Here is a 72,089-nt window from a genome sequence, read left to right as displayed (position 1 = left end):
ACAGTGGCCCTCTCCACCATTGGTTTCTTCCCTTTACCCGAAGCATCAGCTACAGGCCTAATATTCCTGATACCCCTGTAAGAGGGGTCGGGAGAGGGAAGAGAAGCCTCTTGATCTATAGTCAAGACCCTGGGCGATCGTTGCTCGGCTGTCACAACGGCTCTAGCGGCCTTCACCCGCAGGCTTTTAGGGTTCGTTCTGGGAGGCACTGCAAAGAAGAAGGACAAGAATCAGAATTCAAGACATATCACTTCAGTCAAATCAAAGGATGATGGTTAGAAGCTCACAATGAGCCAAGCCCCAGTACTGAAGGATGGAGTTATACTCCATTTCGTATCCATGTATCTCTTGATACCACGGAATGGATTTGATCTTCCTGATGGCCGCCTCGTCTTCTTTGGATAAGGGAAGGCCCCGGTTACTTTCGGACGAAGAAGTAAACCTCCTCTAGGTGGTCGGGAAGTTAAGATCTGATGGAGGCGCTCGACAGAAAAAATATCGTTCGCGCCATCTTTTGTGGTTGGAAGGGCAAGTTCCTTTGGCAAGGATGCTACCCCTCCAATCAAGTTCAGCCCTATTGCGTTTGGAAAGAAAGACCCATCCGGGAGGATGGGAGATAGAAAGAACATGAAAATGTACAAAAAGAGAAAGAGATGGCGTGATGCCAAGCTCAAAACACAAGCCCAAGAAGCCGACGATGAGACGCCAACTATTGGGGAGGAGCATTCCGGGACAAATGTTTCAGTGATTCAAAACTGCGGAAAATAAAGGATTAAAAAAGGGAAAGCGAACCCCGCTTTCCAGTGTATCTATGTACAGAGAAAATTCACCCGGAAGGGATGAATCAACCCTCTCATCAGGGTGGGGAGCCCTAACCTGATATGAGGAAGGAAGGTCAAAATCTTGGACAGCGGAAAGAAGAGTTTCTCCATTATAAATGGAGGGAACAGAGCCAGGCCCACCATTGGACCCGGAGGTTTGAGGTTGCCTAGAGGAATCAACGATCTTGGAAGATCCAGACTCGACAAGGACAGGAGAAGTTTCGGTTTTTCTTTCAAAACCTTTTTGAAAAACTTCAGCGAACTCCTGCCAGAGGACGGTTAGGGTTTTGTTATCACTATCCGACTGTTCGGGAGTAGGAGAAGCAAAAGCATCACTGCTATCACCAACATGGGGTACTGAAGAAGCCCTATCGTCCGCCATTACTCGTTTCAGTAAACTACAAAAAGAAAAGACCAGTAAACTTACTGATTCAGTGAGACGGAAGCTTGAGAGCAGGAAGGCGCGAAGCAAACGACAAAGGTTCAAATTCCAGACAGGAAGAATGAAACCTACGAAGACAACGAACCGCTTTTAAAACTCCCGCACGAGTGTTTGGGAATTTGAACGATCGAGATTGATTCAAAATCAACGATCAAGATTCAGAGACGTTTTGAAAGTTTGAACTCACGAATCCGAAATAGGCGTTCGGAAACCGTCGCTTGGGATGACGTGAGCCACGACAGATCAACTGCAACAAAGACATGTGGCCTTACACTCACAACGCTCGAGGAAAAGTGACCACCGCATTAAATGTGATATGACATTTAATGAAGCACGCAGAGATCATCACCTGACGACGAACCCAGTTAAAAACCAAGCCCTCGGGATCGACCGAACGCTTGGTCTGGGGGGCTCGTGATATGGAGAGTTTATGATCAGACCGGGTTCATACCTGGTCCGACCCTCGACCCTGGTCGAGACGGAGAAAACCGAATCGCTCCCGAGCGAACCGGATCCAGAAGATGGCTTGCTGAAGAAGAAAGATTATTCGGCTGCAAGCGTGCCCTAATCTTACTTATGGATTAGGGTAATCACCCTGATGATAGCAGACTCAAACTGACGGCTGCGGATAATCATCATCAAAGGGATAACTATCGCATAACCTAACGGTTATCTCAGGAGTCCTCTACTAGCCCAAACTAGTAGAAGTCTATCGCTCAACGGATCTTATTGATAAGATCCAACGACTACCCGAAGAAGGCTCGAGTGCATCCAACGAAGGAGATTCGAAGGTACACTCTATATAAACCTCACTACTATACAAGGTGAGGGACGGATCAATCGATCAAGGAGAATACTATCTGAGACTCATGTTCAGATACATACTGATAGACCTAAAACTATCAGCGTCCTACTATCTAGATCACCTTTCCCGTTTCTTCATTCATTAGCTCTGTGCTTCTAGCAGAGCCGTTTTTGATTAAGTTCATCAACTGACTTAGCCTTCGGAGGTGGACTCCCGACCCCAGCGGTCGGGCCACATTTGACGCTTTCGTTTTGCAGGACATCACGTGGAGATCCAAGGGCTGAGCAGATTTTGGACGCATCAATTGAGTATTTCTCGTTGCTGTTGAATCTTATATTATTAATATGTGAATGGTATGACATTGTATGAGATGAAAAAGGAAGAACGGTATTATTATCCTTACCTTGTATTTTCTACTAGGGTTGTGGATTTGCCCATTGCCCTAATGACCTTATGTGATTGGGAAATGGGGAATGCCCTTTTGGCATTTCTGTCATAGGACACCAGAGGAGGCGGTATGGACGCATCCCTATGGTGCCCTTGGCTCTTTCCCTGATTACTGGTTGACATACTTAGGGCATGTCTAGAAATGTTTGGTTAGGTGACCTCATGAGTACTACTACCTTTCCAGTAGGGGTATTGAAACCGGTTAACTCGTGATGTCAATGGCTGAGTCCTGTGAGCATCAAGCAGCCCCATTGCCATCATGAGATGGTAGGGTTGCATATAATAGATAAGGTCTCATGGGCACTCAAGACCGGTAACCAACCCGTGAGAGGACATAGAGAGCATCATGTCCATTATATGTGGATGACCATAGGGTTAGGGGTCAACATAGTCCAAGTTGGTTGGTGTCATAGGATTCGTTGACTCTAGGTGGGAAAAGATACTGAACCGAGTTGGTTGGTGCCATAGGGGAAGTATCCGGACCATATGTAGTACGAGACCGTATGACTTTGCATTAGGCTTAGAGTAATCCTTGACACGCACCAGTTCTCATGCCAAACGGTGATGTGAAAGAGTGGTGACTTATACCCCAGCCATAGATTGATGTGACTTGACCCAACAACCGTGGAGAATCCAACAGACGTGCTTTGGTGTCGTGAGGGAAGAGTGACTGAGACCGCCCAAAGGAGACTAGTGTAAAACTTAATGCGTGTCTACTTTAGAGACTACATGATAGAGTTAGGGACATCATATCATATCATCATCATGCATTTGTTTAGTTATATTATACATTACATGGTTATCTTATGAATTATGATGTGGAAATTGGATGAATGTATTGACATAGATGTTAGTTAACCTCACTGAGTTCTGTGAACTCATTCAGTTATTTTGTGTATGTTTCTTAGACTTCTCTACAGATTATGCAGCCCCCTTCCAAGTGGAGGATTCGTTGCAAGGAAGCTTCCAAGAGGGCACAATTGAGGAGGAGGTGGAAGCTCAAGAAGCTATGTGTCCGTGCCTTGATTGCTCCTACAAAGCCAACTTTTAGTGATAAAAACCTTGTTGTCCTTAGGAAATCTTTAGTTTCTTTCATGTCTCTTTCTACATATATACGTTGATTTCTTATGGAAAAGGCGAGGGTATTTTCTATCTTGACTCTTGAGTTTTTACGCTGCAGATATTCTTTCTCTTCTAGAACTCTGATGTTTAGTTTTGATTTGAAGTAATGGATAATTGTAATCATTATTTTGGATTTGATAATTTACTGCTTGAACTTGATTTATTCTTGTCCATTTAATTATTCTATTCATGCCTTGTATGGATATGTCATTGTACCTAGATCTTGCGGTGAATCACCCCCACAGATATTCGGGTTTGACCAGATCCGGCTAGGTGGGGTGTGACACACGGTTTAGCCATCAATAATGATAAATTCACACAATATCAAATCAAGAGCAAAGAATAGTTCAATAATTCATGTAAAGGAAGCAATGTATCCAAAATCCAATAAAAACGTAATAAATGTAATCCAAGGAATGGTTCAAAAAATGTATCCTAAAGAGTGTTTCAGCAGAAGCAAAGAGAATTTCAAAGTCTAATCATCGATCTTGTCCTTCTCGGTTTGGCACATCTCTCTTCTAATCTCTTTGTAAAAAGTGTCATAAGACCCTCTCTCATTGACCTATCCAAATGACGAACCACTTGGATCCTCTTGCCATCACTAGGTGCTATAAGAGCACTCCATGCACCCGCAAGAGGCTTCATGTTGTGCAACACCACTTCCCATTGACATCTCCAGAGCCTCTTCATTGGGGTTCTCCCAAACATACGAAACTTCTCCCACATCTGTATAGTTGATAACTCTATGAAATAGAGTTAAGATTTATAACTTTTATACTTGAGATGGCTTGATTTAGGAGTATTTTGTCTTTGTTTTAGTGATAGTATTCATTAGGTGTTGTCTTATTTAGTCTCAACATGTTGCATTTTGTTTAGTTCATTTTTGTCACATTGCATGAATTTCCCTTCTTTTTATGGATGAATTTGACTGTTTCTCTTTCTCTTGAACATGTAGGTGAAGATTCATAATAGAAGAACATGTCTTCTAACTTTGTTGTAGAGTTGTTGCTGCATCGCTACAACAACGGAGCAGAATATTCTCAGATCCAATTCAAATGGAATTGACCAAAAAGGGCTAACTTAAGTGGACTAAATTCTTGTAAATACATGATGGTTTTCAGCCCTTGATCTCAGGAGGAAGGTTCTAATCCTATGGCCAGAATCTAACCTAATGATTGAAGACATTTATGGAAGAAAGAGAAGAGAGGCAAGGAGGAAAAAAGGAGAAATTCGACCAAGGTGTGGAAGGGAGACTCGGCTGAGAGGAAGGAGGTAGAGAACGAATGCTGGAGCTCTTGTGGAAGCAAGGAGCGGCTGGAGTTGCTGATTTGCTGAAGAAGAAAGCTGGAGCTCATGTGGAAGCATTGAAGCCTTAGTTTATTCTTGTTTTTATAACTCTATCTTCTTATTTTCTAGTCTCATGTCAACTATACTTGGTTTTATGCATTTGAATTCTGTTATGGGCTAAATCTTAGCTGTGTTGGGATGATAGTAGTACCTAAACCTGAATTTTGATATGTAACTAATCATGTGTTCTTTAGTTTTATTGCAATCCACTTTATTGTTAATGAATTCAGCATGTTATATTGACTAATTTCAGTTCTTGAATGATCTTTCTTGAATGAATGTTATGATTTCATTAATTGGAAAATTAATGAAGTCTAGGTGTTTGTTGAATTGTGTGAGTTAGCATCATCTTTAATTAGGTTGTGTTAATTAGTGGGTTGGGTAGGAATACCCAATTACCTCACATTACCATTGATTGGATTGGGTTTAAATTGCATTCTTAATTCAATTCTTCATAGGAATATGCTGATGTTGATTTAGGATGCTAGCTTATGTGTATTGGAAAATACCATATTGCCATTCATTCCAAGTTCTTGATTTATCTTGGGGTTGTAGTATTGCTTTAGTATTTGTGTTTTAAAATTCAGGAGAAGGGAAACTTGATTCCTAACACACTTGTCACTCATTAAGTTTCTTCCATTGCTCAAATCTACATTTTAGTTCCTTAGTTTTCTTTACCTGTCATTTGGTTAAGTAGTTAGACAAACACCAATCAACCTTGTTAATTTCATTTAAATCAATTTTATTTTTACATTGAAAGTTAAGGATATAATTCTCCGTGGGATCGATACTTTACTTATCATTTATTACTTGATTGCGATACGTATACTTGCGTGATATCTTGAGATACAAGCAACAATAGTCATCTAAAGAAAATAGAGATAATCTATAAAGAATGAGCTTTGACGAACTTAGTAAGGCAACAATACCATATACACATCAACATCATAAACATAACAACAATAATAATGAAAAGATGATATGCAAAAATATGGATGCGTCTAGTAGCTAACCATGCAAGTCTTTAATAAGGCAGACATGCTTTAAGGTATAACATCAACCCTCCTTTGGGTAGGTCACGTCACTCTGATCCCTCATGGACTAGCTACCTCTGTTGGGATCCCAAGCAAGGGGGTATAGTCCTCATCAATCAACTATGGTTGGGGTTTAGGTCCACACTCTCTCACCACAACCATTAGCATGAGTATTGACGCATGTTAAGGATTCTAACCCAATGCAAGGTCCTACAGTAATATACTAAATGTGGTCCATATACCTCCCCTATAGCACCAACCAATTCGATTTTAGTATCATTCTCCACCTAACAATGAGAATCCTCACAAACTGATTACCTCTGTTGGATTCCATTCCTAACCCTATGGTCTTCCACATATTGTTGGGGCAGATGCTCTCATGTCTGCTCATGCCTCCCAAGCCGCTTATTGTGGGCACCCATGAGCCCAACCCTAACATATGCAACCCTACTAATGCATGATCAACAGTGGACCACTGAATCTCTACACGGACTGACTACAGATGCAGGATGAAATAAAGTCACGTCACCAATATCATGGGTCATTCGGCTTCGATATCCTTTCCGAAAGAGTGGTAGCATTAATGGTGCCTAATCATGCAGTCTAGAACTCCTATGTATGTAAATCAACAACCATGATAGTGCTAGGGGCATCAGGGTAATAGTGTCCCATAGCATAGTCCTTGATATCCCAAGCTAGGAATACCTAACAAAGGATAACCCTCAATCATAGTTGCACCAAACACATCTTTCCACATTAAATAATAAATCAAATACATCTAACATCATCCATAACATGTCATCATCAAGTAATCATATTTAGCTATTGTTAAAGCAAGTTATAAAACTACATACATGTTCAAAGTGAAAAGCAATTCATAATAACATTTGTCAATCATATACCAATTGTAACCTTACCTATCTAAGCAAAAATATCAAAGAAAAGCGTGTTACATCTCTCAATAACCACTCCCACAGACCTCAGAGATCACCTAGATTAGGGTTAAGAAGTTTCATTAAATTCTTAAGATCCAAACGGAGCACATGCGATACTGACATAGCCACTGTGACCCAGCCAATCACTTGGGGTGGTTGGTTAGGTCAATCGACCGCCCTGAGCAACCGCCCCTCTCTCGAGCAAAATTACAAGTCTGTAATTCAGACTTTTGATCACCTATCCTTGATCTGATTTTGGGGTGATTCAAATCCGAATTTTGTCCTTGAAACTCTAGAGAGGTCATCACACTCTAGATCATAGAAGAAGAAAGATCTAAAACCCACTTCATCTTATTCGACAAAATCAGCCCTTGATCCGGATATAAAAATCCATCTTCGTGCGTGATCTAGTTGAGATCATTGATCGGGAAGGATTCTAAACACTCCAACTCACCACAGAATTTTAGAGGGAGGAACAACTCTCTAACAATATAGAATTCAAGTAAAATGAGATTGTGCTTAACTAACCTCTAAAATATCTGAAAGTCAAACCGAGATCCAAGCCTTCTTCGCAAATTGAGGGTTCTTCACCACCAACCACATGTACACAGTCTCCCCACTGTCCACAGCAGCCTCCACAAATATAATAATGCAAAATTAGGTCGTGGGTGACTATTTATAGAGGGTCGGGGGCAAACAAGGTTTAAATCCTGCAACCTAACCAACCGGTCGCTTGGGGCTATTGGTTGGGTCAATTAATCGCCTTAAGCAATCGTCCCCTAGTACTTTTCAGTACTTTGGTGCTTTGCTCTCCTAGTTGATCCCCAACACAAATTTAACTAAAACCAACATGTGATGGGCTCTTATCTTGATTTCGTACATCTTCAAACTCAACTTGTCTCATGCTGGAAATCCATCTGCGCAGTCCTTCCGGGTTCCATTGGATCTTCTTCGAGTTCCTAGTAAGACAAGTTCTTCACTGATTGTATCCAAATCTATGAGCTCAGGGTCCAAATCATGGGCTTCAATCCGGATAGCCCACAGCTTCTTCCGATTGGAGCTTCGGGTACTCGAACTTGCAATGTTGATCCTGGGTTAGAATTACGAGGGTTATTAAATAAGTAACTTGGAATATTGGAATATTATTGGGGGGGGGGCACCGTGGAATATTTGGCACATAAGGGGGCAGTCCAGAATTTAGCCCCCACTTAAAAGGGGTGCCATGAGAAAAACTCAATAACTTAAGGGGTGGTATTAAGAATTTTTTTTTTTAAATAAAATACATGTATTATGCGTGGATATTAAGAATCTCTTACCAAGCAAAGTTACTAATAAAATAACATTCCTACATTGACCTCCATCTTTTATTATTATTATTATTATTATTTTATTTTATTTTTCCTATCAGCAAGAATTTACAATTGAACAGTTGAGCTTAGTGAGGTAGCACTTTTTTTTTTTTTTTTTTTTCATGTGACCAATTGAAAAGGTTATCTAGTATTTAGTATTATTTTGTTCCCAAATTATTTAATGAGAATTGGTTCTCTCTCAGTCAACTATTCACCTGGCCTGCCCCTGGTGAGGAGACTCCAACCCTAATTGGTGCTTTCTCAAACATCTCCAAATTCTTAGGACTAATCTGAAATTATTTATTTTATTATATTGTTACTCATTTGACTCGAATGTATGAAATAAATAAATAAAAAATACCTCTATTTTTAATCTAATCTGCATTATGTGAGAGGTAAGTACACTTTGTGAGCTGAAGTTGGTACTTATCAGGTGGGAAAGTTTTTGAGGAGTTGTTGAAGGATACAAGTAGTTACCACTGAAGAAGATGATGTGATGAAACCAATCCATGTCCCTTCTCTCTCTCTCTCTCTAGCTATATATATAGAGAGAAGAAAAAAAATCGATCTAATTCATTTTAAGTTGGTATAATAATCTGTATAAGCTATTTTATACGGCTGAGATTTAATGAAATTTACATGATATCCATCCAATGTTGAGCACCATTAACACCACCCCATTAAAGGTGGCCTCACCTAAAAACATCAAAGTCTACTTGACTTAGCCAACTTTCTGAGGTTTACAGTTATATAACAAAAAATTGTTCATAGGCAATTATAATCAACCCTCGAAGTTAGGTGTGTTATTAAAAAAGAGAAAACAAAAATTGGGGATATGCATTCTTATTTAGTTATGAAGAATAGAATGTTATCTAATCTAGCACTTCATAAAAAAAAAATGTTATCTAATCTAGCACTTTACGTGATAAACTCGCCAAACATGTAGATAATAAAGTATTGTTTGGTAAAGATACCTTATAAGATAAAGACTTCGAAAATTTATAAATGTAGGAAAAAGCTGTCATATATCAATTAGTACCTTTGATTTTATTTTTTTTGGGCACATGGAACCTTTGATATTTATTTTGAAGTGTTTGATTGTAAGCTTACAATTTGACCGGTATTTAATCTTATTCTTTTCCAAACTTAGTAGAGTGAAGTATAATTTTTTTAAAAGATTTTAAATTGTTCAAAAAACATAAAATTTGACCGTTTTAAAATATCAAAGAAGAAGGAGAGATAATAATTCATTTTTAAGGGGAATCAAAACTGAGTCTTAGTTGAAATCAATTTTTTACTATCAGCTTCACTTAACAAAACAATAAAGGTATTATTTATGTTCCACCGTTTTTATTTTTATTTTTTGGTATTGAGCTCTCCGTCTTGAGCTGTGTAGCATACGCCAGCACTTCTATGTCTTTATCTTTTCTTCCTCATCAGGTAGAAACATGTTTTTGGTGTATGTATTAAGTTATGTATGTTTATCTTAGATAATTTAAATTTAAATCACCTTTAGAAAAAAGATAGAAAAGGAGGGGGGTAGGCGGAACCACAGTGGGGCTGAGGGCCATGCGCCCCCCCCCCCCCCTTTCCCCCCGGATTTAAAAAAAAAAAAATATATATATATATATATATATATATATATATATATATATATATATATATATATATATATATATATATATATATATATATATATATATATATTAATGCCCTTAATTTTTCTATTTTTTATAGTACATTTTTTTGTAGTAATTCCTTTCATTTTTCTGGTTTTTTTCTCTTATCACATGTGAAATATCACTATCTACCCCTTCCCCCCCTTCTCAATATTGAAAACAATTTTTAAAGTATAAATGTCATTCCTAATTAAAACTAACTCCTCAATTCCTCTTTATTGTCCCCTCTCTTCTCTCTCATCTTTTCTTCCTATTTATTCCTAATTTTTCCTCTTCTTTCTATAAGGAAGGAAGGTGTTTTAGAGAGAATTCATTAGGGGCTGCCACGGTTGACGTGGCAACTAGGGAGAATGTGTTGAACTCTAGTGGGGCCTAGAAGAGTTTGGCCAGATTTGAAAATGATGGAACACTGCAATTGGAAGTTGTTCCTCCTCCTTCATCTTCTATCTCAATGAGGGCTGAAGGCTCTCCTCGTTAGAAACCTGGTCGTCCTAAGAAGGCTCATGCAGTGAAGAAAGTGGCCACAAGTAAAAAGCGTTTGTTGGCAGAGGAATTCAAGAAGGTAGATGCTGCTTTAGGGAAAGTCTCTACAATAAATAAGAGCCTCTCATTGGGAGAGGAAAGTGCTGCTCTATAACTGTTGATATGAAGCTTTCTTTTGGAATATTCGCGGCATTGGTAATGCGTCTGGTAGGAGGGCCCTTAAAATGCTGTTAATGACTCATCAACCAGACATTTTTTGTGTCGTTGAACCAAAAGTGGATGTCAGTAAGTGCCCAATTCTCTTTATTAATAGATTGGGATATTCTTCTAATTCTGTGTATAATTTCCGGCTGGAGAAAGTTCCAAATCTTTGGGTCTTTTGGAAGAGAAAGTTGTAGCGGCCTTCTGTTCTCTCTTCATCTGACCAACAACTCTCTCTTCAATTCATGGGGCAAGGTGTGCAATTAGGTCTATCTGTGGTTCATGCTTGTTGTGATAGATTTGATCGCAGACGGCTTTAAGATAATCTTGTTACTCTCCCTTTGTCCAGCTTACCGTTTTTTGTTCTGGGGACTTTAATGCAGTGTTATGGGTGTCCGAAATGAGGGGTTCAGACAGATTCCAGCTGAGTGCAGTAGCTGATTTTTAGGCTACCATTGATGCTTGTCAGTTTTTTGAAATTCCATCTTCAGGTAGGAAATTTACATTTTGGTGGAAGTCAACTACTGGCTTCTACCTTTTTTGGTGGGAGTCAACTCCTGACTTGAAGAGGGACCCATCGAATGGAGTCTTCTCCTCAAGGATCTAGACTTTTTTGTGTGACCCTCACCAACCGCAACCAATGTTCACGTCGGAACCTTCTTCATCATCATTTCCTTGATCAGCCCCTTCCTGATTAACTGGGCTTTCCTTCTCGACAGTTTTCTTTCTGGATTTTCTCTTCGGAGTTGCATTAGAACCAGAGTCATCTAGTAAATTTTTTGAGGAAACTTTTCTTTTTCTTTTATCCTTTTTGGACCGACGCTCGGCCTCTCTTTCTTCACGAACAGCTTTTAGAATCAAATTTGCCTAAACCAGCAAACTGATCTAAGCACCCTATTAGAACCGCATTGCTCCGCCACTTCTGGCCTGGCCTTTTCTTCACTGCTTTCCTGAGGATCATTCACCTCTAGTTCATGTATATATGTCCAAATTTGATTAATAAATTAAATGCCCAAGGGCAATATTGGAAACTCACTATTAGGACGGTTACAAAATAGGGTTATATATTTTGGTAACCACCGCATTAGTGAGTAAGTAACTGAGTGATTCATTCGCACGAGCGAATCTCTGAGAAACGGCGGCTCTATCTTTCTCTCCCTCTCTCTTAGAATCGCAGGCTTAGAAATTCTTCTTTCCTAGTATTTGATCTTCATTCCATTAATCCACGGCATTTGGGTTGTGGATATTATTCCCTTTCCCTGTGATTGTGGAATCTCGCCGGTAAATCTTTGGTGGTGGAACGAGAACGTGGATCTAGACTTCTGCTGCGAATACTTCAAGTAAGGGAAAGTGAATCCAGGTAAGGAATTTTTTCCCCATCAATTAATTGAATTGAATGACTTTTGATGTATTACCAACATTGGCATCAGAGCCATTGGTTCCCACGTTTATTATTCCTCCCCATTGTTTAATTTTATTGTATGGATCCAATGGGAGGATCAAGGGTTTAATACGAAACCCATGGGAGAATTGATAGGGTTTTTGGAAACCTTTAATTTTGATTCGGATCCGAGTGGGAGATCTTTGTGAATTTCCCTAATGAAGATTTGCATGAATTGATAATCCATGATGATAATTTTTTGTTTAAAAATTTATTGTTGGATTTTTTCATGTGTTTTTGGATGATTTTTTTTGAGTGAAAAAACGTGTTTTACTGTTTTTTTTCGTTCAAGAAAATTTGAAAAATCGCCGTTTTTGGTCACTGTGGACCAGACGGACGACCGTTTGACTAGACGGTTGTCCGTCTATTATCAGAGTGGTCACAGTGACCCAGACGGAATTTTCGTCTGGGAGACGGTCATCCGTCTGGTCACAGAATGCCAGACGGTCATCCGTCTGGTCACAAAATGCCAGACGGAATTTCCGTCTGGGCAGACGGTCATCCGTCTGGGCATAAAAGGCAGATGGAATTCCGTCTGGGCGACGACGATCCGTCTGGGAGATGGATTTTTTTGAATATTGGTCTGTCCAGTTCAGAATGTGTTTCTAACTTACTGGACACCAATGGCCTGACAGTCTGTGTGATGTTTGGGCATTGAGGGCCTATTGGGGCCTAGTGGGAGCTAATGAGGTAGAAGTGTTCTGTGTGAACCACCTCATAGCTTTAACATGATTGCATGTTTTATTTTAATAAAACTATTTTTTTTATTTATGGGTCTATCAATCATGTTTCTTGCACAGAATGAAGCTAATGTATAAGTCTATGTGGGTTTGCATGAGAATTTGATTGAATGTTTTTTTAGCATCTCTTTTGGTTTAAGTGCTTATCCCATAGGTTGACTATGCTAGTGTGATTTTTTGTTGCATGAGTTGTGTTTTATGCTAGATTTATTGAACTCATTCTTGTATGTAATATCTCTAGAAAAAATGGCTGCTACCAAGAGCATTGTTGCTGACCTCACTAAAGGAGATAAGTTGAATGAGAGGAATTATGACCTCTGGCACCGAAAGGTGCAATATCTCCTGGAAGAGCAGGATATGCTGAAGACCATAAACCAGACCATGAACCCACCTGAGGAAGGTACCACTGCACAAAGATCGCAGGGACCTTGATATATACAATGCTTGGAAGAGGAAAGACCGGGTAGCCAGGATTACAATCCTGAGCTCCATGAGGGATGACCTGATGCTTCGTTATGAGAAGCATAGGACTGCAAAGTCTTTGTGGGAGGCTGTGAAGTTCCAGTATGGAGGGACTTCCACCACAAGAGGCCGCCAGCTCGGACTCACTTTTGACGGTTATAAGATGCGCCAGGGTCACACCATGAGGCACCATATAACCATCATGTCTAACATGATTAGTGAGTTGAGCGCATGTGGGCGCCAGAAGACTGATAAGGAGCAGGTCTCCGCAGTCATCGTGTCATTGCCAAAGACTTGGGAGCATATGAAGATCTTCTTGACTCATGCCGATGAGGTCAAGACTTTCGATCAAGCTGCCAAGCACCTTGAGCTTGATGAGGATCGGATGTTGGCCGATACCCCTCAAACCGATGTGTTTGCTGCTGAAGCTAGCACTAGTAAGAGTGCAGGCTTCAAGCGCAAGAGAGAGAAAGCTCAACCTCAGTGGTCCAAGCAAAGTAACCAGGGTGGGAACAAAAACAAGAGTGGGCCCAAGCGTTCAAGGGGGACTAGTGCTGGCAAGAAGAAATCAGCTTTGATTTGCTTCAAGTGCCGAAAGCTTGGTCATTTTGCTCGTGATTGCACTGAGCAAGAGGTATGTACTTGTGTGTTATACCTCATCTTGTTATGTAACAAGTTCTACTATGCTTGCTGAACTAAATCCTTTGTGGATTGTTGATTCAAAGCGACGGAACACATAACAAGGGAACACTCGAGCTTCGTGGAATACCGTCGTATTCCAAGAGGAAGCAAAAGAATAACGATGGGGAACAGCTCAAGCGTGGAGGTTTATGGCATAGGCACATGCAAATTAGTTTTGCGAGGTGGCCAGACGCTGTTACTCCATGATGTGTTGTATGCTCCAGACATTCGGCGAAATCTTGTTTCTGTTATTTATCTTTTAAGACATGGTTTTAGAGTTGTATTTGAAAACAATTCTTTGGTTTTGTATCTGGGTGATACAGTTTATGGTTATGGTTTTCTTGATAATGGTTTCATTGTATTGGATACAATTGATTATTCATTTAATTCTAGTAATGCTTTTGTTTGCCAAAATACTGTGTGTATTGATTCTAATTTGTGGCATGCTAGACTAGGACATATTGGCTTAGATAGGATGAACAGGTTGGCAAGAGAAGGTCTCTTAGGCCAAGGTTCACTATCCGATTTGCCAACCTTGTGAGTCATGTCTAGCAGGAAAAGCAACTAGAAAACCATTTAAAAAGGCTTTGAGAGCCTCTCTTCCTTTAGAACTTATCCATTCAGATGTGTGTGGACCCATGAATGTGCATACTAGAAAAGGACAGTCTTATTTCATCACATTCATAGATGACTATACAAGGTATGGTCACATTTATCTAATTTCTCATAAGTCAGAAGCTTTGGAATGTTTTAAGAAATTCATGAGCTTGGTTGAGAATCAGTTAGATAAAAGGATTAAAACTCTTAGAACGGATAGAGGAAGAGAGTATCTCTCCGATATGTTCAAAGGGTTATGTGATGAAAAGGGGATATCTAGACAACTTACTATTCCAAGGACTCCACAAAGAAAATGGGGTTGCTTGAGAGGAGGAATAGAACCTTGCTAGACATGGTGAGATCCATGATGGCGCAGGCAAATCTACCCATCTCTTATTGGGGAGATGCTTTGCTGACTGCGGCCTATATCCTCAACAGAGTTCCAACCAAATCGGTTCCTTCCACACCATATGAGTTATGGACCGGAAGGAAGCCAGATTTGAGTTACTTGCGCGCATGGGGATGTGCAGCATATGTTCACTCTACTTCTCACCAATATGGAAAGCTTGGACCCAGAGGAAGAAAGTGTATCTTTGTGAGATATTCTGAACCCTCAAAGGGCCATGTCTTCATTGGACTAGATGAGAATGAGAGGAGAACGGAATTTGAGTCTAGGGATGCAACATTCTTGGAGAATGATTTTCCATCTCTTTCAGGAGTTAACAAAGAATCATCGGAATTCTTTGAGATACAAGATAGTGGTCTTGTCACTCCAGGGATTCAGATTCTGGATAATGAACCTGGGGTTCATCCAGAAGATCCTAGTGGGAGTAGGAGTGCAGATGTGATAGCTACCTTAGACGGTGAGCAATCTGACATGCACTTGCGCCGTAGTGGGCGCGGGCTAGTTCCTCGTCGACGTTTCGACATAGAGGATGAAGCCTACATGGTAACTCCTGAAGAGATCGACTGTGAAATGATTTCAGTCGATGAGCATGAACCAAAGAGCGTGAAGGAAGCTCTTACGGGGTCAAGCTCAAAGGAATGGTTAAAAGCAATAAAGGAAGAGTTGGAGTCGATGAAAGTTAATCATGTCTGGGACTTGGTTGACTTGCCGCCAGGCCGAAAGGTGATTGGGAACAAGTGGGTTCTCAAGATCAAAAGAAAGGCGGATGGATCTATTGAGAGATTCAAGGCTCGTTTAGTGGCTAAGGGCTACACCCAACGAGAGGGCGTTGATTATGAGGAAACTTTTTCCCCTGTGGTTAGGTTTGCCTCAATTCGCCTCATACTAGCCATTGTTGCTCAATTGGACTTGGAGCTTTATCAGATGGATGTAAAAACTGCTTTTCTCAACGGAGAACTTGAGGAAGAGATCTATATGGATCAACCTCAAGGCTTTGAAGCACATGGACTTGAGCGCAAAGTGTGCAAGCTTAAGAAGTCCATATATGGCTTAAAGCAAGCATCTAGACAGTGGAATGTGCGCTTCCACCAAGCTATGATGGAAAATGGTTTTTCCATGCTTGAGGAAGACCACTGTGTTTACACCAAGAGATCTGATAATAATTATGTCATTCTGACACTATACGTAGATGACATACTTATGGCTAGCAATAGCAAGGAGCTATTGGAAACCATTAAGAAATGGTTGTCCTCCGTATTTGATATGAAGGACATGGGTGAAGCAAGCTATGTGCTTGGTGTCAAGATTGTCAAAAATAGGCAAAAGAGATTACTGGGTTTATCTCAAGAGACCTATATTGACAGTGTCTTGACAAGATACCAGATGCACAATTGCAAACCAATTGATACTCCAGTGGAGAAGGGTTTGCATTTGAGCCTTGATATGGGTCCTAAGACTCCAGAGGAGAAAACCAAGATGGAAAGAGTTCCATATTCCAGTGCAGTGGGTAGCCTTATGTACGCTATGATGTGTACTAGGCCGGATATTTGTTATGCAGTGGGTTTGGTTAGTCGATACCAATCAAACCCAGGCATAGAGCACTAGAAAGCAGTCAAGAGGATATTGAGATATCTCAGAGGAACGAGTAACTACATGTTGTGTTACCAAGGATCGAATTTGCGGTTAGTTGGCTATAGTGATGCCGACTGGGCTGGAGACATCGATGAGCGCAAATCAACCTCTGGATATGCTTTCTTGCTGAATGGCGAGGCCATTTCGTGGTGTAGCAAGAAGCGAGGCTTGTATATCCCTCTCGACCATGGAAGCGAGTATGTGGCATGCTCAGCTGCGGTTCAAGAGGCTATTTGGTTGAGGAGATTCCTTCGACATACTGGGATTGTGATGACATCCAAAGAGGCTGCCCTTGTCTACTGTGATAGTACGGCAGCTCTTAGCTATGTCAAGGACCCCAAGTATCATGGGAAGACCAAACATATACAGTTGAGATATCACTTTGTTAGAGACATTACATCAAGAAAGAAAGTTGTACTTAAGCACATATCTACTAGTTTGATGGTAGCTGACCCTCTTACCAAACCTATAGCCAAGGATGTTTTTATTTCTCATGTAAAATCCTTGGGCTTGCGTAGATTGTGACTTATTTTTGTACTGAGACTTTCTTATTAATGAATAATATGAGTTCATTCCAGCATTTTTTTTATTCACTTTCTGTGTGATTGTGTTTCTTCTAGCATAAAACAACATATGTCAATAGGCAAGAGAATGGCTCACTCACACGAGCATTCGCCACTGGCGCCTTGGAGGAGAGCAGAGATGAGACGGATTGTGAATGACTTTGTGTAGGTCAATTCATAATCATGATGTCGCCTTGATTTGGAATCAAGATGAGTTTCTCTATTGTGAAGAGAATCGACATGAATGTTCCCACTATTCATGTTGCCTATAGGAGCCAGGTGCGAGTACTTTATGTGGCGCTAGGGTGGCGACAAGAAAGAAACTCGGGTTAGGCCCAAGGGGTTGCGACTGGACTAAGACCTGTATGGTGTTGAGATGGACATACGTTCTATTGTAAATAGAATGCTCCACCATAGCACATATATCATACTATGTGTGCTTAGCGATCATTGGAAATGAGAGGATGGATCCCTGCTCCTCTCATTGTGTGAGTCCTGGACCTTATGGTCCATTAGTGTTCTTAGTGACTTTCGACAACATCATGAAACGAAGGGTTGATGTGGCTACTTTGGGGTGTTACCTATGGTCATGATTGATTCGACCTAAAGGGGCACTACCGGGAAAGGAGTCAATCCTAAGTGTAGTGATGGTCTCAGGGCGAAAGAAAAGGTTTGATTCAACCGCACCCTAAAAAGTGTTTGTTTGGCGCCAACTGTATGTGTTACGGTAGTGAACATTTTAAGGACAAGAAGGTGATCTCTCGGAGGGATCGAGATACCTTTAGTCCGGTGAGTTTGAATAAACCTAGGACACTGTGTTATACTAATGCTTATTTGATTTGTTTCTATGAGTGATGTGCCATTCGGCCTTCTCGGGAAGGTTTCTAGTTTGGGGCTCACGTGTGCAGGTATATCACCGGTCGCACAACCCATTTTGCCAGTATGACTTGTGGATATTAGTGTCTGGGACACAGGTGGTCTATGTATCTGGGATACATAGCGAAGAGATCAATATATATGTATATCTGGGATATGCATGTGTGTCTGGGACACAAGAGGTCTATGTATCTGGGATATATAGCAGAGAGATTGAATGTGTATATCTGGGATATACAAGTGTGTCTGGGACACATTGAAAGATTAACACTTGCCCTTGTGCAAGTGGGAGCTGTTGGAATTTATTAATTTGATTAATAAATTAAATGCCCAAGGGCAATATTGGAAACTCACTATTAGGGCGGTTACAAAATAGGGTTATATATTTTGGTAACCACTGCATTAGTGAATAAGTAACTGAGTGATTCATTCGCACGAGCGAATCTCCGAGAAACGGCGGCTCTATCTCTCTCTCCCTCTCTCTTAGAATCGCAGGCTTAGAAATTCTTCTTTCCTAGTATTTGATCTTCATTCCATTAATCCACGGCATTTGGGTTGTGGATATTATTCCCTTTCCCTGTGATTGTGGAATCTCGCCGGTAAATCTTTGGTGGTGGAACGAGAACGTGGATCTAGACTTCCGCTGCGAATACTTCAAGTAAGGGAAAGCGAATCCAGGTAAGGATTTTTTTCCCCATCAATTAATTGAATTGAATGACTTTTGATGTATTACCAACAGGCGCAGAGAATGTCAAAGCTTTTAGAATCAAATTTGCCAAAACCAGCAAACTGATCTAAGCACCCTATTAGAACCGCATTGCTCCGCCACTTCTGGCCTGGCCTTTTCTTCACTGCTTTCCTGAGGATCATTCACCTCTAGTTCATGTATATATGTCCAACTTTGATCCAAAGATTTGTCGATTTCACTTTAGGGAAGCATACTTCTCCTTACAAGGGATACCATCTAATAACGATTCTTCTTGTCGCAAAATTCGTCGAAGTTCTAGCCAATCACCAGCAAAACTCCTTTGCAGCCTGCGAGGAAATCAGGAGCACCTTGTGGTAGAGGCCTTGAGAGATTTGTTAATAAATGATCTCGGTGGCTTTACAAATCCCAATTTGCAGCGCAATTCCGCTTGAGAGAGAGAGAGAGGGAAAGGGCGGTGGTTGGCGGCGGCAATGTGGGGTTTCCGAAGGGTAAGGGAAGAAGATGGGTTCACTCTTCTCCCTTCACCCACCTATGGTTGGGTCAGTCAAGTGAATTAAAGGGCAATTTGGAATATTGGGATATGCTTAGGGAGGGCGCCATAAAGTATTCGAACATATAAGGAGGCAGTCAAAAATTTTAGCCCCCACTTAAGGGGGGCACCATGAAAAAAAACTCTTATTAAAAGATTTCCTCATTCTGTAACAGCTGTTGGATGGTGACCAGAATAGGCACTGAGGTCCCATGGAAATGGGCCACTAATCCAGGAAACCATTAGAATTCAGTACCGGCTGGATTCGAATCAACTGTAGCATTAGTTGTGAAATGGTCTCTTGTAAATTTTTTTATTGTTCAATTTTTATGGCCATAGACTTTGATTTGGATTGCTTCTCCGCTGACCTTCACCATGCTGAAGGAGAAGTGATGGGAATTTTGTAATTGTAATGAGCCGTCTAGGAATGGCTAAGTCATTAATCCTGCAAACTTTTTTACTTTAGCAATATAGATAGCCTCTGTTCTGTAAATTCTCATTCTTGCAGCTTTCTTGCTTTCAGTTCAGTCTTCAGTTATCAAACCCCCTTCAACCCTGCCAGGCGTAAGCAATAAAAATTTTTAGAATTAGCTTTTACTACTCTTACAAATAAGGCAGCTTTTGGAGTTCAGTCTACCTTCCTAGTTTCTGTATCAAGTTGGTATCAGCCTTTACATGCAGCACCTAATCTTCTTCCTCTTGATCCCAGATCCCCACAACTACGGTTTTTCTGGTTAGTCCATTTTGGTTTTGATATTTCCAGAACCTCCCAAATGTTGGATTTCATCCAATAATCCTGTATAGAATGATTCAAATAAGAAATATCTTGGGGTTATTTTCCTTTTAAGACTAACCATCAATCAAAAGTTGATCCTGTGCAGACTTTTACTACAATTTCGTAGAGAAGCATGGGTATAAAAATTGTTCTCAAGTTGCTGAATATTCGGAAGGAATTGTACGATCTGGGCGGGGGAAACTGACAATTGTCTTGTAGTGATTTGTAAAACCTATACTACATTACACCTAAACAGTGGATCTTTCCTTTATATGCCCCCACAAGCGTAACGAATCTTGATCTTGAAGGGTCCGCTATGTCAAAGAAATCCAGAATGGTGCATCCCATTCATGAAGGTAACTGCAACTTGATTGCTTAGTAGATACCAAACTACAAACAAAATGGAAATCAATCTTGATGCTTTGATGCAGGAATGAAACACCGGATTGTCTACCATACACATTGTACCAATGTTATGACACCAGATTACCAACAACCATGATTACAAGGACGGAAAAGACCATCACAAGCCATTACATCCATAAAAACTGCCATGTATCATGATTCTGAAACCACGCTAAAAAATACACACTGCAGCAAACAAAAAGTCACCATCTGAACACTAAAAGCTTCTTTAGAGTCCACTTGCTAGCATACTAACTAGCTTGTTCTATCCTCGTTCTTCTCAAAGCACTGGACTAATTTTAATTCCACATCATTTCTCTTTCTGTTCACCACCCACTTCACTTAAATGGAAATTGATTCACCCACCTGAGACTTAGTTGTCATGAAAATCCCTCAACTTGATCAATCTTCTGTAACCTGTCGAACAGTCAATCAATCCTTTAACCTGTTCGGCCCATGCAGGAAAGGCAAACAATCTGCTTTGAAGGATATCTCAGGCTGGAAATTGAGGACTCAGTCCTCATTAAATTGAGGACTGGGGACCTAGCAAGTCACAGAAACATTGCTACTAATGAATGTGTTCTATTCATATTCCATGGTTTGTCAGAATCACTAGTCTGTAGCTACTATGAGTCTGTCCTGTTTTAACACATAAATCAAAGCTACGGCACAACTAATGATTCATGGTAATTTATGCATACCAAAACGGTGCAAACCAATTATGGATGTCGATGCCACCTAAAATGCAAGTGGTGTTGAAGTTGCTGTTATTTGTCGTGGGCTTAATAACTATTCATGTTAAAGAACCAGTAAAAGCATGGATTTGCCGAAATATGATACAAAGGCAGGAACAGTCCTATGAAGTGCTTCCTATACATTGTAGGAATAGATTTTGCTCTCAGATGCATTCCGAAGCAAAAAAATAGAAAAGTAAGAATTGAGTTTCAGAGATGTTCTAGACCCAAAACCTATTTCCAGAATGCTATCAAAAATAATGACATACAAGTTTTGTCCTCCGTTGATCTGGGAAAGACAACGATTCCAGTTATTTTAAGGAAACTGCCATCTTTTTGAACAAAGCATGATAAGTTTCAATCAAAGTATCTAGAGTCGCAATTGGAACAAAACCTGAACTTCAATTCCACTTTTCACTAATTTAGTATGCACTTGGCTCATAATTATCAATCAAATATCTGAAGTTTTTTCAAAGACGTACATAACTCCAATTCTATGGAAATTTGGAATTTGAAAGTCTTGCTGGCACAAACAAGTATTTTCACCTGCTAACTCTGTAAGCCTGAAATTTGTAGAAAATTTGATTAGTCCTCAGCCACTTGAATCAATAACTAAGGACAAACACACAGAATGATGGTATGAAAACGAGATTAACACTTACCCTAACTTTCTTTAGTAGATCCCTGGCAGCAGCATCATTTGCAAAATGATCTCTCACAGGCTGTGAAAGGGAAACAAATATACAATTTAGAATGTAGCAAGTAACAGTAAATAGGACAAGATCTTTTCCTTGATCAACAGTAGTTCATTGCCCATTTTAAGCATAACTAGCTTATTGGCTTCTTTACCCACTAGTTAACATAAATGTCACATATATTGGAGAAAACAAAATACAAAATTTAGATAAGGGTTAACCTGTTTGTAAAAAAACCAGGAATAGAAGTCTATTGGAACCACTCTTTATTGCCCCCATGGACATTAGTACATTACTCCAAACTTATTTTAGTTTTTTCTTTTTTTTTTTGTAGTTTGCCTCTCACTCTCCCCCCCATAGGCACCCCCTAACCCAACCAGCATCCCCCCCCCCCCCAGCGGGGGGTTTGACCCAGTACTTAATGCATGGATAAAATGAGACATTGAAAGGCAAAAAAGAAATCTACAGAAAAGGTAAGAGTTAATCTATTTGCAACCTAACTGGTAACATCGGTAATAGAAGTTTACTGTAACCTCTCTTTGTTACCCCAAGGCACATTGCTTCCAACCTCTTTTAGATAAGGTCCTTTTTGTAGTTTTCCTCTCCTCCTTCAACTGCACTCCTACCCAACTTTGCTACTCCCCTGCCCTCGTGGGTAGTGAGCCAGTGCCTTTCCCCGCTCAGCAGCAGATGAATCCGTTTGACGAAAGTTTGTTGCTCATGATACATGATAACCATCTGGCCACCATGAAAGCATGACCTCAAAGCAGAGTCTCCTTGATTGTCTGGTCCTTGACCATGTTTCCGAGTACCCACCCATTCACTGGAGTGCAATTGCAAAAGTAAAAGGGGCTGGGTTTAAATATCCAAAAGATTGTTGAAACAAAATATAAATTTTTAGTTGCTTTCATGCTAAATCATGATGCAACCACTGCTCCATCACACTACTGTTTCAGACACGAGAAAGATTGGAGAGAATAAGGACTACTCAGGGAGGCTTCTTGAGTTGAAAATTATTCCAATTGCACATTCTCGGTATGGATTTGGGTTTTCATTTCCCCAAATTACCAACCATCAACGTTGCTATTTAATGCAACAATGCCTAGAAAACCAATTGGAAAAATCAATAATTCTTTTCAAAGAGTTAGATGGACAAAATTGCAAGAAGTCACGATATCAAGTAATATGAGAGGCACTCTTTACACAATAAAAGTAGCTCACTACACCAGAATACATTTTATCACTTGCAACACTCTTCCCAAGGCCCCAACCCAACCTACCCTACACCCGCCACTGCCCTCTCTTCTCACCTTCCCATCCTTGCTAAAATGGGTACTGTAAATTTGAAAAGGAAAACCCAGAAAAGATTGGTAGCAACCACCGGAGACAAAAGCAAGTCAGTGGTTCAAAGCATTTTATGCTTGCAATCTAATTTAAAATCCCACCAGATAACCTTCTCAATATCAATCTCACCTTAGCAACAAGTTGCTTTATTTAATTATTCTAAGCCTCTCTTCTCAAAGTCTCAACACAACTGATAAGCGACAAGTCGACAGGAGAATGGTTAATGACTGATGCGATAATTTGCAGGAGAATGCCAACACCGAGATCTCCTGATACAGATGCACAGCCTTATAGTTGCCTTGTGTAGCATGTTTTTTAGAAGACCTTCCTATCATAGTTGCTAAGAGGGAAGCTTCTATTTTCATATTTAAAGTATGATTTACTACATAAGTTTCTATATTGATTGTCCCTGCATGTTTAGAAGGCTAAGCTGTAAAGCCTTCAGTAGATTCTACATTTTCATTGAGTTTCTGATTTCAAATGTTGCTAAGTTGCGATGTTACTATTTTAAGTTTCTAATTGTGTAAGTTGGTCCAAATTCGTTTGAAGACAGCTCCTGTATTAGTTTGAGGCAATGAATGAACAAATGAAAGAATTTCGAGGCTTCACTGCACTCAAGAATGGGTTAAACTTAATACATGTTCTGACACCTCGAAAAACTGTGAGCGAGACCCAGGCTGAGGGCTAAATACAGGATTTTAAACAAGAACAAGCCTGAATGTGACAATACTTGCCTGTGAGTAGGTCTATTGGTTGCAACAAGATCCAAAATTCCTGATGAGTAGCCCTGGTAGAATTTCGAATAGGGGTATCTCAAAGGGAGTTTTAAGCGATCAGATCGACCCCAGATTTATATGGTGTGTTGAAGGGTTGGCTTCCTGAAAAGAATAGGGTTTTAACGCTTCGGATTTATGGGTAGTTTGGTGGGGGTACACAAGTTCAAGGGCTATTGTGGTCGAATTCAGATTAAATTTGAGTAGGGTGTCAGGTACATGGGGTATGATAAATGTAGAACAGGTTCAACTAAGAACCATTCTTCAGTAGGGAGAATAGCCGCAGCAATCCAACAAACCCTCAGTCAAAACACCCCTTAACATGATAGATTCTAGCAGTAGTTCAACCGGCTCTTCTATCTTCTTTTCCTCCTCTTTTTCCCCTTACCCTGCTCAATATTTTCTGCTAGGGCTAAAATCTGTGGGTACAACATCTAAAGAAAATAATCTGATGGTTCAAGTACATCCCAAACTGATCCCAAAGGCAGTAATTGTTGTTAGCAGCGGACTAAAGGTCGGCTGCCGCTCATGCTCTTACAAGTCTCCTTGTTATTGCAAATTCCGGGTTCAATATCTTCCCATCCTTCGAACAAAATCTGCTGAGATTTGGAGGACAAAACCACCCACCAAGACCTCCACTCAATAAAAAATCAGACCATCTCACTGCCGGTTCTGTCTTCTGCTCACTAAACTTGTTTCAACTTTCAACACAATTGATTAGCCAATTTATATCTCCATCTTCAGCCATCAATAGAAGCTGAGAATTATAGGCTTTCATCACCCCTATTAGCCCTTTGCAAAAAATTTGTTGGTAACAGCTGGGGACTGCAGGAGTCACACCTCTCATTCAGACCTGTGACTGTAATGTTTTGGCTACCACTTGATTATTTGCATTGTGGGTTATATTTGGGACTGTTAGTCTTGGGCATTCAGCTTATGTTATGTGCCCATATAATCCATTACCCCTTCAATCCTCCCAGTTGTAACCATAATTGCAACAAGCCTACCTAATCTTATCAGGCAAACTAATCTTCCAGGGACTTCCATCGTCATTCTCTTATCCTTTTTTTCTACTTTTATCATTTGCTCTTTTATAATGGGGGAGGAAATGGTTCAGAAGACCTCTCTCTATTGCAACTCGCCTGTCACACCTCCACCACTGTTTTCTGACTTCCTGCATCTGTCAACGAATCAGGGTGCTCTCTCTTGCAAATCATATAATTAACCTTCTCATTGAAATATCACATTATTATATAGAGGTTAAAATAGTCTGGTTAAATATTCTGCTGGTAAACAGATGCAAACTTCAGATAAAGGCACCTCCAAAAAGCTAGTAACTAAAGAAGTCTATATCTTAATGAGAAAAACAAACCACAAATAATGGAATGAAGTTCCAAAACACTTTCTTCAAAAAATAAATACATAGGATCGCTAAATTGATCCCAGTATCTGGTTATTATCAATACACATATCAATCAAGGCCGGAAGGATTTAGAGCACCCAATACATATCCACATCAGTTACTACTGATATGATACATATCAATAAGTCTCTTTAATTAGGCATGTATTGGACTGTATTGCAATGTATCAGCCAATACGGGCAAATAGTCTAGGGTTGGATATGCATTTGCCTTTTTATTCTATGGATTTACCTTGTAATTGGCCAATTTGATGATTTTTTACATCACTCAAAACACACCATAACTAAGATTCAGCTAGATTGATTGTTTCATAGAAAAATATTTTTCCAGGAATTCCTTCAAACAAATGAAAAGACAGACATTCTTTTCTTTTTCCGCAAAGATACCAAAGGGGTATTTTGTAGCATTATGTCAGTACTAATCAATTATAGAATACTAAGAATTGGAAAAGAGTGAAAATGAGCTCACCTGCAAAATCTTATTTAGAGACTTCGATAGAGCAGGTTTGAGGTCTGCTGGATGTAGTTCTCCTTTTTCATAGTCAGCAGTGATTTCTTGAAAGCTTTTGAAGGTCCTGAGGAAAAGGGAAATGAAACAATAAGCACAATTATTAAAGCTGCATAGTACTGTCTTAAAGTTCATTCAGGCTTCAGATGCATGAGAAAGGAAAACATAGGCCTGAGTTCCTTCTAAGCCTATATAAGCTGATATACACATTCAAGACCCATTAGGTTCAAAGTAAAATGGTGGTGTAACTGTCAACACCCCCCCCCCCCCCCCCAAACCAAGGAGGCCTCCCACAAAAAAAAATTAAAAAAAAATAAATCCTGCTCTGAGATTTTGTTATTACGTTAGTTACATAACTTTTTGAATGATCTCCAAAATTACCCTTCATATATGTATCCCAACCATGTTAAATCTCCATCTTCTCTCCCTTTAATGTGCAAATATGTAGCGGCTATTACATGCAAAGGGCAATATGGGCAACAAGATTCCAAACATTCAATTCAATTAATGGATCACTTGATTGGGGGAATTGGAAGATCCAAATATTAGGTTGGAGGGTCCAAAGTTTAACACCTCCCGAAAAGAAGTGCAGCAGCCACTTCAAATGTGCAGTTCTCAACACAGAAATCAATAGGGATTTCCACCCCAATTTGACTTCTAGGTAACATTTTCTGCCATCCTATTTGTCTTTTCTTAAAATATTTTACACAACATTTTCATCCAACTAAAGTGCATTCATGGAAAAATCTAAAACATCATGCAAGGTGGATGAGTGATAAACTTAACACACTTACTTGCTGCCACCATTTGCTGCATCTCGCTCTACTGTAAACTCACCAAACCATGGCAATACTATGTACTTGATGTACTCCAAACAAGGATTCCCTTCAACAACCATCGGTGGGCAGTAAGCTTTCTTTATCTTCAAATTGACTTCAGCCTGCAAAAGTATGAATGCCATCAGAATTAGCAATTTGACAATAAAAACAATCAAGATTAACTGAACAACAGGCTGGTGCATCCAAAACTGCGTCAGGGTTAACTTTCCAATGCTTTGAACAGAATAACATTTTTATTTGCCAAGGAATAATAGAGATCCCCCCCCCAAGCCACTAAACTTGAGTAGATGTTAAAGTTTCCATCATTTACTGAAACCACATACCACTTCATCCTCCATGAAGATGGAAGACGACGGATCACTTTTGGACATCTTCTCTTGCCCTTGCTGCAAACCTGGCAGCATGTCTACAAGTCACCAGCAACAGAAGTTAAATAGTTAGAGGCAGATAATACAATAGGAACACAGAGAGTATGGGCAAGTATAAGCATACGGTGTGACAAGATGATAGGCTTGTTCTTCCTTTTGATGTCATCGCAATATTCTCTGGCAAGCATGTTCACCTTCCGCTGATCCATGCCCAGCTGGCAGATGTCGGCCTATTCACAATAATAATTTTGTAGAAGAAACAATCAGCATTCTAAATTAAATTTTACTTTTATTATATAATGAAAAATAAAAAATAGTACCAAAAGTTAAATAAGTATTAATATCAAGAGTAAGTCAATATACAGATTTTCTTCCAGTGAACCCCAAGTTAAGAAAATACAAGCTACAATAACCCATATTCTGCATCTGAAGGTGTAATTAATAGTTTAATACAACCAACAACTTAAAGAATGTGCCAATCATAGGCCTAGACATCCCAACCAGCAGAAATGCATTCATACATACCCAAATAGAAAAGAAAGATGTCGATACCTTCAGAAAGAATATGTCAGCACACTGCATGCATGGATAGAAAATCTGTGCAGCTGTCAGTTCATCCTGCTCATTGCGACCCATAATTTGAGAACACCTGTAAACGGAGCATAACATTGTGATTCATAAGGTTTTAATTTTGAAGATGATTCAGATGACAAGGATACAGATATTTCCATATACCTTATTATCCTTGGAAGCTTGTTCCTCCGGGCAATATCCATTACAAGAGGCCAGTACTCATCCGACCGTGCATTAATTTCTTTCGAAGACCACAGAAATTCCACCTTGTCTCCCTCGAGATCCATTCCCACAGATTTCCAAATCTCAATCAAGTACTCTCCAACAGTTCTAATTTTCTTCAAGTCGCCTCCCATTTTGTTGTTTAACTGTGCAAACCAATCTGCAACCCATATCTTAACTTTGCATCCAGCAGATGTTAGTTTGTTCACATTTATTGCCTTCATGACACCCTGATAAATAAAAACCAAAGACAAAAGGCTTCATTCAGGAACCAGAACAACAATTCATGCATTACTATATAACATTACCAGATCAAACTGTTGGAACTAAATTTCAGCAATTCCCAAAAACTTGATTGATGGGGACATCACACCACAACCGCCCACTACTCGTTACTACCAGAGCCGGAGGCGGCAGAACATTTCCATGTAGTTCGGCTACTAGAGAAGGTCATCTGGACCTTAGGACCGTGGTCCACATGCCACATTTTTTCATATAGATTAGTATTTGTGTTGTTGGGTTATTTTGTAAGGGTAATTTAAAACTTTCCACAGTTTAAAGTTATTAGATTTAATTTTATTTCCTTGTGTTATTGGGGGTATTTTTGGTAGTTTCCTTTATTTTTATTTTAAGTATGTAACCAGCCACAAAGAGGAACCAATTAGAGACAGAGAAGACTCACGACTGCTGCTTTCTCTCTCCTGGCAGACAGCTCCTTCCCTCCCTCTCCAGGTAAGATTTTTTCTCTCTTTTGGTCTTGTTTCTTCACTAGAAAAATTCCTCTTTCTTTCCTCCACAAAGATCTACTCTTATTTTTTCCAAAGCAGCCATATTCTCCTTCCATGAAATTTTTTCTTCTTCCCAAAACCCCACGACTGCACCTGTTCTGCAGAAGAAAAAAAATTCCTTCCCTCTTTTCCTTAGTTTCTCTTATTTCCCTACGCAACGGCAGCCTCTGTTTTTCTGCCGGAAGTCTCTCTTCCCTTCTCTCTCACCTTTTTGTTTCTTTTCTTTTCTCTTCATCTCCTTGTTCCTCCAGCAGTACCCTCTCTGCCAAGAGTTTACTTCTCCTTCTTTTTCCACCCATTACAGCAAGTCTTATTGCTGAATTTATTGCCTTTGACAGCTGGTTCCTCTTGGTGATTGATTATATGTTAGTCAGGTTGGGATTAGGTTTCATACATTGATTGTATTACTTATTCCATTATTGAATGAAAGGAGATCACATTATCACTTGTCTGAATTATCTTTATTTCCTTGAATGTAATGCACTAACCCCATGCCTAGTTTTGTGGATTGGATAATTAGATCTGATTTGTTCTTCCTTAAGCCCCTTTATTTTGATTTTTGCATGTTAATTATATTCATCTTTGCTGAATACTAATTTTGTATAGCTCTCTTGAGTATGGAAATTAGTTGTGTGCTGTGCAAACCCCCTTCCTTCATGACTCCGGATCCTTTGTCTTGTAGAACACCCTAATCTAGGGCTGTCCTACATCAATCTAGTATCAGAGAGTGTTTAGAACATTCTGAATTTCCTTTATTTTGCATCTTAGCGTCTAGGAACCTTTGCATCAAGTTAGAATTTTAGTTCTTACCCAAAAGAAGAAACAAAAAATAAGGTGAATATTTTAGGAGCCGTAGGTTGTCCTTGCTGTAGTTTTCTCCCATACTTGGTACCTTGTGCATTACCACTCGTAGTGGTAAGTCATATCGCAACATGGACCCTACCTTGGATCTAGCATCTATACTTAGGGAGACATGTCGAGTTGAAAGCAAGCAGAGAAGCTCGAGAAGTAGAGAGTAACAACCTCCAATCCATTGAGCAAACCCTCACTGACAGGCTCACCATTGTGGAGACAACCCTCCCACAGATCACTAGGCAAACTACCCTTGTTGAGCACCCTCGGACCGACCCGGACTTAGAGGATCACCATTCGGTAGGTAGCAGAGTAGTAGGAAACCTTGTCATTGGGAATTTTCGAGGGAGAGGTAAGAGGTAATGACCCCCGTGGGTAGCGAGCCGTTCGGAATCCCCCTCCATACAGGGGTCATGATGACTTTGACCCTATGATAGAGGATTCGACTCCAAGAGACTTATTAAGGTAGATGCACCATCCTATGATGGTCAAATCGATGCCAAAATCCTACTTGATTGGATTAGGCAGATGGATAGGTTCTTTGACTTTTATGATATGCCAGAAGAGGTCCATTTTAGGTTTGCTAAGATGAAGCTAACTAGAGTGGCATAGGACTTTTGGACTGATCTAGAATCTCAAGCATATGACTTAAGACAAGAGCCAAAATGCAAGAAAGGCTCAAGGCAGAGTTCTTACCTATGATCTATAGGTTGCAACTCTTGAATAAGATGAACGCCCTGAAGAAAGGGAGGCTATCAGTCACTAAGTACATGAGTAAATTCAATGAATTAAAGATTAGGAGCCGTACTCATGAGGATCGGGAGCAAACTTTGTTTAGATTCCTAACTAGACTTGACACTAAGATCCAATTACACATACCACCCCACATGGTGCGTGATGTTCCCCAAGCCTTTAGGATAGCCTTGGGAGTTGAGAAGACCTTGAAACCCCCCTTCAAAAGGAGGAACACCTCAATAGGGGATGCAAGCTACAAGAGGCCTCAACTTCCACAAGCACCCCGAAACCACCCAGTAACCCGCCCAAGCCCTTTGACAATAAAGGTAAGGGCATCTTAGGAGCTAGCCCCGTGAGGTGTTTCAAGTGCCAAGGTACTAGACACACTGCCAGAGAGTGCCCCATCTGAAATCTTTATATGGAGGATCATGAGGATTGTGGACTTCAGGATTTTAAAGTGACGATTATGAGGATCATCGTCCCCAAAAGGATATTTATGATGAGGCTGATGGAGAGCTCAGCACCTCTAGATTAGGACTAGTGAGACATATTGTCACATCCACCTTGCCGATACCCTATCTGGAATACCCGAGTGTGTGATCCATAGCCCCGAAGATCAAGTTTAGGAACGATCATATCTATTTAGCACAATAACATAATCAAAAGCAAGAACAAATCATTGTATTCAAGTAATTTATTAATAATAGTCAAGAAATGATCTTAGAAGAATCAAAAAAGAATATCAGAGTGTGAAATAACAAGATACCCAATCAAAAGACAATTGTAGAGTATAGAAGAAATCTACCCCACAAGCATGTGCAAAAGGTAGATCGAAATCTAAAGCAAAGCTCTAAGCTAATACAAGTAGAAAAAAAAAATCTAGAAGAAACAAGAGGATCTAATCCACATCTTCAGTCGGCTCTTCTTCTTCTTCAGTCTTCATCTTCTTCACCTTTGGGTCATGCTCTTGCAACCTCAAATCAGCATCAAGCATACGATCCCATCGGCAAACAAGACGATGCCGGCTGCCGTCAATAGGAGCCATCAATGCAGTCCAAATCTGAGTGTTGGCTGCCTCGCTGGTCAACACTTTGTCCAAGGACTTCCGGAGTTGTACCATATATGGAAGGGTCCTCTGTGTTGTGGCACGAGTTCTCTTCCGGTCCTGTAATGTCATCTAAAAACAAGTCCCCCGAAGGGTAAGCTCAAAAGAACTTAGCAAGTAATCCAAACATAATAAGCATCTTCACATGCAATCAAAGGCAAACATCTGTGCAATGATATGAAACAATATATGCAAATATGCTTCTAACTCTATGTATGTATGTTGGTCTCTATTGGCAGACATATTTTAAGTCATAGCACCATACTTCTTTGGGTAGGTCAAGTCACTCTCCCTCAACCATCTAGGTATCTTGGGCTCTGCCGATGGTAGTTGGGTCCTGCATCCCTCAGTACATTCCATGGCTGGGTTTTAGGTCACCACTCTCTCACATCACCATTGGTCCAAGTACTAGCGCATGTCAAGGTAAAGCCTAGCCAAATGCAAGTCTTCTACTTAGTTATATCAACTTAGATCCAGATATGTCCATTCCTCGCCTCGTGCGATCCTTTCCGGTATCCTTCTCACTAGAGTCAGCGTAATCCCGGACAACGGACTTATTAACCCTATTGATCATCCACAAATAATAGATGGGAAGCTCTTATGTCCTCTCACGGGTTGGCTACCGGTCTTGAGCGCCCATGAGCCCAAGTCCACTATTTGCAACCCTACCAATAAATGGCCCCCACAATGTGATTCATGTCCTCTCACGGGTTGGATACCGGTCTTGAGCACCCACAAATCCCCATTGCTGCCATAGGGGCATTCGGTCTCAATACCTTTCCGAATCGGGTCTAATATAACAGGGGATTCCTAGCCAAACACTGCTAGACCAATCTTAGGTATGTCAAACAGTAGTTAGGGAAAGAGTCAAGGGGCACCATAGGAGAGTGTCACATACCACATCCACTGGTGTCCAATGACAGAAACACCAATAGGGCATTCCCCATTCCACAACTACGACCTAGGCATCCACATCACATCATAATTCCATACATATCATATTCACACTCATATCCACATCATAGTCCATACCACATTCTCATAATCAATAATCAATTCTAATATGTAATTCACAATATGGACAAGCTACTATAGTTGCAGAAGTATTATGATGTAAAGGAAATTAAACAATAGTAGCTAGGTCATTCATTCATGTCATATTACAATAAGACATGTAAATAGGCATATTGTGAGTTGGAATACTCGCCTCGAAATCCGAACTTATAGTCTTCACATAAGAGATCAGAGAACATATCCAAAATCACCTAAACAAGCTTGACAAAACATGTATAGGTCATAAGAAACAATTCCCAAAAGATTGGAGTTGAAACAGAGCAAAAGTGAGAAAATTCTGTTGTTGACAGCATGCTTGGTTGATGCCTTGGTTGATGGGATCGACCAAGCGGATCGACCAAGCAAATTCAGTACGGACAGAATACATTGTTTTGGTCATAACTTCATCCTTTGAAGTCCGATTGATCCAAAATTCAAAGGGGAACTTCACATGAACATACTAAGACTATCTAGCATGGTTTAGACATCATCCATGGTCAAAAATCATAACTTTCTAATTTGGAAACATGACTTTCTAAATTGGAAACAACATGGTTTTCATAGCGAACACACCATGAATTCAAGGGAGGAATTAGAGGGAGCAAGGCTTCACTCTAATGGAATATCAGTAACAAATCAAGGATAAGAACTATCATAAGAATGGATCAAATCATGCTAGAGAAATAAGATCAAACATACATTCATGAAGATATCCATAATTTCTTTTAGAAAATCAAATAGGGGGATCATAGCATCATTAGAGTGAATGGAGATTCATTCACAACCTTGAAGATTGTAGAAGAGGTATATGCAAGGATGCAATACCATCTTCATAATCACAGCAAGAGTAAATCAAATAAATACTAAGAGATTACTAACCTTGAATGAGAGGAATCAAAATAGAAACTTGCTAGAATGTTTAAATCAATAATCAACATAGAAAGCTAGAATGGCTAGAATGAATGGGAATTCATTCAAAGAGGTGAAATACATTAGTTCAGTAGTAGAAACTAAGAATATACATGTCAAACATTGATTAGAAAGGAAAAACTACAGTAGGATGATCATGCTGTCCATAACTCAATCAGAACATGTAGGATTGCCATATGGCTTCAAGGATTGCATAGAGTGATTGGGGGTTCACTTTAAGACACAAGGAGATCAGAAAATAGATAGTTACAGTAGTGTAATACATTCTCCACAATCAAAACATTAAGCTAGAACAGTAGAAGAAGAAATTAGAGAAGAAGGTAAAACACTAACCTTGTTGAAGATGAAACCAAATTAATAATTAGGAGGAATGCTTGGGGATTTTCCTTGGCTTGAGGAGGAGGCTCTAGGGTTCTTCCCACGTTCACTAGCAATAGAGAGGCCAAACAATAGGGTTTAACACAAGGTTGCATTATATAGAGGATCCTAAGATTAAAACTTCCAAAAATAACAAATTCAGCATCCGGAGCTGCCTTGGTTGATGCCTTGGTCGATGGGATCGACCAAAGGGTCTTCCTTCATCAAAATGCTGAATTTTGGGTCTTCAGAGTTAGCTCCACCACTTGGGCCTATAGCCAACTTAGGGAAAGGTCTGAATTGACTTTCTAGGATCTTCTAAACCTATCCACACTGAACTTTGGGTCCCACATACAGATCAAATATCCACAAGTCACTTCTTTATCCCAAAATAAATAGGGTGTCCAGATTAGGTTTAGGGCTGGATTTCACACATATGACCACACAGACCCCATCCAGCGACAAGCTTAAGGCTATTGATATTTCTCGTCTAGGTGTAGTGCGTTGCATGATATCGCAACCCGAGGGCAATGAAGAAGACTGGTGGCAGACTAATATTTTCATCACCTACACTTGCCACTAGGGATAAGAACTATCAAGTTGCCATTAATAGTGAGAGTTGTATAAATGTGGTGGCACAACATATTGTGTCTTGCATGGGGCTTAAACGTGAGGCTCACCCAAAACCTTACAAGGTTGCATGGATCGATCAATCCTCCATTCCCATTAGGTTGAGATGTTTATTCCCCACACTTTGCAGGCTATAAGGATAGAATTTGGTGTGATGTCCTTGACATGGATGTCGCCCACACCATTTTAGGGGGAACTTGGATCTATGATTTAGATGTCACAAATTATGGAAGATCCAACATTTGTGTGTTTAAGTTCAATGGGAAGAAAAATAAGTTGACCCCTTGTGTCCCTGAAGAGATTAAAGTCCCCAAGAACAAACGAAGCACTACAAAACAAACCCCTATGAAAGCACTCAACATCTTTAGTCAAAAGAGCTTTGAAAGGGAGTGTAAACAAACACAAGTTATTTATGCCCTGGTTGCCGAATAGAGTAATACAAAGATGTCACGCGTAATCACTAAGGCACCCAAGGAAGTGCAATCTTTATTGAGGGAAATTCAAGCAATTGTTCCCCGAGGAACTTCCAAATGAGCTACCACCTATACGTGACATTCAGCATGCCATCAATCTAGTTCCAAGCTCATCCTTGCAAAATTTACCTCACTACCGTATGAACCCTAAAGAGCATGCCGAGTTGAAAAATGTAGTTGATGACCTTCTCCAAAAGAGTTTCATTCGGAAGAGTCTTAGTCCCTATGTTGTGCCCTTTTTGCTCACGCTAAAAAAAGATGGTACATGGTGTATGTGTGTGGACAGCCAAGCCATAAATAAAATCATCATTAAATACAAGTTTACCATACATAGACTCGACAATATGCTTGACATGATGGCTAGTGCTACCATATTCTCTAAAGTTGACCTAAAAAGCTGGTACCACTAGATAAGGATGAGACCAAGGGATGAGTGGAAGACAGCCTTCAAGACTAAAGATGGCTTTTATGAGTGGCTAATCATGCCTTTCGGGCTTTCTAAAGCCCCCAGTACCTTCATGAGGATCATAACAGAGGTGTTGAGGCCCATTATAAATAAGTTCCTAGTGGTCTACTTCGATGACATCCTTATTTATAGTAAAACCCAGGAAGCTCACCTTAATCACCTATGTCAGGTATTCCAAACGCTTCTGAAAGAGAAGTATTATGCTAATCTTAAGAAATGTACTTTCTTCAGCGACCAGGTGGTGTTCTTAGGTTTTGTTGTGTCAGCCAATGGAGTATCAGCTGTGACCCAAAGAAAGTTATGACAATAGTAGAATGGCAAAAACCAACCAATATCCATAAGGTTGGGAATTTCCACGATTCGACTACTTTCTACATGAGGTTCATCCACAAATTTAGTACCATTATGGCTTCTATCACTAATTGCATTAGAAAAGGGGAGTTTAAATGGACTAGAAGTGCTACTACGGCCTTTAAGGAGATCAAAAGATTGATGTCTGAGTCCCCAGTCTTGAGCTTACCAAATTTCTCTAAGATCTTTGAGGTAGCTTGTGATGCAGTAGGGGTACATATAGGAGTTCTTAGTCAAGAGTCCCACCCTGTTGCCTGCTTTAGCGATAAGTTGAATGAAACTAAGCAACGGTACTCGAAATATGATAGAGTTTTACGCGATAGTACAGGCTTTGAGATATTGTTGTTATTATATGCATAGTCTGTGTGAATGCCTTGTTGCAGCAGCATAGTGCCTATAGTCGTGTGAAGTCCCCTGTTGCACAGTACGCGACAGTACAAAGCCGTTGATGCCCTTAGTCAAGTGAATGCCTTATTGCAGTAGCATAGTGCCTATAGTCGTGTGAAGTCCCTACTGCATAGTCTGAGTAGGTGCAAGTTGTTGGGTTTGAGCGGATGAAGGGTCAGTATCATATTTGCCCTGATTTTGGAGGGATCTTCACTACTTTTAGTAGTGACCCACCCAAGCCACATCCTGATTATACCCTGAGAGACGGATTCTTATTTAGAGGTCACAGATTATGCATTCCTAAGACTTCATTGAGAGACCATCTGATTTGGGGAATGCACAGTGGCAAAGCCGCCAGACACTTTAGTCGAGATAAGACCATTCCATTAATAGAGGACTAGTTTTATTGGCCTGGCTTTCAGAGAGATGTAGTGTGTGTCATTTGCCATTGTCGTGATTGTCAAACTGCAAAATAGCACAAGCAGAATACAAATTTGTGCACTCCTCTACCCATTCCCCACTCCCCATGGCAGGACCTTAGCATGGACTTTGTGTTAAGCTTACCGAGGACTTTGAGAGGAAATGACTCTATTTTTGTGGTAGTGGATTGCTTCTCAAAGATGGCCCACTTCATGCCATGCTCGAAAACATCTGATGCCTTTAAAAGGCAAATTGTTCTTTCATAATGTCGTCAAGTATTATGGCCTTCCCCTCACTATAGTGTCTAACAAAGATGTCAAGTTCACTAGTCACTTCTAGCACCTTGTGGCGCATGTTAGGCACCAAACTCCGATTTTCCACAGCGTTCCACTCTCAGACTGACGGTCAGACCTAGGTTGTTAATAGGAGTTTAGGTGATCTTCTTAGATGTCTAGTTGATTCTGGGTACCTAAGATCCTATTCTGTCCCATGCTAAGTTTGCCTATAATATGTCTAAGAACTGAGTCCACTGGTCTGTCTCCTTTCAAGATTTCGTTAGATTTTCTACCTAAAGCCCCCATAAATCTTACAACTACCCTAGTTAGCTCTAGAGTTAGTGAGTTAGTCGAGTCTTTTGCACAGTGCATACATGACTTACATTCATAAATACAAGAACAGATTACTCCAAGCAATGAGGAATATAAGTCTCGTGAGATGTTCACCGAAAGCTACAAGAGTTCAAAGTAGATGACTTGGTAATGGTTTGGATCCACCCCACTAGGTTTGTGAGAAGAAAAGCGAGCAAGCTTCATGCTTGTGGGGCAGGCCCATACAAGGTAACTAAGAGAATTGACGCAAGTGTGTATCTGATTGACTTGCCATCTAATATAGGGATAAGTAACATCGTCAATGTTGAAGACCTCACTAGTTACCATAACCAACACACTACCCCTTCACCATACCCATCTACAACTGTAGAGTCCCCTCTTGATATTGCCCACATTACACCTTCTCCTCCATTACCCCAATTTACCACCTTACCTAAGGAGATTGAGGGTGTGCTAGATGAGAGAGTCACTTCCGCCACCCATAGAGGACGGCATGAGTTTTTTATTAGATGGCATGGACAACCAACGAGCGATGATTCTTGGATCACATACGAGGAGTTTCAGCAATTGGACCCCGACTTCTTAGAGTACTATCAGAGCTCTCATTCACGGAGGTGAACTCTTCGTAGGCGAGGAGGATTGATGGGGACATCACACCACGATCGCCCACTACTCGTTACTACCAAAGCCAGAGGCAGCGAAACCTTTCCATGTGGTTCAGCTACTAGAGAGGGTCATCTTGACCCTTGGGACTATGGTCCACATGCCACGTTTTTTCATATATATTAGTATTCATGTTATTGGGTTATTTTGTAAGGGTAATTTGGGACTTTCTTTCCACAGTTTAGAAGTTATTAGATTTTATTTTATTTTCTAGTGTTATTGGGGGTATTTTTGGTAGTTTCCTTTATTTTTCTTTTAAGTATGTAACCAGCCACAAAGAAGAACCAATTAATGAAGAAATTAGAAAAAGAAAAGGCTCACGACTGCTGCTTTCTCTCTCCTGGCAAACAGCTCCTTCCCTCCCTCTCCAAGTAAGCTTTCTTCACTAGAAAAATTCCTCTATCTTTCCTCTACAAAGATCTACTCTTATTTTTTCCAAAGCAGCCATATTCTCCTTCCCTACTAAAACTCCTTCCCTCTTTTCCTTATTTTCTCTTATTTCCCTACCCAATGGCAGCCTCTGTTTTTCTGCCAGCAGTCTCCCTTCCCTTCTCTCCTACGTTTTTGTTTCTCTTCTTTTCTCTTCATCTCTTTGTTCCTCTGGCAGTACCCTCTCTGCCAAGATTTTACTTCTTTTTTTTCCTCCCCTTACAGCAAGTCCTATTTCTGAATTTATTGTCTTTGACTGCTGGTTCTATGTAGTTGTAAAAGTTTCTCTTGGTGATTGGTTATATGTTAGTCGGGTTGGGATTAGGTTTCATATATTGATTGTATTACCTATTCCATTATTGAATGAAAGGACATCATATTATCACTTGTCTGAATTATCTTTATTTCCTTGAATGTAATGCACTAACCCCATGTCCTCTTGGTGATTGGTTATATGTTAGTCGGGTTGGGATTAGGTTTCATAAATTGATTGTATTACCTATTCCATTATTGAATGAAAGGAGATCACATTATCACTTGTCTGAATTATCTTTATTTCCTTGAATGTAATGCCCTAACCCCATGCCTAGTTTTGTGGATTGGATAATTAAATCTGATTTGTTCTTCCTTAAGCCCCTTTATTTTGATTTCTGTATGTTTATTATATTCATCTTTGCTGAATGTTGATTTCATATAATTCTCTAAGTATGGAAATCAGTTGGGTGCTGTGCAAACCCCCTCCCTTCATGACTTAGGATCCTTTGTCTTGTAGAATACCCTAGTCTAGGGCTGTCCTACACCATTAATCCCTTCTCAATTCAATAAAGCTTAATCCATTGTGTTTTATTAAAAGACCAGACCTTATAACCAAGCTGCACAAAAGTTCCCCGAGAACATAAGATATGTGTTAAAGCCCTTGACTCTAGATGGCAGGGTAAAACTAAACTGATCACTCTGCTGATTCAAGGAAAAACCTAAGAGAAAACGAATATTACTCCCTCATAAGGACCTTGCTTTGTGAAGAATCTAAAGGTCTTTCTTCTGAATTTCATGATATTAATTGGAATTCTGGAAAATGACTCAGACCCATCTAACTTTCTAGCAAAGGAAATGGGTAATTCTTGCATACATAGATGGGTAAACTAAGTAGGTTAGTAACCAAATTGTAGTTCAGGCAGCTAATTAATCCATTCGAGTTGAATCACGAGAGCATGTTCAACAGGTTAAAAGTTCGCACAAGAATTACAATCAAAGTAAAAAGAAAATCTAAACCTAACTGCCAAACAAATCCAACTGTCGTAATATCAAAAGTTGGTAACAGAGAACGAAAAACAAAAAAGAAAGGGGAACTCCACAGCCAGCAGAAGACACCCAAAAAAGGCTTCCAATAGAAGTGACTTTGATTATGATGAACTAATGGAGAAGAGCACCGACACAGAAAACCAGTAAGCGACCAATTGCAGCTAGGATCAACAAAATAATGAAGAACAACTTAACTATGGGAAACTTTTGTTGCTTCTCTTATTCAGTTTATGTATGAAAGATGAATATAAAGGCTAACAATAAGAATAAAGAGTTACAGATGGGGAAATAGGATCAGCTCTCTTGACCAGGCTCTAATCACAACGCTCTAAACCCCCCCCCCCACAATAGGATTAAAAGGGTCATCATGACAAACAAGATTGAAAATGGGTTTAGTATTGTGAGCATCAATAAATCATAATCACTTCAAATATTTCTCACACCATATACAATTATGGCAGAAGTCTAACAAACTTTTAAACACTAATATAAAATAGATTAAATTGTAACTCAAAGTGCTGGTGGCACCACAACTACAAAAAATTAAAAGTAAGGCCAGCCATCAGTGGTTATCCACTGTGAAATAGAATCAATGAAAAGAAAAATCAATATCAAATTAACTGGTTATCCATTGAAAATGACACTATCAAGTGTCCTCAGCCTGATAGCCATTCTCTCCAACATCTAAATCACCATCCACCATTCATTCACTATTCACATTAGCATGGAGCCTATTAACATCTGAACATTTTATTACATATGCTCAAGAAAGCTTAGTGAATGAGAGGAAACACTCCACACAAACAATTTTGATAAAGTCATAAAACCAAATGTCTTTGAAAACAAGAGAAAGTACTTCAAATCATATGCTCTGATGCTCAAATGTTGTCAAATGTAAAACATAAATCAAAATCATTCTAAGAGAATTAAAGCCACAAAACACCACATTAAACTCTAGTATACGTACTACTCTTTTCCTGATCATTTTATGGTGTTAATATCTGATATGAGTTGTGATTGTGGCAGCGCCACAGTGAGACATTAATGTGATAGGGTATGTATGTATGGAGCTTGATGTCATATTACACGGCTTTTGATTCATTTGAGCTAGATTTCATTTTATGTTTTCCAGTTAATAAAATCTGGCTGATGCAGGTCCACAGACCAAACCTGGTCTCAGGCCACAGCTACAGCTACTCAAGGTAGTTCAAGTTATAGCACTTACTCCACCTAGTCCATGCTATATCCCTTAACTCCCTCCCTCTCTAATGCATTTCCTATTTTGGAGCTTGGATATCATGATGACCCTTCTACTCCTAGGGTGGGCTTCAGGGCACTACTGATGTCGCCCTTGATTGAGATGAATCAGCCAGGGCCAGTTAACCAAGATGTCTACAGAACCAGCCAATTCAAGTAGACCAAAACTGAGCATGGGGCCCATTGGAGTCCTAGAGTTAGGGTTAATGGTGGGTTATGTGAAGTAGGTGGGAAGAGAAATATATGCTGAAAGTCACAACTAAACCAGGCGGTTAATTTGGAGCTATGGATGATTCCTACCAGAAATAGGACAGATACCTAAAAGGGTAATGTCAAGCAATCAGCTACGTGGGTGACTAAGAAACACGGATTCAGTCTCTCTTAGGTTAGGAGAAGATTCACCAAACCTTAATCAGGTTTCAGTGGTCAGAGTTAGCTAGGTAAAAGTCTTGCGAAAACACTGCCCATGTTCTTCTTGAAACTAGCAGGTTTCCAAAATAGCAGTTTGAAATTGAAAACTTGAATAAAATAGATATATGGATGTTAGGTCTGTATAGAAATCTTGGACTTGGAAGAATAGGGAATTGAATGCTGGAATGATATATGGGAGCTGTGGGTTCTAATAGTAAATCTAGGCTGTGGTAGGTTTTATTAAACTTGAGTTTCCAAAAAACATTAATGGAAAGATGGGAAGAAAAGAAGATCGTTCAAATGATATTCCCTTACAAAGTGCAGGATTCCCAAGCTTTACTTTCGGCAGATCTGCTTAGAAGATCATTCCACGATCAATCACAAAGTAGGGTTCCATCCATCCTCCTAGACTTTGGACCATCAAGGAAACAGTACTTAAATACCCAACAAGCAACTCTCTTCCAGAGAAAAAGGCACCAGCCAAGCAATAGTTATAAGCAAATTTTGAATTCTCTAATATATTTTCTATTTCTCCACAATGCAGTAAATATAGGGGCTAATCAGCCTTACAAACTCCAAGCCAAAGTAAAAATAGAAATACTAATAACAACCAACTCAACCCTTGTCAGAATGGAGTTCCTAAAAATTAGCTATTTACTAGTAGTACTTGTATCAAATTAACTTCTTACTCCAACTCTATTTGAAAAGGAATTCCTGAAATATCTTACCAAGAACTGACCCAAACTAACTCAAATTAAGTCATGTGACTTTAAGTGGTCACATGACCACTACAACATAGTTAATAAAACCAATTAAAAGAACTAAAATCTTATAACACCTTGGTACACATGTTTTAGTCTTAAAGGGGAGCTCCCTTACCAAGTAAACCAATGGATCAAAGGGTTCAAACTACATATGACCCAACACTAGGCTTATTCAACTAACAAAAAGTCCAATTGGTTTTGGAACTGTATGAGGTACACTCTCAGCCCATCATCCTCTCACCCAGGGCCTCTCAGTCACAGCTCTTATCATGCTGCACCTCACAGCTTTTGATTTTTTTCCCTCCAATCTATGTAAGCCTCATTCTTCTACGTATATTAACCCAATTATAGAGCAAGCCACTACCAATCTGATAAGAAAATAAATAAATCTACAGAAAATGAAACTACAAATTAATATAACTTATAAAATAATAGAAACTACCCTATAGGATCTAGCTGACATGCATCAAAATAGAAATTACTACTCTAGAGAAGAAAATAAAATAGTACCAAACTGAAATTAGAAATTAAAGCGCACTTTCTAAATATTGAACTAGAGACTAAACGTTGGTGATTTAGGATAGAAACTTTCTCTGCTCAATGGGCCACAGTATCTTTCAAAAAGCATCCCCACACAATGGGAAAAATGGAGTATTAATGTGAAAGATACCATGAACACATGAATAAATCTATGAATACATAAAAAAGAAACAACTGATAAATCTATGAATACATATAAAAGAAACAACTAAACAAGTTAATCTTTAATAATAAAAATAATAATAAACCTGAGCAATGTGCATTCTCCCAGAAGGCTCAAAGCCGTCATAGCAAATAATTTCTGGCTTCTTGGCAAGCAGATTCAACAACTCATCCTCTTGTATGCATTCTTCTCCAATACTCCTTATAATCTGGAATCTCTCCTCTAGTGTCATCCTGAGCAAATGAAAATCAGAACTCTCAAACTTCGTAATCAAAATTTGGCATTGAAAAAAAAAAAAAGTAACCTCTAACCTCGCCTCAAAAAGAAAACAAAACAAAACATAACTCATCTCAAATCAGCTTCAGATCCTTACCCAGTCCTTTGATTCGAACTGCTTGAAGATGAATCTTGAGCTGCCGAATTCACCGACAAGGCCTCCATGTCCTGAGATACTTTCTCCTCTTCTGCCATGGAATCTCTCTCGAAGACCAAATCTAAATTAGAAAGTGGGGTGAGAGAGACATGTGGACAAAGGCATTTCAGCATCCAGACCTTAGTAAGTTCAGGAATGGCGATAAATGGGTACAGCCGTACAGGTACATATTCAATTAAAAACTTATCAAAAGCCAGCTTAATGGAACATGTACAGCAAGGAAAACTATGCACACACATTCACAACCTGAAGAATGCACAGGATGTAGATTGTCGATGGAAAATCAAAGCATATAAATTAATAAAAAAGAAATGTCATCTAAATCATCAAAATCAATGACTCTTAAGCCAAAAATAAAATATGCGGAGACAAAGAAGCTAAACAATGTATATGATGGCAATGTCTGAGAAAAGACTCTACCCAAAAAAAAAAAAATGTCTGAGAAAAGACTTACAGATGGAGACTGAGAAGAGAAGAGAGATACTCACAGCTGCAATCACCGGCCAACGGAGAAGAAGAGGAACAGAGTGCGTCCGCACTACTTCGCTGGCCACGGAGAAACGTATTAACCCTTGGATGAAGAATTGCAGGCCACTACAAACGAAAGTGAGAAAGGAGGCAAAGAAGATGGAACCGATAGCTAGGGCTCCAAGATTTCGAACAGGAGTTTTAGTTTTGGCTGAAAGTTTTTTTTTTTTTTTTTTTTTTCATGAAGAAAGACGAGGGTTTGTAAAGAATAAAGCAAGAAAAAACAAGAAAAACAAAATGAAAACTGAAGGCACGATCTTTCGCATTTTACAGGAAAATGAAAATTAAATAAAAATTAGAGATTTTTATACGTGGGTTTCCTTAATAGGGGTGCTAGTTTGGCCCAGACTAAGCCCTTCCTGAGCCCGAATAGGGCATGGGCTACAGATTTTGGCCCTAAGAGCGGACGGGTTATGGCCATGAACTAGGTCCAAGGGCGGGCTTAGGATTACTCTCTGGCTTGTCCCTGATTTATCTTGGCCCTGATTTTGACATTAATCTTGGCTCTAATTATAATCCTGATTCTGACCCTAATTATAATCATGATTCTTGCCCTAATTCTGACCCTCATTCTGACCCTGATTTTGACCCTAATATTGGCCCTAATCTTGGCCCTGATCTTAGCCCATGATTTTGGCCTAATCTTGGCCCTGATTTGAATTTGGACCCGCCACTCATTTGGAGGAATTAATTCTAATCCACATGGGTGAATACTTGACACGTATCAAATTTTAAAAACATGATCATGTTTTGTAGAAAATTATTAAAAATAAATTATATCATCATTACCAATGTAGTAAGCATCCATTTGATTTTGGCCCTAATCCTTACCCTAAATTTGGCCCTAATCCCTACCTAAATTTGGCTCTAGTCTTAATGTTAATTTGATAATGATCATGTACTAGATTTTTATCATAATCTTTATATTAACATTGATATAACTATTAGTCACGATTTTGACCTTCAGTCATTCTGATCATATTAGACTATGAGTTTACTTTCTATATTATTTTTAAGGTAATTCTTAATTTTTGAACTAAGCATTTTTAGTTTCCAAAAACATTGATTTTTTTTTTTTTTTTTTTTGGACTAAGGTGAGATAATATATTATATTTTTTTTTTTTTTTTTTTTTTTTTTTTTTTTTTTTTTTTTTTTTTAAGCAATAAAAATTAGTCTAAAATAGAGAAATTAAATAATTCAACTAAATATACACCCCAAATTCTAATCATGAATTTTGAAATATTTCTTTTGCCTCCAATGTGATATTTCAGAAAAATTTATTAAGACAGACAGCTGTGTTTGTTACTAAAATATCATTTTTTTTAACTACAAAAAAATATCAATACTAAATTATTGTTGATTTATTTGTTAACAAGGTTTTGAATATGGATTATTTGTTGAATAAGGATATCAATGGGAGAGGTTTTCACTTTTCATCACCATAGCAATGGGAGACTTTCAGAGCTTAATATAGAATAATGGAGTGTGAATTTATTTATGTTTAAAGCGATACTATCAACTTATTAACTATTTTATCATTTTGTAGGAGCTTGAATCATTTTATATTTCTAAGAATTGTACTTTTAGTTTACTTGTGATACTTTTATGTATTTTATGAATTTACATTTGATATTGTAGGTCCAAAGATAGGACCAATTAAGGCTAAGGACAAGGCCAATCAGGGTCACGGCTAGGGACAGGTCCAATCAAGACCAATCAAGGTCAGGGAGAGGGTCAATCAGCGCCAATCAGGGTCAGGGCCAAGGAGAGGGTCAATCAAGGCCAATCAGGGACAGGGACAGGGACAGGGCCATGGCCAATTAGGGCCAACTCATCCCGACCCTACCCAATTAGGGCCAATCAAGGCGGGAATGGGCTTGGCTTGGCCCGGTAGGGCTTAGGGCTAGGGACAATAATCCTTGGCCCTGAAATAAGGTCAGGGCGGGAATGGGCTTGGGATTGGGATTGCAAATGTCACATCCTCCCAGCCGGTACCCTAACTGGCATACCCGAGAGTGTGATCCACAGCCCCGAAGATCAAGTATCAAGGAAATCATCCTCCCACATATTCAATAACATAATCATAAACAGGAAATAATCAAGGTTTAATATTATAAACAAAGTTCAAAACAAGAAATGAATAAACAATATAGTCAGAGTGCGGAAAATGATACCAGATATCTGTAGATATCAAAAGAAGTAAAGTGAGGCGGAAACTCACTCCACAAATACAGCGAAACGTAGTATAAGTCTTAAAGGAAAACAACTGAAACAAAGGAAATAAGAAAGATAAATTAAACTAAGAGTCTTTTATCTTATAGATGACATCTTCAAAATAGTGGATTTCATCAATCCAACTGAGATGTTCCAACTCCACGTTGCCTTTAATCGTAGTACGAAACTTGATCAACTGAGGGATCATCAGAGTAATCTTGATTGTCGCCAACACCTTGCGCGTATTACGCTTCATCGGCTTGCACTTCAGTGTATGGTTCTTCATAGTAATCAATACCTGTAGAATAGTCTAACAAAACAATGTACAAAAAGGAATAAGTTTCGAAGAAACTCAGTAAGGTAGTTAATCCATTAACAACATAAATAACATGTGGCAGAACATAACAAGATGTAATCTAGTATGAAACAAATAATGTATATATGCATCTAAACTCTATGCTGGTCTCTATTGGCAGACATGCTTTAAGTCATAGCACCATACTTCTTTGGGTAAGTCACGTGTACGGAACCTGTTGGTAGTGGGTCCGGCATCCCTTTTGGACATTCCATGGTTGGGGGTAAAGTCATCTCTCTCTCACATCACCATTTGGTCTAAGTACTGGCGCATGTCAGGGTAAAGCCTAGCCCAATGCAAGTCATCTACTCAGTTACATCAACTCAGGTCCAGATACTTCCATTCCTCCCCTCTCGGGATCCTTTCCGGTATCCTTTCCACTAGAGTCCTAATAGTCCCGGACTACGGACTCATCAACCTTATTGGTTATCCACATATGGTAAACGGGAAGCTCTCATGTCCCCTCTCGGATATAATTCACCGGTCTCGAGCGCCCATGAGCCTAAGTCTAGCCATATGCAACCCTCCAATACATGGCCCCCACAATGTGATTCCCGTCCTCTCACGGGTTGGTTACCAGTCTTGAGCGCCCGTGAATCCCCATTGCTGCCACGGGTTGGTTACCGGTCTTGACCCTTCCAATTTGGGTCTGATATAACGGGGACATCCTAGCCAAACACTGCTAGACAGTCCTAGGTATGACAATCAATAATTCGGGAAAGCGTCGATGGGCAACCCCGGAAACATCCCATACTATTTCCGATAATGCCCAAGGACAGAAGTGTCAAAAGGACACCTCTCAATCCCAAATCATACCTAATCAGACACAATCTCAGATCAGACATGACATACACAATCAATAGTTCATCATATACAAGAGAGTATACAATAATGATCTAATTGTTAAACAATATGGTAATAAGTAATTCACATAAGCTTAAATAATAAAAAGAAAACATAAGCAAGTGTTACTGTTCTCACAGTAGTAAATCAGAAATATAAAGTATAACAACAGTAGGTAAACTCATAGTTTCATAAGGTAGAAACCAGAGAGTATGCGATCTATGTAATTAAAGAATAATTGTCCTTACCTTCTAACTCGTAAAGGAACTTAGGGAATCAAGTAAGACCTTGACTAAACTTGAGAAGAAAGTCTTAAACAAGTGTATACAACATGTTAGGAAAGATACATAGAAGGAAAGATATAAAATCAATCAAAACAAACCAAGAATGAGGTTGTTGTACTCATTGGTCGATTGATTGGTCTACTGCCCCAGTCGACCAATGAGTCGACCAATAGAGACAGTGGCCTTCAAGAATCCGAATTTGGTGGTTCAAAAGGGTACAAAATAAGGGGAAAACTACAATGGCAGCATCCTAGTATATAGAGGACATCAAACCACCAACCAAATCAAGTTTCCAAGTCACAACTCAGGAACCAAAAAGTTAACCTAATTAGGTTAAATCATGGATCATGAAGAAAACATAGTATGATCAAGGATAAAGAATTAGAGGATGATAGGTTACAATTCTTGTAAGGAAAACACATTAATTGGCTATTAACAGGGTCAATAACATATATCCAAGAAGTTAGGGTTTCAACCTTTATGGCTCCCATGAAAAGGTTGAGATCACAGGATGAAAGGGAAGTAAATTGTTGGCCAATAATAACAAAAAAAACCATAGAAAGATCAAATTTAGATTAACATAAATATTGCCCATGAGGTTTCCCTCACATGGGAGGTTACCAAAAGGTTCCAGAAAGATCATACAAGGGTTAATTCGACTAGGGTTGAGATCATGACGATGATCATAAATCTCAAGGAATCGAATGAGATCATGGAATAGATGATTGCAAGAATGCAGCATCATCTTCCTGATCTCAACCAAGAACATATTAAAGAAAAGAAAATTAGAGATGGAAGAAAAGTAAAACATAAACATACCTTTGTTGCAAGAGGAAGGAGATCACTTGAGTTCTTGCGAGATATCAACCAAGGATGCAAGGGAATTGATTAGAATGGAGTTCTAACTCGTTCCAGAGGCTTAGGAGGCAGATGAGGCTGAGTATTCCCGAGATTAGACTTAAATAGAGTAGCCACGACCTAATTTACAAAAACATAATCAATTGGTTGATTGATTGGTCGACTGGTCCAGTCGACCAATGAGTCGACCAATTCCAACGACAACTTCAAAACAAGGAATTGAAGGCTCAAATCAAGTCCAAACATCAAGGGGTTTTGCACACACCTAAAGTGACATACCTAGTAGGTAGAAATGCCTTTGAACCAATATAGAGAGCACTCCAAGTCCATCAACTAATCCGATCTTCAACAGGGTGCAATTTCCATAAATGGAACACTGACATCAACACTCAAGGATTTCAATCCAGCCACCAAGTCTTCTACTAAAATGTCCCAAAGCTGACTTCTTGCCTTACTTCGGGTTGCTGGACCTACAAACAACAGGGTTTCTGGGTCAAGGTTAGGGCTGGGTTTCACAGCAAAAGCTTGGCCCAGCCCGACCCTACTATAACCCTACTCCTTAGTGGACCACAAACTAATGTTGGGTCCCCTTAGTGCAATATATTACGTGTGGGTCCTAACCAAACTAACGCCGTTAATCGCCGTTAAGTATATTCAAATTTTAAACATGGAAGGACCAAAATGCCCATCAGATTATTTAATATATGATGTTATTATATTTTTTCTTTTCTTTTTTTGGAGGGTGCCGGATTTTAGAGATCGCCGGTACGATCGATCCTCCTTTTTTTTTTTTTTTTTTTCAAGGAGTATGCCTGAATTCTAAAGAATTCACTCGTCTCACCTTTACTACTGATTGTTTAATCATTTGAATTCTCTGCCACCTTATGTCCTTCAAACCGGAAATATGGGACTTACTCATACTGCCCTTCCATCGGTATGGACTCTAGGTCTTTACACGCCGTTGACCAGACGATTTTTCTTCAGTAGTTTAGGGGATAGGCACCTTTAACTCTACTTCATTACTTAACTTATGTTTTCGTTAGAGAATCATCACCATAGATATACAGTGCTTTGCCTCACCGACTATTTCACGAGGCTTTTAGCATCCGCATATTCTATAGTTATCTTCTCAGACTATTCATCAGGGATTATTATATAACACTGGCCGTCACCGACAGTAGAGGCACGACTATAGGCATGCTTTACGATTATCCAGTTCGAAGATAAGAAAGAAAGAAAACAAATAAAAAATCCATACTAGATATCTTACTCCAGGCCCATCCCTAAGAATTAAAGAAATAAACTTACTGAAGGAGGCAGTAGCCTTCTCCTTATCTTATGCCGTTGGTCTTCAGAGCTTAAAGGAAGCGCAGAGAGAACATTAGAGAACTCAGAATTTTCTAACAGAAGTCTTTTATTGCTTGCACTCATTCTACTTATTACATGTACATAAGTTCGCTTATATAGGTGAACAAAGTAGTTCTAAATGCAAAGAAAATGAAAAGCAAATTAAAGCTACATGAAGGTGAAATACAAATTCATATCCTGTGGCTAACAGGCTCCTGCCTTTATCTAAGTACCTTTATGTTGCCATTAGAAAGGGGACGTGTTAAAAACACGTTAAAGAGGAATCTTTTAGAGATAAGTATTACATCACATCAGATATTATCGTGTTTTGATATTACAACTTTATCCTTCAAAATATCTGGTGACATCATCTTCCTTGAAGAGTGAAACTAATCTATGCGTAGCATCTTCTCCTACCTCTGAAAGAAATGAGGTGGCTTCACAGCTTTGTTGCACGAAAAGCTTATTCTTCAACTTTTTCTTGGTTTTTTCCAAGTATCTTTTTAGTGGATGTACCACCTTCTTCAGCTTTGACTTTGGAGGTTTGCTTCTTGGAAGATTTAACCTCACATTAAATTGTATGGCATTCATTGTTCTGTAGTAGAGGAGGGTCCACCATCTTCCGCCATTATCTTTTTCATCTGCTCGAGCATCATGTCAATTGACTTGACATATGCTTCCATCTTTGAGTATCCTTGTATCTCAGCCTGGGCAAATTGTTGGGCTAGATCGCTTTGGACAATCTGTTGGACCGGATCTTGGGTTTTCCGGTTTTTCAGCTCAAAGGCCTTATGAATCTAGGCCTCATTCATCTGGAGTAGATCTTTTGCCTTGAGAAGGCATGTCATTGTGTCAAAATTTTCTCGTTCAATCTTTTGGTTTTTGATTCTCAAGGAATTAACTTCTTTTACCAGCCTTGAGCACTGGGCTCTACTAGTATCTAGACCTTTGACCAGGTCTTGCATTTCCATCTTTGTGACGGAGCATTCATCACAAGCAACGAGTACTCCCTTGAAATCTTTCTGATCTGCTCTTTCAATCTTTGGATCTTTGTAAAAGTTAACTCCAACTGTCCTTCGGGCACAATCAAACGCTTGTCCCAAATCTACAAATCCTTGGTATAAAGGATTTTTTAAATCTTTAATACACATAGCCACATCAGACCATGATGTATAAACACCAGGCATTTTCCCTTTCATCACCACATAGTAGCGATATCTTGTCTGGGATTTTGATTGTGACATGTTCATCTGATAGCATAAACTGTTCATTGCCGCGGCAAAGTAATCTCTTTTGTTTTTATCTGCAGAGTCCTGGACCACCTGATGGTGTGATATCCAGAGGTTATCTAGGACAATTTTATCTTCTAGCCCAACTTCAAGTAGGCTCAATGGTGAACAAATAGTTCTGACCGTATTGACATCTTTTCGGGACGTGTTTCTCCTTCAAATTTGGAGAACTGATCTTGACAATTTTCTTATCTTTAGTGGTCTGTCCCACTGTATCTTTGATTGCTTCTTCAAGCATCTTATCTTTCGCCTTAGATGACGAATCTTTTTCTTTAGTTGGATCAGCCATCTAGATCATGATCAGAACAAGGGTTAGGATCATGTAATGAAATCTGTTCATCTATTGCAATATTCTGAGAACATGTTATTCTGGACAAATAATGTGCAATAAAATTATCAGTTCCTTTAACATGCTCAAACTTAATATTGAAACTTTTATTTAACTACCATGTCTCGAAACACGAGCCATCTTCTCTGAGAAATCTTATTTTCATTTAAATTCTTGTAAAATTTAACTAGGGCTTCACAGTCAGTGCGAATCATAAACTTCTTATTTTGTAGAAAGAACTCGAATGCTTCAAGTCCTTTAATAACTGATTCAACTTCAAAATCTATAGCAGCAATGGTCTTATTTTTGTGTATCCCTTATGCATATCTACATAATACTTCAGTATTCTTGGTAGAGTACTCATTGGGTCTAATCTTAAGGATTGCTCCCCATCCTTCTTGAGAACCGTCAGTTTCAACAACATGAAACCAATCTTCTTTGGGGTATCTCATAGGCTGTACTTTTGAGATAAGCTCTTTAATCTTTTTGACTAAAGTGATATCTTGCTGATTAAATCTTCTTTCTCCTTTTTGCGCTGTTTTCGCATAAAGAGGTCCAAGCATCTTTCCTAAATCTTTAATGAAGTCTCTGGCTTGGTTAACTAGTCCAATAAAGGATTTTATCTGGGTAACTCCTTCGAGTTTATCTAGAAATTCTAAGGCTTTTCTAGCAATGTGGTCTTGTAATGACATAAGTTCTTTTCCTAAATTCAAGCCTAAGAATTTAATTTCATCTTTCCCTATTTCCATTTTCTTTTTGGAAATAACTAGACCATGATCATTAAATAATCTAAACACTGTTAACAAATGTTGAAAATGGTCTTTTTCATTATGGGAATATACCAGAATATCATCTATATAGACAACTACAAATTTTCTATAGGATAAGAAAATCTGGTCCATTCTTCGCTGAAATACAGAAGGGGCATTTTTCAAACCAAATGGCATAACTAGCCATTCATAATGTCCCCTGCTTGTGACAAAGGCAGTCCAAGGAATGGAATCTTTGTGAACCATAATCTGATGAAAACCTAATTTTAAATCAAATTTACTAAAAATATTAGCTTTATCAATGTGAGCTATCAGGAAATCTCTTTTAGGAATATTATAAGCATCATCAACTGTATTATCATTAAGACGCTTATAATTTATCACCATTCTGCTTTTACCTATTTTCTTCTTAGATTCCTTATTAACAATAAAAGCAGCAGATCTATGAGGACTATCATAATTTCTGATTAATCCAAGCTTTAAGAGTTCATTTATATGTAAATCAAACTCTTCATCATCTTTAGTATTATACTTAGGAGTACCTGTGACAATCCTAAGATCTGGGTTTTTTTTTATCTCAAGCTTAATATAGGGCTTATCTTTTTCCAGTGTTCTAAGGGATTTATATCTTGTATAACCTTAGCCTTTCAAGCTTTTCTATAATTTGTTTTATTTGGTTATCAGCTAAAATGTTTAATCTTCTGAAATCTATGTAGTCCGAATCAAGCTGATAGCAAGATTCAATTTCTTCATCACAATCTATATTTGCGATTTTACAGGATCCAGGGATCTTGCAATTGCAGTTACTATCCTTCACCACGTTTCGCTACGAACTCTGATGGGAAGGTAGAGTGGGTATGATTACACTCTGTCTAGTGAGCTGAACACAATGTCTATTAATGGTTAAGGCACCATCCATTGCTAAAATAAAACTAAGGCCAATGAGGAGATCCCATGGCGAATCTCTAACAAGAACTGTTCCTAATTGTAACCATTGGCTTTGGCCACAATTAGTTTGAAAGCTAATGAGAGGACTTTTCAGCTTTTTAGTGACTGAATATCCAATATTATCTATTCCTCTAGTAACTATGGGGGGTATTTCAACTAAGTCCGATAAATCAGTAAACCATTTGGTACTAATGGTAGAAATTGAACATCCTATATCTATGATTCCTTTAAGGTTGTATACTTTATTTCTGACTTTTAATTGGCAAGCAACCTCAAGTTCTTTTAATTCTAGTTTTAGCTGGCATAACTGAACTTGGTCAGTTCTAGCTATTCCAACTTCCAGGTTCGAGGTAGAAGGGATATCTACATTTGTTGAGCCAAATCCTCTTCTCCTCTGTATATCTAGGCCGGGTTCATAGTTTGGTAGAATAATGAACTGGGCAATCTTTTCTCCTACAGTAATAGGTGTAACAACCCCGTTTCTAACCCAACCGTATTGTGGTCCAGAACCCGGTCTAGTCATAATTTTGTGAAGTGTCCGATAGAGTCCATGATCCATTCCGGCCCTGGATCAGATTCTCTGTTGAGATCCCTTACTAGGGTTGGATCTGTTGAGGGTGGTGTTTGGGTGTCCGGTGGGTACTCCCCTGTGTTGTTTGGGCTGGTTGTGTTTGGGTTTCCCCCCGGCGCCCCTTGTTAGTATCTTGGCGGTTGCTGTGTTGATTACCCGCCGCCTCCCCGCCCGGTTCGCTGGTGCCCTATTTTGCGCCCTATTCGTTATATGCATCCTCCCCTATTACGCTTTTATGTTCGGGATTGCTTTTTGGCATTGGCCGGGGGTCTGTGGGCGTGTTGTTATGATCCGACTTTTCCTTCTATTCTTGGTGATTCGATTAAGGTAATGAATCTCCATCTTCTATTCTCTTCTTTTAACCTCGATTGATATGACCCATCCCCATTTTGTTGTGGTTCCCATTGTTTGTTGTATCTCCCTTTTCATGTTCTTGATGAGATCCTGTCCGCGAATCCCCATTTGTTTATGGATGGATCCCATCGGGATGATTTGGGTGATAAATCTTTGTTAATTTTAGGTTTCTTGTTACCCCTTGTTCTAGACCTATTGCTTGAATTCGGACTAAGATCATCCCAAACGGATTGAAATCGGATGATAGTCTGATTTTGGAGTTGGCTGCGGTCGCTGTGAGGTCCTACTTGCCCGCCCAGCACCGGGGTTTCCGACGTGTAGGTTTGATTTTGATTGTTTTGACTCTTGACTCTTATACATTCTTGTAACCCTATGCCTAGGTGTTCTCTTTTCATAAGTCTTATAATGTTTTTGGATTGCAGTTAGAGGACTTCTACTAAATTCGGGTAAGGACATGCATTCTTATTTATATGCAATTACATATACATGATGATTCAGCTGTTCCATTTACTATTCTTTGATCATGTATCTTGCTGTAATTGTATAAAGCATGTGAATCTTATTGTATACTCGTTGTTTGTGGTATTCCTTGATGTACTTCATCTTTTATGATATTGCACAACTGTTCTGATATGATAAGGTGATGTGTGTGTTGTGATGGAGGGGTATTCCATTGGGATATCTTGGCTTGGGATATCGGGTGTGGAATGGGCACATGCTGGATGTCTCCAAGCACTATCATGATTACTTGATGACATACTTAGGGAGTCTAGATTGCATGGCTGGTACCCCACTGCTTTACCCTTTCGGCGGGGGTTGGCGGGTGACCCGTGACATGGTGCGTGACTATGTTTCATCCACGCGGTACCGTCCGTGCGGAGACTCGGTGGTCCACTATTGGTCTGTTGGTAGGGTTGCATATGTTAGGGTTGGGCTCATGGCGTCCTAGGACGGCCGGGTGTCGTGAGGAGTCATGAGAGCATCCGCCCCAATAATTGTGGATGCCATAGGGTTAGGGTGGGTCCACGGGTAGCCGTCCGTGAGGTTCTTACTCCTAGGTTGCGAGGATCCGACCGGTTGGTTGGTGCCATGGGGATGTTCTGGACTCCATATGTTGTTACCATTATGACCTTGCATTGGATTGAACCCCGACATGCGCCGCTCTTGCCTGGTCGTGGTGAGGGTGTTGACTTAACCCCCCATGGTTTGAGGCCGTGTGGACTTACCCTTTGCCCGGTCCCTATAGGGTCCGTCCTTGCCGGTCGAGTGTGGACTTACCCAAGGAGGGCTGGTGTATTCTTAAAGCATGTCGCCATTAGAGCTTGCTAGTTAGATCTTAGTAGCATTCATTTTCTCATATCATCCATATCATTTCATCTGTGCTTCGTGGTTGTATTGACATATATTGAGATTGCTTGTTCCTCGAGTTCGTTGGACTCATTCCTTTCATTGTTGTATTATATCTGTACGGATGGTTGCCTGTCGGTTGGAGATGTTCATATGAAGGCCTTCTCGTATGGCGTGTGGCCCGGTCTGACTTGCGGCTGAAGCCTCCAGTGGTTATTTAGTTTTTTATTTTGCTTCCGCTGAACTCATATTACTTTTGATTCTTGATTTTCCTCTTTGTTCGTTCTTGGTTTTTTGGAGTATTTGGACTCCTTAACCTTTATATTAATTTTGCACTTTTCTTGCTCTTGATTATCTGTTTTGTATTTATTTTGTTGATGCTAAACCATGGATCCGTGACGGTTCACATCCGCGGGTTGGGGGGGGGGGGGGGGGGGGGGGGGGGGGGGGGGGGGGGGGGGGTTTTTTTTTTTTGTGTGTTTTTAGGGGGGTTTTTTTTTTTGGGTCCTCAAACTCCCCCCATTTTTTCCCCCCAATAACTTTGTTCCTTTGACTAGCAAAGGAAGATCTTTCTTTAATCATCATTCCAAACTTTGGGTTTATTTGGAATGTTAGATAAGTATCTACTTGTGTCATTGATCTAGCAGCTAAGATATGGTCTACGGGACTAAAGATGTCATATCCTAAACTATGCTTTGTGGATTTTCTGGGGAAGCATAGCAATTTCGAAAACCATTTAACATCTGGGTTTAAATTAATATCCTCAGTTTTGGCATTAAGGATATCAATCTGATCTTGTAGTAATTCAACCTTAGTGGAATCTCGCTTAGTTTCTAATCCGTAATTCTAACATTTTTCTCTCTTTGTTCTACAAGGATTACAGAATTATCTAAACACTTATTACATCTTTCTTCTAAACAAGTTCTACATTGATATCTAACATCTAAGCCAGGGTATAATTTGCATCCTGAACATCTGATATGGAAACTTCCCGCTCTATGTTTCCATGTATGGTTATCTTTCTCACAACTTGATTTCATCATAGCAATGTTTACTAATTGAAGAAATAAATCTGGCATATCTTCTTCACAAGAATTTTCTATATCTTCACATGGTATATCTACTGAGACAATACTATATACTGACTCATTATCTGACATTTCTTTATCTACAACAATTAAGCATTCGTTGGTATTTTCTACCACTACAGTTCTTTTGCTGGTACTATTTACTAATTTAGGGCAATCTTTGACTAAGTGGTCTAAAGACTCACAATTATAACAAGCTAATCTATTCTTATAACTCCTCTGTGGATTATATCTTCTTGCATGTTTATCTCGATTTAAGAAAAGCTTCTTTCTCTTGGATCTTCTCATATACCGGTTTTTCTTTGGTATATAAACTCTAGGGTTCTAGGTTTGACCGAAGCGTCTCTCTTCTTCATCTTCCTTCATATATCTGTCATTTCTCCTTCTTCCAGTAAGTCTTTTGTGTTGTCTTCTGGATCTTCGTCTATCAATCTTGTTCTCCATATACTTGGGAGGTGAAAACATCTTTACAAAATCCAAAGTTATCTCGCTGAAACTGTTGTTGGATCTGTATGAAAGTACATTCTTCCATAAGCTTATTCATGATATGTGTTATTCTTATTGACACATTATCAACGAGGGGGTCATTTGGTACTGGCTCCCAAGAATCTTTGATCTTTTGACCTAATGGTTCTGGTAACTTTTGAAATAGCTTATCCATGAACCATGATGGCTTGGCTAAAAATATTACCACTTTGGCTGGCATAGTAGTAATATTCTCTCAAGAATCTCTTTATGTATCTGTAGTCGTAGAGACTTAACTGTTCAAGACTTGCTAAAGCTCTAAGTTGTAGCTTAGTTTGCATACTATTTGGATCTTGTCCAATACACATCATGTGTACAAAACTAGTTAAATTATAGGGATTTGTTCCCAAATCTAGCATAGCCTTAAAATTTTTGGGGGTATTCAACCTTGAATCTTTCCCAATTGGCTTTAACTATTTCTCCAAGAAATGTTTCAAGGTATCTGTACATATCATCTACGGTCCATATCCTTTGTTCTTTAAAGAACTCATTAATTACTCCTTGTTTCCAAACTTCAAGGATAGAGTCCCACATCTGAGGGTCATGGAGTCCTAAATTTAAGAGTCTGCCATTTTGTGTAGCAACTCCTAACTGTACAAGGTGTTCTATAGGCATTGGTTTCCCTCTAGGTTTAATCCTAGCTCCTGGTTCCATGCCTTCTAACTGATAATCTACTTGTTCAACTTTTAGACGTGGTCTATCTCCCCATCTCATATCTGAATTAGCTGGTCCATAAGGTTGGTTAGGGTCAAAAGGTTTTCCTTGTGTATTCATTCTTATGGTTTCAAAATTTATTTCTGAAGGGAAATCATCAAAATCAAGTTGGTTCATCCTGATTCTGGCTGATTCTACCATAGTTATCTGATCTTCGGTATCATCTATAGATCCTGATTTATCACTATAGGATCTTTCTTCTATTTCTTCTACTGTTTCCGTAGAATCTTTAAGGAATCTATCTAGTCTTTCTAAGTCTTTAGGAGATAATTCACATTTTTCTAATGTTGTCTCCTTTCTCTCAAGTATTAACTTTTCTAAGCTAATTCCATATTTGGAATATAACAGCTTTTCAACATCTTTTATCATTTTGGCATCTTGCCTTAATAAGGCTCTTTTTCTTATCTGTCTGAGTCTAATTTCTGATATCATCAGATTCTTTGGTCGAGCTCTTCTCTAATGCTAGACTCAGCATCATCTTCAACTCGATTCATATTGTCACATCCCCCCAGCCGGTACCCTAACTGGCATACCCGAGAGTGTGATCTACAGCCCCGAAGATCAAGTATCGAGGAAATCATCCTCCCACATATACAATAACATAATCATAAACAAGAAATAATCAAGGTTTAAATATTATAAACAAAGATTCAAATCAAGAAATGAATAAACAATATAATCAGAGTGCGGAAAATGATACCAGATATCCGAAGATATCAAAAGAAGTAGAGAGAGGCGGAAACTCCCTCCACAAATACAGTGGAACGTAGTATGTAAGTCTAAAATGAATTACAACTAAATCAAAGGAAACGAGAAAGATAAACTAAACTTGAGAGTCTTCTATCCTATAGATGACATCTTCAAAATAGTGGGCTTCATCAATCCAACAGAGATGTTCCAATTCCACGTTGCCTCTAATCGTAGTACGAAATGTGATCGCCTGAGGGATCATCAGAGTAATCTTGATTGTCGCCAACACCTTGCGTGTAATACACTTCTTCGGCTTGCGCTTCATTGTACTGTTCTTCATAGTAATCAGTACCTGTAGAATAGTCTAACAAGAGATTGTACAAAAGAGGAATGAGTTTCGAAGAAACTCAGTAAGGTAGTTAATCCATAACAACATAAATAACATGTGGCAGAACATAACAAGATGCAATGCAATATGAAACAGATAATGTATGTATGCATCTAAACTCTATGTATGTTGGTCTCTATTGGTAGACATGCTTTAAGTCATAGCACCATACTTCTTTGGGTAGGTCACGCGTATGGCTCCTATTGGTAGTGGGTCCGGCATCCCTCGGGACAATCCATGGCTGGGGGTTAAGTCACCTCTCTCTCACATCACCATTTGGTCTAAGTACTGGCGCATGTCAGGGTAAAGCCTAGTCCAATGCAAGTCATCTACTCAGTTACATCAACTCAGGTCCAGATACTTCCATTCCTCGCCCCGGGCGATCCTTTCTGGTATCCTTTCCACTAGAGTCCTAAATGTGAAATCCCCCGGATTTCTACCCCTTTAACCCGTGGCTTCAAAATCGAGAAAATCGGGCCTCGAGTTGACGGCAAATGTGGGCCATTCAAGTGGAGCCCGAAGGGTTGGAAATGGAACCAATGTTGGTGGATGACCCTTGTGATGACTCATAAGCTCTCCTAAAGTTTAAGTGAAGAAAAAGATTAATCTCGATGGTGTAAAAAGGGTGATTTTGGAATGTTCGTAGATCGGTGATGGAGAATCCGATTGACACAAATAAGGCATCAAATCGAAGATCGTCGAAAGACCTTTCCAACAAGACAAAAATCACCAAAATCGGAGTCCATTTGAGGGGTCAACTTGGGATCGTTTGAACTGCTGGTTGACCGCCCCATCCCCCAGCCATTTTCCAGCTTCGGGGCAGAATCGGGTTTTTCATGTTTAAAACCCTATTTTGAGTTTCTAACCTCTCATACTCGCATTTTAGAAGGCTAGTACGAAGATGAGGCTAAAGGAGGAAGAGAAACCAAGGGAAAGTAAGGTTTCTAACCATTTGGACTCGTGCTAACACCCGGATCATTGTGAAAACGTTAGGAAAGGTAAGAATCATCAAACCCTCTTCTTTAAGCTTAGTTTTTGGAGTAGTTCTTCGCAATAAATGATAGATTTGAGTAGTTGTTTCTTGATAGGTGTTTTGAATGCTTGCAAATAGTTTCATTTATGTTTCCCTTTGGTTTGTAAGTGATTTGTGAGTCATTGCAAACGATTTTGCATTTTGGCTCTCAGACCCAGCCAAGAGCACTCGCGAGAGCCCAAAGTTGGGGCTTTTTGATTGAGATGGAATTAGATCAAATTGAAGGTATACTTAGGACCCTATTGCTGCCAATTAGACATTTCCAAAGTTTTGTTTCGATTCCGATGGTGAAATTTGATTTTTGCTGAAACTAGGTTAAGAAATGTGGGTTTGAAATTAGTTGGCAGATTAGGCTTTTGTTGGGTTATTTTGGGAACTTTATTAAAACCCAATTGACTCCTAATTTATGTCTAATGATCCTCTTACATGATTAGGTTTATTTTGATTATAATCACCAACTTGTAAGTGTGACTTTGTGGAACCTTGGAGAGCTTATGCTAACTAAAAAGGTGAGGAATATACTCAACCTTATCTTGCATGTTTAATTATGTAATTAAATTTCATTATTGATAATATTGCCTTGTTTTAATATTTATTATTTTGTGATTATGTGTGGGACTTTGCACGAATGAAAGGTAAGCAAGTATATTTGCTTCTATTTTCAATATTCTTTGAAAACAATATGAGAATGTATGGGATGGATGAGATTGAATGGACTGAGTGTTTCTTTTACTTTCAAATTCTAAATCATTGATATGAAGATATATGGATGATGTTGAATTAAATTACTCTTTTTATTTTATGTTTCAAACTAGGGTTGTGGGTTCGCCCATTACCCTAGTGAACTTACATGAGTATGCATCTAGACTTAAGTACATGAATGCTAAGTGTCTAGAAGTGTTTAGCTAGGTAACCTCATGAGTACTACTACCCTTCCGGTAGGGGTATTGAAGCCGGTTAACCCGTGATGTTAGTGGCTGGGTCCTGAGCGTCAAGCAGGCCCACTATCATCATAGAGAGGTAGGGTTGCATATAATAGATAAGGGCTCCTGGGCACTCAAGACCGGTGAAATGATCCGTGAGAGGACATGGAGAGCATCCTGTCCATTATATGTGGACGACCACTGGGTTAAGGAATGGGATCCAACAAATGCCTCCCGTTGAGGATTCCATTCATAGGTGGAAAGGTATTGAACCAAAAGGGCACTAGGCATGAGGGGAGATATCCGGACCATATGTAGTACGAGACTGTATGACTTTGCACTGGGCTAAGATTATCCTTGACACGCGCCAATCTCATACCAAACGGTGATGTGAGAGAGTGGTGACCTATACCCCAACCATGGCTTGACAGGACTTTACCCAACAACCGCGGAGAACCCAATAGACATCTCTTGTTGAGGGAGAGTGACTGAGACCGCCCAAAGGAGACTGGTGTACAAACTTAATGCGTGTCTACCATAGAGACTTCATGATAAAGTTAGGAGCATAATATCATAATCATTCATACATCATATCACTATCATTAATTACATTATCGATACTCAAACTATATGTGTGGTGTGGGATCTTGTGTTCGAATGCACGATATGATGTGGAATCTTGTGGACGAATGTATGATAAGATGTTGAGTTGACCTCACTGAGTTCTGTTGAACTCATTCCTTTTTGTATGTTTGTTTCTATTAGAATATTCTGCAGGTCATGAGAACTCCTTCCAAGTGGAGGATTCGTCGTCAACAGGCTTTCTTGAAGGAGTGACTGAAGAAGATGTAGACTTGCATGGAGCTTCATGCCTGTGCAAAGACTATTCTTATGAGGTTGGATTCCATTAGGGAATTAGTTTAGTTTAATTTCCGCTGCAACAAACTATGTTTCATTCAAACTCTGATGTCCCTTTTGATTAACTTTAGATATATGGATGACTGTAACCTTTTTATCAATCAAGTTTGATAACTTTATACTTGAACTTGATTTATTCTTGTCCTTTTAATTATGCTATATCTTGTGTTGTATGGAATTGTCACTGAACCTAGGTCCTGCAGTGTATCACCCCCACGGGTATTCGGGTATGGCAGGATCTGGCTGGGTGGGGTGTGACACTAATAGTCCTGGACTACGGACTCATCAACCCTATTGGTTATCCACATATGGTAAACGGAAAGCTCTCATGTCCTCTCACGAGTTGGTTACCAGTTTTAAGCGCCCATGAGCCCAAGTCTAGCCATATGCAACCCTCCAATAAATGGCCCCCACAATATGATTCCCAACCTCTCACGGGTTGGTTACCGGTCTTGAGCGCCCGTGAATCACACTGCTACCACGGGTCGTTCGATCTCAATACCCTTCCGATTTGGGTCTGATATAACGGGGACATCCTAGCCAAACACTGCTAGACAGTCCTAGGTATGAATCCAATGATTCGGGAAAGCGTCGGTGGGCATCTTCGGAGAACATCCCATACTATTCCCTCCGATGTCCAAGGACAGAAGTGTCAAAAGGACACTTCCCAATCCCAAACCATACCTAGTCAAACACATTCTCAGATCAGTCATGTCATACACAACCAACAATTCATCATATAAAAGAGAATGTAAAAGCATAAGCTAATTGTTAAAAAATATAGTAATAAGCAATTCATATAAGCTTTAAATAATAAAAAGAAAACATAAGTGAAGTGCTATTGTAGTTATAGTAGTACATCAAAAGTATAAAATATAAGAACAGTAAACAAACTCATAGTTTCATAAGGTAGAAACCAGAGAGTATGCGATCTATGTAATTAAGGAATAATTGTCCTTACCTTATAACTCGCAAAGGAATCTTAGGGAATCAAGTAAGATCTTGACTAAACCTGAGAAAAAAGTCCTAAACAAGTGTATACAACATATTAGGAAAGATACCTAGAAGGAAAGATTTCAAAACAATCAAAACAGACCAAAAATGAGGTTCCTGTACTCATTGGTCGAGTGCCTTGGTCTACTGACCCTAGTCGACCAAGCAGTTGACCAATCGAGTCAGTACGGAATTGCAGAATTTAGATTGGTCATAACTTCTTCGTTTGAAGTTGGATTGATCCGAAATTCGAAGGGGAACTTCCTAGGATGTATTAGAATCATATGGGAAGATAAAACATCAAGTCATGATCAAAATATGGGTTCTTGATTTGACCCAAGAAACTAGGGTTTCAACCTTTATGGCTCTCATGAAAAGGTTGTGATCACAGGATGGAAGGGAATAATTTGTTTGGTCAAAAACAACAACAAAATAATTCAATGATCAAGTTTAGATTAACATAAATATTGCCCATGAGGTTTCCCTCGCATGGGAGGTTACCAAAGGTTTCCAGAAAGATCATACAAGGATTAGGGTTTTAAGAATTAATTCGGCTAGGGTTGAGATCATGACGATGATCATAAGTCTCAAAGAATAGAATGAGATCATGGAATAGATGGTTGCAAGAATGCAACAACTTCTTCCTGATCTCAATCAAGAACAAGATTAAAGAAAAGAAATTCAGAGATGCAAAAGAAAAAGAGAGTGTAGACATACCTTTGATGCAGGAGGAAGGAAATTACTTGAGTTCTTGCGAGATATCAACCAAGGATGCAAGGAAATTGATTAGAATGGAGTTCTAACTCATTCTAGAGGCTTAGGAGGCAGATGAGGCGGATTAATCCCGAGATTAGACTTAAATAGAGTAGCCACGACCTAATTAACAAAAACGGAACCAATTGGTCGATTGATTGGTCGACTGGTGAGTCGACCAATCAAGACTGCAAGTTCAAACAATGGATTTAAAGGCTCAGATCAAGTCCAAACATAACGGGGTTTTGCACACACCTAAAGTGACTTACCTAGTAGGTAGAAATGCCTTTGAACCAATACAGAGAGCACTCCAAGTCCATCAACTAATCTGATCTTCAATAAGATGCAGTTTCCATAAATGGAACACTAACATCAACACTCATGGATTTCAATCCAGCCACCAAGTCTTCTACTGAAATGGCCCAAAGCTGACTTCTTGCCTTACTTCGGGTTGTCAGACCTACAAACAACAGGGTTTACGGGTCAAGATTAGGGCTGGCTGGGTTTCACACATACTATTATCTATTGTATAGTTATGGAATCTAAGGAGTGTATTACCACTCATATCCTTATAAAGGGTATTTTCTTGGGGAATAATAACCTTATTATCTTTTTGGTGAACTAATTGGGTTACGTCCCAATCTAGTCCTGCTAACTTTGTAGGTCAACCATTACTGATTTTTGCAACTGAATGTATCTAGATGCTATTCCTTGGATTACATCATCAATCTTGACTCTAAAATTTATAGTAGAATTATGGGAAGATTTTCCCATAAACCCTACACAAACTAGAAGATTATTTCCTTTATAATCTTCATATCCTTTTGTTAGGACCTTAATCTTTATATTATGAACATCCTTGATTTCTTTCATGAAATCAGGGGCAATATAAAACAATCCTATATTGTTGTTTATATCTATTTCAGTGACAACTATGATGGCATTCTGTGGATCTCTCCAACCATCATATGTAATGGCAACCAGTACTTTAGTTCCCAAACCTTTTCTAGTTAAACCTTTTACTCCTATAACAATTACGCCTAGGTGCAAAAGATTCATCTTTTTAGATTTTACCAAATCTTGTACTGCTTTATCAGAAAGCAAGTTGATGACTCCGACTTGTCTTTCTACAACTTCAAGGGCCTGTTAATGATAAGCTTGAATCAGGCTTGTATCACGAACAAATCTATTATGAGCATATAGCTCTTGAGGACGTAATAAGTCCAACCTTCTATTTCTAAAATTATCTATATTTTGGTCCACATCTATTACTTCTTCTAAGGACACATTATGGTCATTATGAGATCTAATCACCCTATGGAGAATATTTCCAACAAATGATCTTCTCCCAGAGGATTCATAACCCCTATTTCTAGAAGTTGATCTTTCGAGTGTATCTGAGCTTCCAGTAAATGGTCTAGTAAGACTCATTTCTTAAGTCCTATCTTATAACCTTTGGTAGGTCGGTAATCTATAAAATCTCCTTTTAATGCTGGTTTTTCTCCATCTACCTTTAAGTTTCTAAGAGAAGCATTAAGGGAGTCTAAGTGATTGCTTAAATTTTCAGGCAACTGGCTATTTCTACTAGAATCTACAGTAGGGATCTTTGAGATTTTTCTTTTTGAAATTATCTTTAATAATTCTAGGATAATATTATTTTGGACAATAATTATCCTATTTGGCATTCCGGGAGCAGAATATTTAGTGATTCCGACATTATCTCCATGGCCAGTATAATCTTGCAATCTTTCAATTGCAGTGGGTATAATCTTTGTTTGGCATAGGAGTTTCTCCACTCATAATCCAAACAATCTTTTAGTCAAGGCTTCAAGCTGATCTACTTTAGAATCAATGATTCTAATCCTTTGCTTAATGTCTTCTGATTCTTTTTCTCTCTGAAGACTTATCTTTTTGGCTTCACTTTCTAAACTTTCCAAGTTAGCCAAAGTTTGCTTTTCTATATCTTTGGGTTCTTTAATCTTCAACTGGGCAATTAATTCCTTAATTTCTTCTTTCGAAGGTAATTTGGAATAATCAACCCTTGGTATCTTATTCTTATAATCTTCAATCTTTTGGTTAATATAATCTATATTTCTCATAATCAAAGAATTATCATCTTTAGAGCTTAATTTATGCTTGATATCCTTTAAAACTAAGTTCTTTTCACGTATACTACTAGCTAAAATTCTAAGAATCTTTTCAACCTTTTCCCAATCTTTCTTCAAGTTTTCTGAAAGACTTATCAAAAGATCAGTCAAACAATTAATCTAGTCAGGCATATCTTCATGCTTATTGTTATGCAATTTATGTCTAAAATGCATAGAACAAAAATAACATGTAATTTTATATCTATCCAAAGAAGTGGTTTTCACACCCGTTGGATCAGTTATCTCAAGACCAAGATATTCTAATTTCTTTAAATCAGTCATCAAAGATATCAGAATGTCTTTGGTAAAACCTTGCCATATGGGCATCTGGAATAGGTAAACTATAAGTAAAGTTTCCAGCATTCCTATTTATAATTCTGTCAAAATCTGAAGAAATATCATAAACAATATATCTACAACATTGATTATAAATCTCACGTAAACAATCTGGTTTTGGCGATGTTTATACCGAAGCCAATCTATCTATCATATGAAAGAAACATGAATAAATCTGAAACATCTTAATCTAAATAATCATAAACTTCTGCAGTATGATCATTATTATAATCAATACGGATATCTTCACTATCATCTTCATAATGGTATGGATCCCAACCATCATATAGCTTTTGAAGTAAGTTTAAAACTATTCTTAAAAACAATAAACTTGACATGGTAAAATCTAAGGGCCTGTTTCATTTATCAAGTATGAAAGAAAATACTACACAATCTCTTAAAGAAAGAAACTGCTCTGATACCATTAAAGGGGAGGGGTGCCGGATTTTAGAGATCGCTGGTACGATCGATCCTCCTTTTTTTTTTTTTTTTTTTTTTTTTTCCTTTTTCAAAGAGTATGCTTGAATTCTAAAGAATTCACTCGTCTCACCTTTACTAGTAATTGTTTAATCATCTGAATTCTCTGCCACCTTATGTCCTTCAAACCGAAAATACGGGACTTACTCATACTGCCCTTCCATCGGTATGGACTCTAGGCCTTTATATAGCCGTTGACAGACGATTTTTCTTCAGTAGTTTAGGGGATAGGCACCTTTAACTCTACTCCATTACTTAACTTATGTTTTCTTTAGAGAATCATCACCATAGATATACAGTGCTTTGCCTCATCGACTATTTCACGGGGCTTTTAGCATCCGCATATTCTATAGTTATCTTCTCAGACTATTCATTAGGGATTATTATTATTATTATTATTATTATTATTATTATATATATATATATATATATATTATTTTTTTTTTTTTTATATATATATATATATATATATATATATATATATATATATATATATTAACATATAATTAATGGTTAATGACCAATTATCTATTTTTAAAACCATATATTAAGTTATTAACACAATGTAATAAATAACCGGAGGGGCACTTTGGTCTCTTCACTTTTGAAATGTGAATATAATTAACGACAACTAACAATATTAGTCTGCTTGAGACCCACACGTAATATATTGCATTAAAGGGACCCAACATTAGTTTATGGTCCACTAAAGGAACCCACACGTAAAAAACTCTAAAAATTAACAAACCGGGGATCGAATATTGGGCTTAGAAAATTGGGGTGGGGGTGAGGGCGGGGGGCGGAATGAAAAGTAAAAAGCAAAGGGGCGAAGGGAAGTTCAAACACAAGACCTCATTGGTTTTACTATCTCTACAAGAGAGGTTATTACCATTCAAAAACTAGATAGATTTTTAGGACACATTTTTTTCCTATAGTCCACAAATTCCCTAGATTGAGTTTCCAGCCTCCAACAAGTGCATTCCACAGTTGTCTCATCTTGTCTAGGTGTTAGCTAAGATATCAAGATTTTGGTAAAATATGGTAGACGGTTTTTTTTGTTGGTACAAAGGCTCTTTAATATAAGGGGATAAGGGGGTTAAGGATATTACATTATGCTGTCGGTAGGGGTTGAACCCACGACCTCTCCACTAAGAAGACATGTTCCTAACCATCCTACTACGCAATAGCAATGTAATTTTGTTACTAAAACCTAACATAAATTGGTGTCATCCAAAAATAAAACACACAAAATGGTGTTCTTGATTTGCACATATCTAACAATATGTAGATAAAATTGCAGACAAAATTGGATCATGTATTTTTACAAATATTATCGTGGATATATAAGAGAGCATTGAAACTTTCATTAACATGTAACGACAAATATTGAGAACTAATTGAATCTCAATTACAATTTATAATTCAACCCTTTGAAATTTCCAAAATTTCACCAAAATACAGAGATTTAGTCGAAATTTAGTGAATGACTAAATTTCGTTACGATCGTTGTTTTGTCTTGCCAAGGTCAATACAACCAAAATTTTGCAATGTTTTGTACATAAGTCACACCTATGCTGATGACTAGGTAGACATTGAGGTATGTGCAACACGTCCAAGTTGTGGGATGCCTCCTTGGTGCTCGCTAGGCTCTAAACTCCATGAAGACTCTCAAACCCTCAAATTTACTCTACTTCTATGACACCCCCTAATTCCTAATCCGTATGATGTTGTAGGACTTAGAACCGAAAAATTGAACCCACATATGGTGTGGACCATATCAGTGGACACCACTGTACTGAAACCTGAATCCCAAGAAGACGTCAACGAAGACCTCACCGATGTGGGCATAATTGAGTTTAAAAGGAGGAGGGTACCTAGCATATTGGGATGGGGAAGTGGATTGCACATTGCAAATGAATGAACATCACCAAAACCAATGACAGGCAACATTATATGTTTATTAGTAGTTTTGACTATGCTATAGTCCAATTGCAAGCCAAGTTGGGATAGGATAGAATGAGACTTAAGTCATAAGTTCTCCAAATGAAATAAAGCCTCCAAAGAATGATACAAAAATAATCAAATAATTTGGATTAGTATCTGTTAGGTTTTTTATTAAAAATCTATATTAAGTTTCAAAATTAGTTTTTTGCATTTCTTTTATTTAATTATTTTGTTAGTGTGTGGGACCCATGAGGTAAGGGTGGTAATGAGGCACCATGAGTAAAGGAGGCCCTTCATGACCTTGGTTATGAGGCTCTTCATGACATTGGTCATGGGTCTTAATGGTCTTGATCATGGTGGTGTGGTGGGGTTACTTGAAGGGTGGAATTTACTTCAATTCTAACTCTTGACCATCAATTCTCATTTCAATTTCATGACCATTCATGGCCATTACCATGAGTGGGGTTGAGGTTATTGAATGGATTAAATCCAATTCATTGCCTTAAGAATCCTAAGGGGTGTAAGGTGAGATTTGGGCCTATATAAACCCAACCTTTCCTTGCATGTGGTGTGCAATTGAGACACTCCTCACACTTGCATAATTTGTGTTACAAAGTTAATTTCTTTCTTTGAATTTGTCTAAGTGTTGTGCTCTAGCTTTTGGCTCCTTGAAGGGACTAGAAGAACTACCTTATCTTCTAGTTGGAGGTTGCTTTATCTTGGAGGTGGTGGTGTGAAGAACCCTTGGTAGTAGGGTGCATCAATTACCTTAAAGACAACACTCAAGGTGTGACTCAACCTCATTGATCGGTGGTTCGTTCGGTTGCAACGTCAAGCTCTCCGGATTGTCTAAAGATCTTCATCTCTCAATTGTATTGCAATTTCATTTTTGTATGTTTGAAGAATTTGTAATACAATTACCCCAACAGTATCAAAGAAGTTATGGCTAGAATAATGCACAAAGGTCTCTAATCAACTAGGAAAAGGGGGCAATCAATTGGTTAAATTGACTAATCCTTGGTCGATCGACTGATTCTATTTTCCTACAAAATTTGGGCATCCAAAATGTAGTTCTACATCCCAATCAACCGGCCCCTTCACTCGTGGTTAATTAGTTCGATACAAGCAAGGTAAAACATATTGGCAAATTTTGCCGAAATTCACCAAGTTCGATAGTGGGCGAAATAAAAAAGTAACCGAAAATGATAATGCAAAATTTCGCCGGAAAATCGGTGATTTTTGGGTGATATCTTCAAACTTCGGCAAAATACTCCAGATTTCGGTGACATATGCCATTTTCCAGCTTCAAAGTATCATGAACACTTGCGATATGTTTTACCTTGATTGGACTTGAGGAAGAAAGAAGACAACCAGTGAGACTAAAACCAACACAAACACTGTGAGAGATTGCTTCTTCTGTATTGCCATGGCCTTCACACAAGACATGAATCAAGAAGATCGAGTTTTGGAGAGGTTTTAAGAGAGATTTTGGATCCATCGGAGATTGCAGTAACTAAGAACACTAATATGAGACTCTGAATAAAGTCTTCTTCAGTTTCATGGTCGAAATCTTGCCGACGGAATCCACGGTTGAAGTGAACAGTGAACAGAAGAGGAACAAAAGAAGAAGCGAAGAAGACGATCACTTTAGCAGTCTTCCATGAGTTCCATCAACGTTAAAAAATGGTTTTTTTTTTTTTGGTAAAAGTTAAAAAATGGTTTGACACTTTGATTGTTGCGTGTTTTGTAGCCACACACGTTTGATGATATTTTGTTTTTTCTTTTTATAAAATATGAGTTAAGAGTTAAGGCATTTAATGCCATTGACACACCACTCAGTAAGTAGTGCAAAAGTTGTTTTTGTTTTTTTTTATTTTTTTTAAAAATTTTTTTGATTTTTTTTAATTTTTTTTTCTTTTTTTTTATCAAATATGTGTTACACACTTACACTCACAGTTACACATTTAAAGCCACACACGTAAGCCCTTACACATGTAAATGAAATTTACACCTTATCGGCTAGATTCTCGCCGTTTCGTTGGTTTCGTCAACCAGCGAACCGGCGATTCTCACCGAAACTTGGCACCTTGGATACAAGTTGGGAGACTTGGAAAACCCTAATTACCCCTCAAAAAGACTATTATTAACTCCACCTAATTTCCTATTCTAAACTTTGACATTCTACAAGGAAATAGTGAGGGAAGGAGGAGGCAAGAAGACTAGGGGGTTAAGGAGAACTGCAAGACTGTTGAAAACTATTGAGATTTAACAAACGATAGTGAATTCAGGTAACCGTCACTCCCTTTATATTTCTATTCCAATCTCGAACTTACTAGTGAATCCTAGCAATGGAACTAATAGGGGAAAGTTCAAGAAACCTTTGAGGAGTAAAATATATTTGAACTCATCAAAATAAACCTAATGCAACCCAAGTGCTATAGAAATTGCAGCTTATGACCTTAGTTCCAAATAACTTACAGATAGACACATGCAAGGCTATGACGCCCACTCTATTGCAATGATGGATAATAGAAATGAGACCACCTAACTTGGAAGAAAGCTCCAGGTAAACCTAGGGAAGAAAGAGCCCAATCACCCAAGTCAAATCTACGCAGCAGGAGAATTGGCTGATTGGGGTTGGTCAACCAGCTTGACCACTACTATTGCTGACCGATCAACCGACAAGTGTAAACAAGGGATACTAGGACTAGGATTGGGGGAAAAAGCTTTGGAATATGCACTAACACTTATATGACTTGTCTAGGGTGTGGAACTTCAGATTGGGGAGACTATGAAAGAGATTTCACTTTCAACTATGGACTTGAACTTTAAAACCAAGGTGAGGGGATGTAAAATGGAATTCTAGGGCTTTTTTTGAATGCATTTCTATATTTTGAACTCTGTATTGATCATTTTCTGTTGTTACGAATGCATTGTTGTTGTGATTACTTACATAAGTGTGGGAATGTAAGAATTGATATGATGTGGTGAGATGATCATGGTGATTGAAAATTGCATTCATGAGATTTAATTTAGCATTTGGGGGGGGGGGGGGTAAGTATTTTGATTTTATTCCTTGTTATGAGAATATGGAAATGAGTATTGGAGTGATGATGACTATATGAGTGACATGAGGGGTAGGGGTATGAATGTGATTATGGGTTTGAATATGTGGATGGACTTGAGCATGTGCATATTGTATTCAGCATCTATCTTTGGCATGGCCTATGTCATTCATTCTAGAATGCATAGCTAGGGATAGTATTACATGCTACAACCCTACCAATAGGGGTGATAATTGGTGGGTGACCCGTGGCGTGGGGTTTATTTTGTTTCCATGTATTGTGCTTGAGGTGTTTGGTGTTAAAAAAGATGGAGTGAGGAAAGGAAATGAGGTGTGCGGGTGAGAATGGTGTTACTTCTGGTTTCCCAAAGTGAAGGCCAAAACCGTGAGAGCCACATGACAACAAAGCACCATCAATCGGATTGCATTTGGGGTTTCCAAAGCAAAGGCCAAATCTGTGAGAGGCATGCAATAGTCCACTGGGGTTAGAGATGGGGGCTAACCCAAAGTGAAGGTTGAACCCGTGAAGAGTTCAATAGAAAATACATGATAATAGGTCATGGACCCACATTCGTTTATTTACATGTATATGTGATGGTATGTAGGACTGCTTGCACTTATGCATTGATTTGTGGTGTGTTCCTGCATAGTTTAGTGGAATTGCTCTCTTATATCTCTCTTTTAGAAGATGATATAGGTATAAAGACCACATGAGAGCTGATGGTTAGTGTGAGCAAAGGCATATAGCGGAATGGAGATTGCAAGGAATGTTTTAAGCCCACAAGATACCTTTTGTGCGTGTTACACTTGTGCTTATGAACTACAACTGTATACGTATATCAGTATATAAGCTTTAACATTTAAACTAGGATAATTTTATTTGGACCCTCTGAGGTTTGACTCAAGTTGTTTTCAATCCAATTAAAATGATATTTTCCATTTGCCTCCCATGTGGTATCCCAAAAAAAAAATCAATTAAGGAC

General features: G+C 39.0%; 1 protein-coding gene across 1 annotated transcript; it reads right to left on the bottom strand.

The window, feature by feature from the left end:
* Nucleotides 1–21,188: 21,188 nt before the first annotated feature.
* On the bottom strand, nucleotides 21,189–43,788 carry LOC149015874 (Tyrosyl-tRNA synthetase, class Ib, bacterial/mitochondrial). Its single transcript, XM_089156241.1, has 11 exons — nucleotides 43,565–43,788; nucleotides 43,017–43,137; nucleotides 42,729–42,876; nucleotides 27,900–28,189; nucleotides 27,717–27,813; nucleotides 27,289–27,394; nucleotides 27,120–27,202; nucleotides 26,752–26,897; nucleotides 25,919–26,024; nucleotides 21,878–21,937; nucleotides 21,189–21,778 (listed from the first exon to the last, which is right to left on the bottom strand). Exons 2-11 carry the CDS (start codon nucleotides 43,112–43,114, stop codon nucleotides 21,758–21,760), a joined length of 1,155 nt encoding a protein of 384 aa, XP_089012367.1. The 5' UTR covers nucleotides 43,115–43,137; nucleotides 43,565–43,788; the 3' UTR covers nucleotides 21,189–21,757.
* Nucleotides 43,789–72,089: the final 28,301 nt, after the last annotated feature.

This window comes from Hakea prostrata, chromosome 5, assembly GCF_041222555.1.
Source record: "Hakea prostrata isolate BN-2017 chromosome 5, UWA_Hpros_2, whole genome shotgun sequence".
Classification (NCBI taxonomy): Eukaryota; Viridiplantae; Streptophyta; class Magnoliopsida; order Proteales; family Proteaceae; genus Hakea; species Hakea prostrata.
Note: the sequence above shows the minus strand (reverse complement) of the source record. Positions and strands in the feature narration are given on the sequence as shown.

Bases quoted from the DNA above. Each gene is read 5' to 3' on its own strand.
- LOC149015874 (XM_089156241.1), bottom strand. From the start codon at position 43,114: ATGGCAGAAGAGGAGAAAGTATCTCAGGACATGGAGGCCTTGTCGGTG. The intron at 27,814-27,899 runs GTATATGGAAAT...CTCCGTTTACAG, and splicing joins AAGCTTCCAAGGATAATAAG to GTGTTCTCAAATTATGGGTC. The intron at 27,395-27,716 runs GTATCGACATCT...TATTGTGAATAG, and splicing joins CTGACATATTCTTTCTGAAG to GCCGACATCTGCCAGCTGGG.